This window comes from Mesocricetus auratus, unplaced genomic scaffold, assembly GCF_017639785.1.
Source record: "Mesocricetus auratus isolate SY011 unplaced genomic scaffold, BCM_Maur_2.0 Super-Scaffold_100028, whole genome shotgun sequence".
Classification (NCBI taxonomy): domain Eukaryota; kingdom Metazoa; phylum Chordata; class Mammalia; order Rodentia; family Cricetidae; genus Mesocricetus; species Mesocricetus auratus.
This window is the reverse complement of record NW_024429209.1, coordinates 14,669,762-14,741,428: the sequence shown is the minus strand read 5'-3', so window position 1 is coordinate 14,741,428 and position 71,667 is coordinate 14,669,762. Positions and strand designations below refer to the sequence as shown.

Genomic DNA, 71,667 nt, shown 5'->3' with positions numbered 1-71,667 from the left:
ACTACACAAATAGACAGCACCACTGACCAGCATGTCCTAGTCCTTAGACCGATAAATAACTCATTTCCTGTGAATCTATCCAATCATATAGGAAACGAATAATAATACCTATGGATCCATCCAATCATATCGGGGACACTGGATATAGGCACTCACTTAGCACAAGGATGGGACCTCCTCACCCAGACTGTAAAGGAAGAAATACCCCAACACTAAGACATGGTGAGCATGCTGACCCATCACCTGGTCACTCATAATTCTCATCCAGGAAAACTGCCACAGTAAAGGACCCCCACCTCTGTCCCCAGGGTGTAGCTTGAGCAATCTCCACTGCCTGTGACCACAGTCTACTTCAAACTTACACTCAACATTGCCTGCCAAGGGCTGGGGAGATGGCATGAGGACCCAAGTTCAAGGCCCAGCACCCACAGAAAGGAAGGGAGGAGGCCAAGTGTGGCAACATCTGTAACCCCAATGCTGAGGAGGCAGAGGCAGGAGGATCCCTGGGGCTCACTACCCAGCAAGCCTGCCCTAAACAGTGAGTTTCAGGTCTTAGGGAGAGGCCCTATCTCAAAAACCACGGTGGATGGCTTCTTCAGAACAGCATCAGAGGTTGATTTCTGCCCCCCCATGCATTCATGCACACACAGACACACATGCATGCATGCACTTAGATAAACATTCTCACACACATTCACACACGCACAAACTCATGAGCACATGTGAACACACACACACACACACACACACACACACACACAGAGTAACATTTTACGGCTCTGAACCCTGAGAAACTCTGTACCTGAGGTTTCTCTGAGGCCCGTGCTGAGACTTTTCCTTGGTCCTGGCATTTCCGTGTCAAGGACAGCCCTACTGAGCCCTGCTGACACCTCCTTTACCCTTCCAAGTCATTCTGTAACATGTGACCTGAGACTTAGTGATTAAGGCTGGGCTAAAAACCCATGTCCACCAAGTGGAATCAGGAGAAATTCTGCCCCACGTGTCTGTCATTTCTGAAGGCATCATGGCATCCATGGTGACACCATCTACAGCACCTGAAAGGGAGTCACAGTAGGGGACTGTCTAGCTCAGGTTGACCCGTGGGAATGCCTGTGAGGGGTTGTTCTTAGCTGGATTATTTGAGGTGAGAAGACCCACCCAGAAAGTGGACCACATCATTTCACGGGCTGAGGCCCAGACGTCGTGAAAAGGAGAGCAGGCCGGGCAGGGCGTGCAGGCCTCATTTCTCCTTGCTCTTGACCGAGATTGCTATGAGGAGCTCTCCACACTCCTGCTGTCTCAAGTTCCCCCAGTGATGGATTTTGACCTGACACTTTGAATCTGTCCCCCTAAAGGGGGGGGACAGAAGTCTTTTGCCCTCCTGTCCTTTTGTGAGTTTGTTGCTTGGGTTGTTGTTTCACTTTTGTTTCCAGACAGGGTCTCATGTAGCCCAGGCTGGCCCCCTGAACTCTCTATGTAGCCAAGGATGACTCTGAACTTCTGACCCTCCTGCCATCGCTCCCCAAGTCCTGAGATCACAGGTGTGCACCACCACACCTGGTTTCTGCAGTGCTTGCTAGGCAGGTGCCCTCCCCAAAAGGAGATTTTAAAACAACATAAGACGTTTAGAAAATCATTTTATAATGCCAAGAGCCTTGGGCAGAAATATGCAAACACATCGTCAACCAGAGGTGTACTCAGGGAAACGGGCACCATGTGACGCCCATCCCAACTGTCTTGAGGCATCCCTGTGGCAGAGCTAAGCGTCAACAGCAGAGCCACCATGCACTTGCATCTGTGTGACCTTGAGCAACCCACGACCTGCTCTGGCCCTCTCTTCTTCTTTGGCTATGTGAAAACAGTAGTACATACTGCTGAGGGACAGTTAGCGCATGTCACAAGATTAAAACACAGCCCAGTACAAAATGAGCACACAGTGTTTTCTTGTGGTTGCCTTGACAAGTGCCTGGTAACATCAATATCTTATTATGAGGTTGCAATGTGATGTTGAATCATATTTGATTGTCTTGTCAGCTCACCATAAGCTGGGGTTTTCTTTTTTTGGTCCCCACCAGGCTGGATGAAGAGTCCTCTTACTCCAGTTTCATAATTAATAATGGCCGTGGATGCTGCTATATCTGTTACCATCTTGGCATCAGAATAGTTACAATGACACTCGGAAGTCGCTCACAAGGTCTGGTTTGTTACCCTGCTTTGTAGAAGGGGAGGGGGAGGAAGAGATCCCAGCCACGCATTCCTGAGTCCCACACCAGCATCACAGCATCCTGCCTACTCACGGTTTCTGGGGGTCCTAGAAGTGGAAGATTGACTGGATGGGGGGCAGGCGATGACCCCATCTGTGAAGTTTTGGGAAGGTCTTCACCCATGCTGACATTAGACTTTTCAGTGGTACAGCTGTTGGGGAATTCTGTAGTCACCGCCCCTGCCCCAAACCCACTGGACCTGAGTGGAACCATCTCTGGATCTGTGACAGGTGCCCCATCTGGGAGAAGTGGATACCCATGTCTCCTCAGAAACAGTCACGCAATAGCTGTGTTCCCAGCAATGGCAGCCAGCCTTTGCTGACACAGCTGAGCTCCATGAACATCTCCTTCTCACCCCAAGATGGATGCCTGCTCTCTCCCTCTCCCCTGGAAGTTTTACTCCTGCCCTCTTAAGGCTGCATGGTGGCAGATTTACACTGATTGAAGTCATTTGGAATGTCACAGTTTGTTACACAGCAATATGTAACCACTACAGCAGGTTGTAACCAAATGTCTGACCCTTGGGTAAATGAGGCAAGAGAATAAAAAAGAAAATATATGTGGCAGTGGGTGCGTGGGAAATGTTTAAAAACTGGCTTCTGGGGAAGTTCCTCTGCCTTCCCCACACCCTCAGCTCCTCCACAGGTACCCCAATGCCCAGGCCTCCAGGCTTCCTGGTCACACCTCCCTGAGTGCCTTCCAAGATTTACAGGGTTATTTTTTGATATTGTTTTGATTTTTAGCACATGACCGTAGCTGGGTGTATCCAGAACGCCACTAATCTGCCACATGGGGACCCAGAAGAACATCTAAGTCAGACCCGTTATAGTCTGGCCATATATTCTCAGAATGTACCAGCCGCCGTAGGGAACACAATGCCTGCTGTGCCTCAGTTCAGGAGATGGTGTGAGTCCTGTACTTCCTTATCTCTGTGGGGGTTTGAATGAGGTGTCCCCCACAGTCTCGGGTGTTGGAACACTCAGTCCCCAGTTGGTGGCGCTGTTTGGGCAAGTTTAGGAGGAAGTACGTCACTGGGGGCGGGCTTTGGAGTTTCAAAGCCACAGTCATTCCCAGTTTTCTCCCTCTGCCTCCTGCTTGCAGTTCAAGATGTGAGCTCTCAGCTGTCTCCTGCTGCCTGTGTCCTGCTGCCTGTGTCCTGCTGCCTGTTTCCTGCTGCCTGATTCCTGCTCCCTGTTTCCTGCTGTCTCCTGCTGCCTGTTTCCTGCTCCCTGTTTCCTGCTGTCTCCTGCTGCCTGTTTCCTGCTCCCTGTTTCCTGCTGTCTCCTGCTGCCTGTTTCCTGCTCCCTGTTTCCTGCTCCCTGTTTCCTGTTCCCTGCTTCCTGCTGCCTGTCTCCTGCTTCCTGTCTCCTGCTCCCTGTTCCCTGCTGCCTGTTTCCTGCTCCCTGTCTCCTGCTCCCTGTTTCCTGCTGCCTGTCTCCTGCTGCCTGTCTCCTGCTGCCTGTCTCCTGCTGCCTGTGTTCCTGCTTCCTGTTTCCTGCTCCCTGTTTCCTGCTGTCTCCTGCTGCCTGTCTCCTGCTGCCTGTCTCCTGCTGCCTGTCTCCTGCTGCCTCACACCTCCCCGTTATGGTGGGCTGCAGTTTCTCTGGAACCACCGCCAGATCATCCCTTCCTTCCGTGAGTCACTTTAGTCACAGAGTCCTGTCACAGCAACAGAGAAGTGATTAATCCTCCCTCCCTCCAGTCATTGTACCCGAGCCCTACTGTGGCTCTTCCTCAGGTTTTAGGGGGTGTTTTATAAACTGTGACATTTCTTGAGAACCTACTGTGTGTCCAGATCTGCTCTGGGTGTGTCATCTCTCTTCAAGTATTGACTCTTACGCAGCAGCCCCATGGGGAGTGATTTGATTTTGAGACTGAGTCTCAAGTAGCACAGGCTAACCCTTGCATGGGCTGAATGAAAAAGGCCTTGACTTCTGGGTCTCCTGCCTCCACCTCCTAAGCGCTGGGATTAAAGTCACGTCCCACTTTATCCAGTTCTATGTGGTGCTGGGGCTCGAACCCAGGGCTTTGTGCATGCCAGGCAAATGCTTTACCAAAGGAACTACACCCCAACCTAGTAAAGCTGTCTTTGTTTAAAGGTGAGACGCTCACCCTGACTGAACGTGATAGAGTGAAGCCACGCCCTTCGTGCTCCGAGTGAAAAATGCTTGTTTGTGGAATAGCCAGCATTCACTTCGTTCTGCTAGGATGGCACTTCTCCTGGTTGGTGGAAGCTTCTCAGTTTCCCTCCCTGTCTTCCGAGCATTAGCACATTCTCTCATTAGCACCGTTTAATAAGCATGCTATCAGTTCCTTCACGCTGCCAGCAAGGGTATGAAATGGGAGCATCCCCAACAGCCACTACTGTCCGGCTGAGATTCTGAGTCTCCTGACCATCTCTGCACTATTTATTGACCGCTGGCTATGCCCGCGTCAGGAGGCATCAGGAGTTGCCTCTGGTTACGAGAACCTCACTGTCTGATTGAGCAGTGCATGCTACGTAGGGCCACTCTTGCCCTCAGGGTCAATGCAGATGACAAGGGAAATCTACTCTGGGAAACGCGATCTACCCAGCGGACGTCTAAGTATCCAGTCAGTCCACGGTGCTGCCCCTGGCTGATGGGACGTGAGACAACCGTGTTTCACGAGCGTTTGGAAAGCGGGAAAAGTCACCAAACGCCGCCAAGACTCCCGTGTCATCTGCAGTTTGTCTTCCAGCATCCCCTACGATATCACACGTCCATCAAATGGTTAAACTCCTGGGGCAAACATAATAGCGGAAGGAGATAATCAAGTTACATTAAGCGAGTAAAATTACCTTCTCAAGCATGACCTATTCGACAACTCAGTTACTCGAAAGCTGTGTGGGAGGTAGGCTTGGTAAGGCACTCGGGTGACCTACTCAGGGTGTCACCTATATAGAAATTCAGTAAGGTGGGCACTAAGATGCCATTTCCTGGACAGTTTCCCCAAAGCAAGTGGACGTGTGGCACACACTCCATCCACAGTTATTCTCAGGAGAGACAGGAATGTCTCCGTAGGACCCCCTCTTTGGCCCCTGTCCCTCCCTGCTTTCCTCCCTCTTTTCTGTCCCTCCCTCTTCCCTCCTGTAATCTGAGATAAAGTGAAGAGATCATTTGAAGTGAAATATCTTGCCTCTTTTCTGCATTTGTAATTCTGTGAATTCCACTCTGAAAATTGTGACAGTTTTTCTCCAGTCCTGTTTAGCTTTGCCTTGAGAAGGGTTTACATTTAATATTAAAGGTAATAAAGGTTTTACCAATTAGGGAGAAGGGGTTTCTTGCATTTGCGATTTTTCTTCCAACTTGATTCTGTCAGGTCTCACAGGCGGTCCAAATATCCAGAAATGAGCTCAGCCTGGACTATAGGAGGATTTTTGACAGTTGGGTAAAAACCAGCATGCCTCAGGAACTTGTGAAACTGGTTCCTGTTGTGGAATAATGGTTACATTTGCTTATGCTGTGGAACATTTGTTATATGATGCAAAGATGTGCTGCATTCTTTTATGCTGCATTTGTTTAACTCTGTAAAGCTGTGATTCTTTGCCGGCCTGAAACACCTGATTGGTCTAATAAGGAGCTGAATGGCCAAGAGCTAGGCAGGAGAGAGGATAGGCGGGGTTGGCAGGAGAGAGGATAGGCGGGGTTGGCAGGAGAGAGGGTAACTAGAAAGAGAAGAGGGGGAGTCAAGGAAAGGAGGAGACGACACCAGGGGCCATCCACACAGCCAGCCACGGAGTAAGAAGGAAAGAAAGATACATAGACTAAAGAAAGGTAAAAAGCCCAGAGGCAAAACATAGTTAAAGAGAAACTGGATAGTTTAAGTTAGAAAAGCTGTCTAGAAAAAAAAAGCCAAGCTAAGGTCAGGCATTCACAAGTAAGAGCAAGTCTCCATGTACTTATTTGGGAGCTGGTGATGGGCTCCCAAAGAGGTTTAAAAAAAAAAACTACAGGCTCCCACTCGCCAAAGGCATCATTTCCCTCACCTCTGGCAAGAAGGGCCATGTGGCTCCACTGATGTATATCTGGGTGTCTATTGGCATATCAAAGCCTATGCTGGCCTCAGACTCCCTCAGTAACACAGGTACCTGCTATACATTTCAAAGTCCATGCTAGCGCCCTACCCTCTCACCTCCTCTCTACGTATCTATCTGTCTGTCTGTCTATCCATCCATCCATCCATCATCTATCCTCTCTCTATCACCTATCATCCATCTATCTACCTGCCTATCCCTCTCTTACTCTGACCCTCTCTTACTCTTATTCTCTCTTGCCGTCTCGCCATCTCCACCATTCTCTCCTCTCCCGCTTCCCTGGCTGTGCCCACTCTGCTGGTCTGCAGGCCATGTTCTGTGTCCTTCTTTCTCTCTCTGCTCTCAGTTCCTCCAGACACCTCTGGCTGTTCTCTCTCACATCTACAGCAAAGGCCTTAACCATATCATGGAGTGGGCATGTCGGCAGTTTCTTTACCATGCCCCCTCACAGAAGCTGCAGTCACCTTCCCAAACCTGTGGTCACCCCAAATTCCAGGCAGAGCAAGAGCTTGAGACAGATGCCCCAAGCTAGAGCAATCACCTGCTGGGAACCACTTTGTCCCCTCAAACAATAAGAAATTCTTTGCACTACCTTACTGAACAAATACTAAGATAATGGTTAACCTAGACCACATTGACCTGGACAATTCAGATGGCGCCCTCGGTCAGAGTGGGCAAAGGGGAAAAGTTTGAGTTCTTGCATCTCTCAGAGATCAGCTAACCACCAGTCAGCTTTGTCACCACACCTCACCCAAGTCCTCTGGGCAAGTCTTCCGGTAACTGCCTTCTCCATCCGGCCCAGCTCCTTGCACATCCCCAGAGCTCCCGGCCTCGGCAAGGACAGCATCCCGTGTGAGACTCCCCGGGCTGACTGCTTTCAGAGCTCCTCCTCTCTGAGCCTTCTGCTCCCACACACTGCTGTGGAAGCCACTGCATGTGTCCTCTGGGGACATGGGGATCTTCCTGCACATGTGCCTGAGAGATCCTGTAAACTGTGTGATGGCCTTGGCCAGATTCCTCGAGGTTCCCAGAGGACCCCGTGGATCATGTGTCCTCAGCCCTTCTGCGACTTTACTGGCATTGACTCCAGCTGGAGAGCAAATAAGCAGCTACTTGTGACTTAGCGGAAAAGGCTTTTAAAGTGCCCCCAATCTCTTCACCCACAGACCCACTCCCTTCCAGATGCCCAGTGACTGTAAAATGCATTTTTAATGGACAAATGTTTACATCTCTTTCAAAAATCAGCTCTATAACCAATTAGTATAATGACACATAATATTGTAAAGGACTTTTAACTATAGTAGATAAAACTCGAAATCAGTGACAGAGCTTTCTGAAAGAGTAAAGAAAGCTAGATGACCTTGTCATCTAGAGGAGATGACATCACAGTCATCTGTGGAGGGCCAGGACTACATGCAGGTGCTCCTCCCCTGCTCCAGGACTGTGAATGACCCCGCACTCAGAAGAGATGACTCTGCTTTTACCATGAAAACGATGGGGGTGAAGCTGGGTGGTGGTGGTGCACGTCTTTAATCCCAGCACTCAGGAGGCAGAGAAAGAGTCAGGCAGAGCTCTGTGAGTTTGAGGCCAGCCTGGTCTGCAGAGAGAGTTCTAGGACAGCCAGGGCTACACAGAGAAACCCTGTCCCCCCCCAGAAAAAAACAAAATAAGGATGATATTGTAAGAACAAAGCAATTGTAAAGAGAGAGACTCATGTTAACCACCAGAGGCTCAAACAATGCTCCTCAAGAAACTGGAATTTCCCTGGGGTCCCGTGGGAGCATGGTGTCACCACAGGGAGCGCTTGTCTCCAGGAAGAGACTTCACACTGCTCAGGATGCTCAGGCCACGTTGGACACTGGAACCTGCTGATCACCTGGCAGGTGGCTTCCCACAAGTCTCCATTTCTAATTCTGTGCAGTAACTACTTCAGACGTGGGGATGCCACATGTCACAATCTACTGGCAGCTAGACCTGGAGGGTGAGTGAGGTCTGACTCACCCAAGTCAGCACTGACCAGGGCTGCAGCTCTCACCCACGCTTCTCCCAAGCCAAAGACCACTCGCTTAATTTACTGAATTTAAACCTAGCCTTACCCTGAGTAACGATGTCCACAAAACTCCCAGGTTGTTTGTTGATTTGTGTGGCGAGGTGGGAGGGGGGAGTTGTGGGGTACACACGGCACAGCACGTGTGTGGAGGTCAGAGGCCAACTTCCAGGAGTCTTCTCTCTGCTGTTACCTTGTCAGTTTTGGAGACGAAACTCAGGTTATCAGGTCCGGGGCAAACACCTTCACCCAGTGCACCTCACCAGCCCAAGTTTACTTTCTTAGTGATACGTAAAACAAGCCAATCATGTTTTTAGAGTCATAAGGGATGGAGACATGGCTCAGCAAGTATGCACTTGCTGTGCAAGGCTGGGGCCAGCAGCCGGCATCCCTGGCAGTGCCAGGTAAATGTGGCAGCTGGCCTGGTGTCCCAACCCTTGGGAAGGACACACTCAGCATCAGGCTCCAACACACACACACACACACATGCACGCACACACATACATGCACATATGCACGCACACACACATACACACGTACACATGAACACACATGCATGCATGCACATACCCACATGAATGCATGCACATGCACACACGCATACACATACCTGTACACACTCACACGTGCACTCTGCACACACACAGGAATGCACCCACATGCACATACATATGCACACACATGCATTCACACACATGAGTGCACACACAGGTACATGTGCTTACACACACACACATGCCTGCATGCACAGGCCCACACATACAAACACATACATATATCTCTCCCACACATACATATGCGAAAGCGAAAATTAATAATAATATTTTAAGTCTGCCATTTAAAATCATCTTGTGAACCTGCTCTACCCACATTATTGTCTAGAATTTCTGTGTCCCTTCCAATCATCGAGACACCACAGGCTACCATGAGGAGTCCTAGAGACCTCACAGAGATTCCGCTGTCCAGCAGCCCCGAGAAGCCATAAAGCCCAGACAGCTAAGCCCAGGCGAGTGAGGCCTGGGGTCGGCCCTGCTGTTTTCTTGTGGAGGATTCTGTGGCCTCAGCACACATGTCGCCAAGGCCTAAGATGGCTTTCTGCAGGGTGCTGGGTGTGCACACATGTCGCCAGGGCCTAAGATGGCTTTCTGCAGGGTGCTGGGTGTGCACACATGTCGAGAGGCTTACATGTCCACCAGTACACCAAATCATGGGTCTCCACACCGTCAGAGGCCGCCCCCGCCTCACGTCAAAGGTGAGAAATGGAGTCCGGGAAGATGCTGGAATGCAAGCATAACTGATGCCACTCCTGCACGCGTTCCCAACCAGCCTGCCAGCCCTCGGCTGTGTGCTCTTCTTAGTCATAGATTCTAAACCGCAGAGCCTGGCTGTTAGAAATAAAAGCTGCATGTACCAGCTTCCCTTGAAGCTGGAGTGGCCATATGGCTAAGCTCTGACCAACTGCAATGTCAACAGAATTGTGGGCAACTTGTCCTGTGGGAACTTCAAGTGTGAGAGGGATCCTCCAAGAAAGTGCACATATCTAACTCTGCCCTCTCATCTTCCTGCTGCCTGGGATGCAGCCTTGATGGCAGGAGCTGCGACAGTCCTTTTGGGCAAAAAAGGTGACAGTCCTGGTTGTCAACTTGATATAAACTAGAGTCACTTGGGGAGAAGAAACCTCAGTTGAGGAATTGCCTCCTCAGATTGGGCCATGGAAAGCCCATGGGGGCATTTTCTTGATTAACGGTGGATGTGGGGGGCCCAGCTCTCTATGGGTGGGGTCACCCTGGGCATGTGGTCCTGGAGAATACAAGAAAGCAGGCTGAGCAAGCCTTGAGCGAGCCAGTAAGCAGCTCTCCATGGCCTCTGCATCAGTTCAGTGGGAGCTCCTGCCCTGCCCTCCCTCGGTGCCGGGGTGTGACATGGAAATGTAAGATGAAATTAACCCTCTCCTCCCCATGTTGCCTTTGGTATGGTCTTCATCACAGCACTAGAAACCCCAAGTACGATTTTAAAAAGGAAGCCATGTAGGATGAAATGATAGATTAGGCGTGTCCCGGGTCTCTGGGGACATCACGAAGCAGTATCACATGACCAGCCCTGCATTGCCTCTCTTTGGACTACTACAGGAGAAATGGCCTCTGCCTGACCAAAGCTGCTTCCTTGGGTCTATTAGTCACAGCCTGGGGTTTTTTTTTTTTTATTTTATGATTACTACAAAGTCACAACCCCATCTTACAAGACAAGCCCTGTTTTCTTGGAAGCAGGACACCTGGCTCTTGGTGGCTCTCTGGGAGTTGAGAGACAGCTGGGTTGGAGTTTACAGGTGGCACTTTGTAAACACCTAGTCTCCAGGTGAGCCTGTCCCTGCATCTGCAGTACCCGCTACCCACGAGCCATCTGGCTCCTCTGACAGCATCAATTAACAGTGTGCTTCCTGCAAGCCAGATCCTCCCCAAGAATTACAAAACAAAATAGAAACAGCCCTCTCAAGTGCAGGGCACTGGTGGGTGCCAGATCAAAGCCAGCCAGGCTGGCAGACGGTGGGCTGCTTGCTCCCCGAGTGTGCCTAAGAATTTGGGAACCAATAGCGATGGTAAAGCATGGGAGTTGAAAACAAGCCCAAGCCAGGCAGTGCCCACCCGGGGAAGGGAGAGGGAGAGGGGACAGCTACTGGAAGGGACACACTGGGCAAGCAGGGACAGCAGCAGCTGAGAACTGACATTTCTGGAGCCATCTCCATCCAACATTGACAGGCATCGCGACACCGGCCCAGTGACAGAATCTCGCTGCAGCATCTCCTCGTTCTCACTCTGCAAAAACTGAAGTCCTTCTGGAAGCGCCACTCTCAGCTCTGACCCCACCTGACCTCTTCCTGGGTGTCTCTTTAAAGATCATCTTTAATCTTATTTACGTGAGTGGCTGTCACACCTGCATATGCACTGCGTGTGTGCAGTGCCCTGGTAGGCCAGAAGAGGGCATCAGGTTCTCTAAGAACTGGAGTCACATATGGTTGTGAATCACCAGGTAGGTGTTGAGAAGGGAACCGGGGGCCTCTCTGCAAGAGCAGCCAGTGCTCTTAGCCACCGAGACACCTCTCCAACCCCATTCCCAGGCAGCTTCTGAGGGCTCTGCCAATGCACAACACTGACCATTGATCCTAACTGCCCTCTCTGTTAGCACCAATAGGGAGCAAGGCACAGTTGGCTCAGAAAAGGGAACAGCAATGGATTGCGAGTCAGTATCCAGACCTCCATTTATTGCTTCTGATTTTGTTTCTGATTTGGCAGGTAATACACTTGTCTGCGATTGGGTGGCTGCCATTTATGGAGTTTTGTCTGAGTATGCCAGGTCCTCACTTAAGCCTTTCAAAACCTCTTAACTCTGTGTCACCAAGAAGGAAATGAAGGTGTCCCTGTGAGGAATATATATATATATATATATTCAGAAGTAGCCCCCCTGGCCGAGGAGAAGCCAGGAGTAGCAGCCCTGGCAGAAGAGGGGATAGTCTAAAGAAAGAGAGGTGAGCCTGCCTCCTGGAAAGAGGCTGTTGCCCCCTGCCTCCCAGAGAGAGGCTGTTGCCCCATGCCTCCCGGAAAGAGGCTGTTGCCCCCTGACCTCATGAACAAGCACAGACTCACCCTGGGTTTTGTCTCGTCCGCAAAACTTCAGGGCCCCGGGAATCTCTCTGAGCAGGTCCACTCTCCGTTATCAGTTTATCTCCTAATTTCTTTTGAGACACAGTGGTTTATGAAGCTAAGTGCCCCTAGTGACAGCCATACAGAAAGAAGGGACAGACTGGAAGGCCACAGTGTTGTCACCTGCCTGGGCTGGAGTCGGGGTTGGGAGGGACCTGAGAAACAGGATTTGATTAAGAGAGAGAGGTCTGTGGGGCGGGGGCGAAGATTTACAGGATGATACAAAGGAGGCGGCCGGTCTGTGATGAGAGAGGATAAAGGTGACTGTAGGGGTGGGGGTGGGGTTGATGCTCCTTCAAGTTGTGGGCAAGGTGTGGCCACATTCAAACAAGTGTGATGTGGAAGGCAGTCTTTAGCCAAATATCATAGCGCTGGGATCCTAACACTGGTCTGTAAGTCTTTATCTTCTACCTTAAGGTGGGATCTGTTGTTGTTTCACGTGGCGATGCCAAGCTACCTGGCCTGTGAGCTCCCAGGAATTCCCCAGTCTCTGCCTCCCATCTCATTTTATGAGCACTGGGATCGCAGGTCTATACTGCTATGTCCAGCTTTACACAGTTCTGGGGATTTGAAATCGAGTCTTCACAAGTGTACAGCAAGTGCTCTACCCACTAAGCCATCACCCCAGCCCTGCACAGTGTGTGTTAAATAACACCACCTTGAAGGTTCTGGAAGCAAGTAGAAATGGGCATACACGGGGGAGACACTATCGTTGGCAGAATAGGAATCCAATGCGCAGAGTTTGCATGATGGGGACTTTTGCTCTGAAACTGTTCACCAAGCCAGAAGCAGTTTGGAGTGACAGAGGAGAGGGTTGTCATCTGGAAAATCAACCAGAAAACAAGGACAGACACACAGACACACAGAAACAGAGAACAGGAGAGAGAGAGAGAGAGATGGAGATAGAGGCTGACGTGAGCCCTTATATCCCCCAAAGTCTTGGTTAACCGTGGAGCCTCATAATCTCAGAGGCCAGAGGAGGGTGCCAGATCCCCTGAAACTGGAGTTAAGGACAGCGGTGGGCTGCCATGGGTTTGCTGGGAACAGGACTGGGGTCCTCTGCAAGAGCAGCCAGTGATCTTCATCACGAAGCCTTTGCCCAGCCCATGCCACCCAGCCAACATGGCTTCCTTATAGAAAGACTGCCATGCTCAATAGAAATGATGTCACACAGTCACAACACAAACGTTAGGATGCAGATCACCAAAAGTGGCATTTATCTTCCTTGTTGGCACTGGAATGGCAACAGAGAGGCCTAGGGAGAGGCTTGGGTGGGAAGTCTCAGTTCTCAGGCTGCAGAGGTTTAGCCTCCTCTCCCTGCCCATGGTGTGGAGGCAGAGCTCCTGTAAGGTCGGGGAGGACTCTGTGGAGGGAGATGTCTCACTCTGTAACCAGTCACCACACAGCCCAGCAAGTCTTTTGTTAACAGAAGTTTCTGTCCCGTCTAGTCCCGCGGCTGTTTATTCCCAAATGAACACACAGAAGCTAATATTAATTAAGAACGGTTTGGCTAATGGCTCAGGCTTCTTGTTGGCTAGCTCTCTCTTAATTATTAACCCATTTCTATTAATCTATGTATCTCCACTTGTTCTTGGCTTACCCGTGATGCCCGGGCCAGTTTCTTCCTCAGCAGCTACATGGCATCTCTCTCACAACTCACTCTCTGAGTCCCTCTTCCCAGCCTCCTTCTAGTCTAGTAACCCTGCCTACACTGCCTGCCTGGCTACATCCTGCCTGACCATTGGCTAAAACAGCTTTATTCATCAACCAATAAGAGAAACATTCACAGCACACAGAAGGACACCCCCCATCAAGGTATGACCTAAAAGGATTGAAAGTGGGGCTCAGCCCCACCCCTATAACAGGTGTTCACAGTGCATGGCATCCAAAAGGCAGATGCCGCCCAGGTGTCTGTCAACAGACAAATAGATAAACAAATGCAGTTTAAGCACAAGAGGGAATATCACGGGGTCTCAGAACCTCAGGAAATGCTCATGCATGCTGGGTCACGGAAGAACTTCGAGAACATGATGCCAAGAACGACTCAGATGTGAAAGGAAGAAACATTGTGGTTCTATGTGTTTTATTATTGTTTGTTTGGGGTTTTGATACATAGCCCTGTTGTCCTGGAACTCATTATGTAGACCAGGCTGGCCTGGAACTCATTATGTAGACCAGGCTGGCCTGGAACTCACAGAGATCCTCCTGCTTGTCTACCTCCTGGGATTAAAGGCATGTGCTACTACACACACAGTTTACGACCCTACTTGTCTGAGGTCAAGTTCATGAAGACAGAAAACAGACCGGCAGGGGGAGAGGGGCATTGCAGGAGGTGGGGAGAGATGGGCAGCTAGTGTTTTATGGTGATAGAAGAGAAATCTGAAGATGGATGGTGGAGGAAGTCACCCAGAAGGTGGGAGGGGTTAGCAATCACACACGCTCACTGCTAAACTATATACAACACAAAAAGGCAGTCATTACATATATTAATGTCATCTCTATTGTAATGTTATAAATACAGTGACAATTTAAGAAGGAATAATTTCAAGTGAACTCTTGGGAGCCCCCAGGGCACAATGGGTATTTTCAGACTGAAATGGCTCCAGGGAAGGGACCCCAGCATCCAGGATCTCAAGAGCAGTTAGATGTCACTCCCCAGCCTGAGGCCACAGGAAGAGCAGCTGTGCCCAGCGCCTGTGGGGAACAGGCAAAGCAGCTAAGCATGATCCCTTGGTCCGCAGGCTGCCCAGGGCGTCTCAAAGCCTGCATTAACTGTCACCAACATGCCCCCTCCAAGCCCACACTGGACATGGACCATATTAACATAGTCATTAGTAGGTAAAATCACCTCATTTCTGCAGCCCCAACATGTAGATACTGCCGCTGCTTTCTGTTGACAAATGGGGAAACGGAGGCACAGAAAAGCCTACCCCACTTACCTAGGTCTCCAGAGCTGCTCTTCATCCCAGCTCCTGTGGCCTCCCTGAGGCAAGCAGAACTTCATCAGAGGACTTCCCAAAGGAACGGGGGATTCGCTGGATCCCTTCGTGTTTGGGAGAGGTTGGGCCTCACCAAGGCTACTGTGACTCCCTCGCAGTGAGCACAGTCCCCGGAGCCCTCATGTGCCACAGGCTGGAAAATGTCTGCTGTTTCCCAGAGGAAGGTTGGGGCTCCCTGGCCTGATCTAAGCAGAGAAGGGAAGTCAGGTCTGGCTGGTCGAAACAACTTCGCCCCCAAACCTAGAGATGCTCATCCAGGGCCAGCTGGTACCTGGAAATATCTAGAAGTGGTTTTGACAGTTCTGGCTTGAAGGGGCGATAATCAGGTGGACATAGTGGCCTGGGATGCTCGGAAGCGTCCTTCAGTGCATGGGACAGCCCCATGACAGAACCATTGGTCTCAGAAGCCCACTTTTGTGGGGTAGGAAACCCTGAAGAAACCCCGGATGGTGGCTAAGGGCCAGCAGGGCACCGCTGTGTTAGGTTTTATCATTTCCCCCGAAGTCTGAAAATACACACGTCAGCCTTGGCAGGCCCCAGGCGGTGAGAACACTGATGGGTTTTATTTTCTTCTCCTTGGCAAGATTGCATGTTCTAAATTGTCACGGATGAATATGCATCTGCCTCACAACCTAATGAGTTTCTGTTCCTTAGATGGTCCCTGAGCTCTGGGTGTGAGAACCCCGTGGGGTCACCAATTCAAGAGTTGATGTGATGGGTCTCACCCCAAGGGGAGACCTGAGACCGAGGGTCAAAGGTCTGGCTCCGCCTGCAGCCATACCTCTGTGAGACTCTTTCTCTGTGAGCTTGGTTCCTTGTCTGCCCGTCTGTCCACAGCGATGGCGATCCTCACGCCAGTCCAGATGCCACCACGGAGCTGAGTTTTTATACGTGTTAATTCACTTCAGCTCCCAGAGAGCCCATGAGATTGGCTTCTGATCTCGGAACAAAGGAGAGCCTGCTGGAGGTCGGTGCAGGCTGGCACACGGAAGGCTACAGAAGACCCCAGCTCAGCCTCAGCTTCCCCAGAGGATTGATTGCCAAAAGCCTGATCTCACACTGGCCGGAGTCGGACCGTGGAGTGGGCGAACTGACTTGGTAAACACAGAGGCCAGCACCACCCACCTTCTACAAGTCTCAGCTGGGAGCTGGCTAATTAACTCACCCTCAGCACTCAGAACACGCTGGTTTGCAAGTTCACTTTTCTGCCCTGACCGTGATCTATCCCCAAACTAGGTCATAGAGAAATCCCCTGTAAACCCTCTCTCATACCTGCCCCACAGGCACCACTCGGGCTGCTCCAGTTTGGGCCACCTGGGCTGAAATTCATGCTGCCCAAGTGAATATGATTTCCTCCATTTCTCCTTTAACAACAGTTAAATAAAAGCTTGGTGCGCAGGTGGTCTTGACTCCCATAGGCCCATGCATAACTTAGCAGCTTCACTGCACGTTGGTTCTGGGAGGTCAGCGCTGAAGGAGCGCGCCATCGTGGCTCCTGCCCAGGGCACAGGGGGAATCTGACAGAGGGTTGAAATCCCAGCCCAGCCTCTTACCAGCTGGGGGAAACTCCACACTGAGCCTCCAGCCCTTATCACAGGGTGACAGTTGCCAGTCTCACATCGGAGGGAGGTGGCCCTGTGAGGTCACTGACAGCCTGGGCATGCTTGCTTTATGTGTGATCACCATTCCTGGTCGCATAGGGCACTCTGCTCTTAACCCGTCTGCGCCTGGCGTACTTTTGACCTGGAAGCTTGCAGGGTGCAGGGATGGCCACAGTTTGCACGTTAGAGGCCTGAGAAGGGATTTCAGGTACGGGATGGTCCATGGTGTAGCTTCCAAAGCCCTCAGCAGGTCAGAGTTCACCTGATCCTCACAGTGCCCAGAGAGGCACCACCCAGCTGTTGATTCCCATATGCCAGTGGTTCTTAACCTTCCTGGTGCTGCGACCCTTTAATAGTTCCTCGTGCTGTGGTGACCCCCAACCATAAAATCATTTTCACTGCTACTTCATAACTGACTTTGCTACTGTTATGGATCACGATGTAAATATCTGATATACAGGATATCTGATATGTGACTCCTGTAAGAAGGGTCAGTGGATCCCTCAAAGGGGTCAGAACCCACAAGTTGAGAGCCTTGCTTTATGTGGATGAGGAGCTGATGGCACACACGACTAGAAGAGAAACTCCACGACGCTGCTCCTTCTGTTTACACAACTAGAAGAGAAACTCCACGACGCTGCTCCTTCTGTTTATACTGTCAGACAAGAGCCCAAGAATCGGCTGGTGAATGGTAAAACGCTTGCCTCCCTGGTACAAGAGATGGGGTTCAGTCCCCGGAATCCACACAAAAAATGCCAGGCACTGTGGTGCACACTTGTAACCTCAGCCCTAGAGAAGCAGAGACTGAGGACCCCTGGGGCTCACCCACCAGCCTGCCTGAGCTAGTGAGCTCCAGACCAGCGAGAGATCGCATCTCAAAGAGTTCCTGAGGCTGGCACTTGAGGTTGTCCTCTGTCTCTCAAGCACACCCCACATTCATGCACCTGCACAAATTTGTGCCCCCATGTGCATATGTACATACACCCACACATTAAAACAAACAAGAACCTCTTCCAACTGGCTCAGCACCTGTGGAGGTTTGAATAAGAATGGCCTCCAAGGGGAGGGAGAGGGAGCTGGGATTGACATGTGAAGCAAACTTGTTTCTAATTTAAATAAAAAAAATAATAAAAAATAAAACCATATTCAAAACAAAACAACAACAAAAAGAATGGCCTCCATAGACTTATACATGATGCTCAGTCACCAGGGGGTGGAACTGTTTGAAAGGATTAGAAGGATTAGGAGGTGTGGCCTTGTTGGAGGAGGTGTGTCACTGCGGATGGGCTTCGAGGCTTCAAAAGCCCGAGCCAGGCCCAGTCTCTCTCTCTATCTCTCACTCTGTGTCTCTGTCTGTCTCTGTCTCTCTGTCTCTCTGTCTGTCTGTCTCTCTCTCTCTCTCTCTCTGCTACTTCTCCAGCAACACTCCTGGCATGCATGCTGCCATGCTCCTCACCATGATGCTAATGGACTGACCTCTGAAACTGTAAGCCAGCCCTAATTAAATGCTTTCTTTTATAATAATTGCCTTGGTCACGGTGTCTCTAAACAGCAATAGAACAGTGACTAAGACAGTGCTCCTCCCTGGAGACGAACAGTGACTAAGACTGTGCTCCTCCCTAGAGACGAACAGTGACTAAGACAGTGCTCCTCCCTGGAGACGAACAGTGACTAAGACAGTGCTCCTCCCTAGAGACGAACAGTGACTGAGGCAGTGCTCCTCCCTGGAGACGAGCAGTGACTGAGACAGTGCTCCTCCCTGGAGACGAGCAGTGACTAAGACAATGCTCCTCCCTGGAGACGAACAGTGACTGAGGCAGTGCTCCTCCCTGGAGACGAGCAGTGACTGAGGCAGTGCTCCTCCCTGGAGACGAGCAGTGACTGAGACAGTGCTCCTCCCTGGAGACGAGCAGTGACTAAGACAGTGCTCCTCCCTGGAGACGAAGCCCTGCCAGGCCCCAGGAGGAGCTGTACTTTGAAACGGGGAATAGACACCGTGGAACAGATGCCTAGCACCTTCCCACTGTGACCAGTGATGAGGACCCTCTGCATCCCTCTGCAGGGAGCACTGCATGCACCCCTCGGGCTGCCACGTGCGCAGCACTCCAAGCAAAAGATACTCCTGTGGGTGTCAGCTGCTGTTGCCTTTTTATCTTGCTCAAGCATGCCTGCCTCCTGTCACTTGTCACCAGGTTACAGGCACTGTCAAAAGCATCTGTTCTCACCATGTTCCTCTCCCTTTCTGCTGTTGGGAGCATCAGGTGCAGGATGAGGAAACTCAGCTCCCATGCTCTCAGGGACCCCTCCATCCCAGTGGAAGGGGGAGAGTGGACACCTGGGAGGAGCACCACCCTCCTCTAGATCACCACACTCCTGTAGATCACCCTCACCAAATCCAACTGCTTAGTGAGCCAGACAGCAGCACCAGCGCTGGCCTTCACTGGCGTCCGTCAAGGTCCGCCAAGGGTTGGCCTGAGAGCCTGAAGCACCAGAGCAAACACTGCCTTACATCCTTACCTTTCCCAGATCTGTGTTCCAGAGCCTTCCATCCAGGAGGGAATCTCAGTCCCCATTAACAGAAGCCAGGGGGCAAATGAAAATATGAACACAACCTGGAAAGGCTGTGGTGGGGAAAGTTGTGGGATGGCTCAGCAGGTAAAGGCGTCTGCCCCTAAGCCCAACGACCTGAGTTCAATCCCCAGGGACCCACGCGGCAGAAGAAGGGAACCGACTCCCACATGTTGCTCCTAGACCTCCATGCACGAGCTGGCATGCAGACACCCATACGCCACACACCCACAAACAATTAAATAAGTGTCTTAGAAAAAGAACGGGGGTATAGCAACTTCCCTCAGTTGTCTAAGGGATTCAGACACCCCCAGATTCTATCCACCAGTCAAGCAAATGTTCCAGCCATACAGGGGAACATCATTCGGAATGGAATATTGGCGCAAGCTACGGTACCATATGAATGACCAGTAAGGGACGAAAGGACACGGCATGTCACACACTGCATGATTCTGTTTACATGAAATGTCCAGAATATGTCAGAGGAGAGGCCATGGAGACATGGGGTTCTGTGGCTGCCAGGGACCAAGGAGAGGCGGGAGCTGGGAGGAGCTGGGTGGCGGGAAGAAGCTCACTTGGGGAATGACTGTGGCTTAGAAGCAGACAGAAGTAGCACGTGGGAATGGCTTACGTGCAGGCGTACAATGGCAGTGGTCTAGTGGCCAAACACCAGCAGGAGCACCTGAGGGAGAAGAGTTTACAACCTTTGAGGCCATGGATCAGGAGACACTGTCCATCATGGTGGCAGACACGGCGGAGCCAGAAAGGAAACCTACTGCTGGGTTGGAAAAAAAAAAGAGGCCTAGACCCCTGCAAAGCCTGCCCCTACATTCCCATAGCAACCAGCTACAGTCCATATCCAGAGATTGCACAACCTCCCAAAACAGTGCCACCAGCTGGGGACAGGATACCCAAATATGAGAGCCTGTGGGGACCGTCGCATTCAAGTCATGGTAACTGGTATTACACTCTGTAAAGTTTATCTCAAACTTTTAGAGAGATTCAACTGTTAAGAGTTTAAACTTTTTTCTTATGTATTTATCTAATTGTGTGTGTACATACATGCATGTGTGTGTATGTGTGTAATTCTCATGTTCCTTTATATGTGCATGTATATATGCCTGCATGCGTACATGCCACATTACACATATGGAAGTCAGAGGTTGGTTCTGTCCTACCATGTGTGTCTTAGGAACTGAGCTCGGGTCTTGGCAGCAGGCGATCGTCTCCTTGGCCCTTTGTTAATGACATTTTAAGCACAGTGGGTCATCTCTAAGCTGAAAGGAGCAAGAAGGGCCCAGAGAGGGCAGGACAGGGAGGGCCCATGGGTCTGGTTGGCTCCACAGGCCAGCTCCAGCCAAGCTTGGCGCAAGGCAGCCTTGGTCCCAGCTCAGGTTGGTGTCCAGGAAGCCTTATGCCAGGGGGAAGAGATGATATTCTGTTGCGGAGGAAGGGAGATGGCAGCTTAGAGGACAAAACTCCTACATGTGGGAAGTGAGGTTGACCTACAAGCCGGCAGGTAGAGGGGTCACTGGTCTCCCACCCTGGCCTTTGTGTCACACTGAAGCTATGAGATGCTCAGCCCATCCCATCAGACAAACAGATGCTACGCAGAACACATAATCGGACCCAAGTGCCCCGCTTGCCCAGCCAGAGCTTGGCCTGGATGGGCCTGTGGTCCTAAGGAGACCAATGTGACCTAGGGGCTTCCTGAAATCTTTGTGTGGAGTCATTGAGCTAGGTCTGGAGAGGAGTGGTCATGGTTCTGGGGCGCCAGCTGACCCAGGTGGAGGTGGGGAGTTGCCACAGAAGGCTCCCTAGCAGTACAGGGAGTGGTGTCACACGTCCGTAATTCTGCACATGGAGGCTAAGCCAGAAGCTGTTTCCAGAAGATGTAAAGCAACCAGGAAGGAAACAACAGAAGGCTGCCATCCTCTCTCTCTCTCTCTCTCTCTCTCTCTCTCTCTCTCTCTCTCTCTCTCTCTCTCTCTCTCTCTCTCTCACACACACACACGCACACACAGACACGCACACACGCACGCACAAGCACATACTTGTACCCACAAGCATAAGCAAATATGCACCCCACACAAACACGGATGTGCCCTGTGAAGGGGCCTCTCACCGCCTGGCTCATGGTTTCCCTGCACACTGCTTGGCACAGGAGAACCGGCTGACACAAACTTGTTTTTCCAAACTTTTATCCTTTCCAGGTAACACTCACATCCTTTACTGAAGCAACACACACACACACACACACACACACACACACACACACACACACACGGAAATGTGAACGTCACAGACCTACACTGGCTGGTCACAGGGTGAGTTTGTCTGGCTAGACCCAGGTCAAAAGCAGTAAACCAAGCCTGTGACCCTGGCCCTTGGGAATTGAGACATGAGGATCAGGAACTCCAGGCTGTTCTCAGCCACTAACAAGTTTAAGGGCAGTCTGTCTCCTAAGTAAACAAGTAAGAAAAACTGAAAATGGGGCAGCTGTAGTGCACACTTTTAATCCCAGCACTGGGGAGGCAGAGGCAGGTGGATCTCTGTGAGTTCGAGGCCAGCCTGGTCTACACAGAGTTCCAGGACAGCCAGGGCTATGCAGAGAAACCCTGTCTCACAAAAAGAAAGAGGAAGGAAGGAAGGAAGGAAGGAAGGAAGGAAGGAAGGAAGGAAGGAAGGAAGGAAGGAAGGACCAGCTAGGCCTGGGTCTTCCTCCCTCCTCCCTCCTCTGTCCTCCCTATCCTCCCTCCTTTCTGAGGACAACCGTGTTATTGATGTCCATGACAACCATGATCTTGCCAGTTTTAAACTTCACTTTAATAGCTTTATGTTTATATTGCATCTATATTAACTGGTTATATATTGATAAGGGCGGGACTCTTCTATGTCGCTCTGCTCACCGATTTTTGAAGTCTGTCTCGTTGTTGTTGTAACTGGCCCCATGCCGTTTAGACTGGGAACCCGCCAGGGGCTTTTGAGCTCCCTGAGAAACTTCTCTGGAGGGGGGTTGCCGTCCCCACTCCTTTCAGACCCAAACATGCTGTCTCACAGTGTCCTGCAGCAGAGCCCCTTGTCTAGGGACGGGCTGCACCCAACTCTGTGACCGTGGGAGACAGTAAAACGGTCCAAGAGACGCCTGCATCCCGGAGAGAAGCTGGCAGGTCAGCCGCTCCCCACAGGGGTCACCAGTGGTGCTGTGAGAGACCCTGCAGCCCGAAGGAGAAGCTGCAGACTTCGCCACGGAGAGAAGGCTCAGTCGGGGACTCCAGCTGATGCCTCAGCTTGCCCGGTCCGTTTCGCTGGATATCACAGCGTTTTCTCTGTTGCTGTTCGCTCCTTTACTTCAGAGCCCCACCTGTGGGGACTCTGCTCCCCTCTCTTTATTGGGCGCTCCAGCCTTAAAGGGGCATCCTTTCTGATGAATGATTTGAACACACAGTTTGGTGAGGTTCCTTTTCCTCTCCGCTCCATCTTTCTCTGTCTCTCTCTCCATGAACTCATTCAAACCTGACTGTTGTAGATCTTGGGCAAAGTTTGAGCCTGTTTGTGCCTTTGGTGCACAGATATGGGTAATTTTGTTGAAGATGTGTGAGGAGGGAAAACACTGTGTATGTATGTAACAATCTTTAACAGATAAGGCAACTTTCTATGTGTATGTGTACATACATGTGAGCATGTATATGTGTGTACCTATATGTATACACATATGGGTGTACCTGTGTGTGCATGTGTGCATGATTGTGTACATGTGTATACATATGTATGTATACCTTTATGTGATCTGTTTGTACCTGTGTATACATGTCTGTGTGTGTACATGTGCACACACAATGATGTAGTCCCACTTATAGGTGTTTTATTCATGGCTAGTGTTCTCTGTGCCCTGCTGAGAACTCCCTCACTGCAAAGCCCTAAGATGTTCTCACTCACTCAGTGCTTCCCAACCTGTGGGCCGTGACCCCTTTGAGACCACATATCAGATAGCCTGCATATCAGGTATTTCCTTTACGATTCGTAACAGTAGCAACATTATAGAAGTAGCAATGAAACAATGGTTTGGTTGGGATCACCACAGCCTGAGGAGCTGTATTAAAGGGAACCACTGCTCTGGAGTATGGCCTTAGCAGACAGCCCGTGAGAAGAGCCGCGTGCGGAGGTAAGATGGCCCATGTGTGTCCTGCAGAGGGGTGGCCTGCTTCTAGCTCTCCTCATTCCCAGGAAGCAAGTCTCCAGGGTTCCAGCTCCAGTCCTGCTGTGGTCATCAGAGTGTCTCTCTGAGGGGGGTTTGTCCCCCTCACGGATGAGGAGAGGCTCGGGTGTGAGGAGGAGCCTCCCCTCTGCACCTGTAGCACCCCCGTCCCGTTTAGCAAGGGGTGGGTCTGGGCTACAGCATGGACTGCTGTCTAATAATAATGCGGCCAACGCTCTCTTATTTGACTAGTGAAGTTTATTTATAGAACATCATGTCAGCTCTGTTTACAGCAGTGACATACGATTTTCCTTGTAATTAAATGAATATGACTTACGTTAGCAAAAATATTAATTTAATAATAGCCTGGATGGTATATAAATGCAGCAAAACGGTGAATTATATGTGAGCATGCTAAAGTGACATTTGGGAGAGAATGAAGCTGGTTCCTTCGCACCGAACAGACAGTTGCCTGGGAACTGGGAAGGCAGACATGACCCTGGGAACCCAAGAACCAGACACCCAGCACCCAGGGGCCTGACCTCGGTGCGCCTACCACCTGACCAGGAAGATCCAAGGGTGAGGGAAGGCCAGGTGGACGTTGGCATGTGACCCGAAGGTGACTGAAGAAGACACAGCATGTCAGCCTCTGGCCCCCACGCGCTCACACACACACCACACACGCACAAGATGGAGGTGAGAAGTTAGACCCTCACAGGCCACTGCGATGACTTATGAAGCAATGCTTGCCTGTCCTCCAAGGTGCCCAGCACAGAGTGCTGCATGAAGAATGACTGTGTCGTCTTTGTCAAAGGGCTCCCACTAGGGCTCCCCCTTGTAAGTAAGGAACCCCAAATTCTGAAATGATAAACGAGTTTTCCCCAAGTCACCCACTTGACAAAAATAAGTAGATGGCCACATTTGAATTTCATTTTCCATCTGTCTGGTTCCAAAATCCATCCTAGAAAACGGATGTCACCGCAAAGCGCTATGGTGCTTGGGTCTTAGACAGTCACGAGCCGAAGTCTTGGTTGCCAGCCGGTGGCGCTCGTGGCATGGCACTTTAGGGGAAGGGGGGAGTTGGAGGAGGTGGGTCCTGTGGAATGTCCCTGAAGGAGATATCGGGAGGCCCCATCCCAGCTCTCTGTTGCTTCCCAGCTGTATGAGGTGAGCAACTTTGTCCAACTCCATGATTCCTGCCACGATTCTTTGCCACTCCACCGCCCCAAAGCAGTGAGGCCCAGGGGCCCCTGGCTGGACCTTTCCTCCTTTATGTGTTCTTATCACAGCCACAGAGATCTAACGAGCAGATGCTGAAGACTAGGGAGGGTCAAGAGCCTCTTCATATTTGGGCTTCTCTTTACTTCTTTATCTGTTGTGTATTGCTATATATAGATGGTAGGGAGCACTCACGAACCACGGTGTGTGTGTATGCATCGGTTATTTCCTTCTGCCATGTGGGTCTGGGTATTGAACCCAGGTCGTCAGGCTCCACAGCAGATACCTTTGCCCACCAAGCCATCTCACGAGTCCTGGGGTCTAATGATAAAAGCAAAGAGCCAGGCATGGTAGTGTATACATGTAACTGGAGATGGAGCAGGAGGATCAGAGTTCAAGACCTGCCTCAGCTACATGGCAAGTTCAGGCTCAGGAGAGAAAAAAAAATCTGTCAGAGGCTATCCTGGTGAAGGGTTATGTGTCTGCTGAGAACTTTGGTTAAAGGAAATTACTTAGTGATAAGCAAGGCATAGCAGGAAGGTCATCAGCAAAGACTCATGGGATTAATGCACACAAGCCCCTGACAGATGATCTCTGAAGCCACAGAACCGCAGACTTGATGGCAGTGGCCACAGCAGGCCCCAGGTCCCTGACAGCAGGACAACACGATGCAGTTTTCAACGATTCTCTGATGACTTCTCTTAACTGTGGCCAAGCAGGGGAGTTAGTCGGATAAGCATAGATCTCCTGTGTCTTAATGCCATTTCCTCCTCCACAGGGTCTGCACACCACGGAAGCTGCTGCCTCTCCTCTGTTATTTCAAGAAGTCAGGTATGGGCTTGCCACTCCCTAGGAGCATGGAGCTGTGTGTGTGTGTGTGTGTGTGTTGTGCCGTGTCTGTCTGTGTATCTTTGTGTGTCTATGTGTCTGTCTGTGTGTCGGTATCTGTGTATGTTTCTATGTGTGACTGTCTTTCTGTGTGTGTGTGTGTGTCTCTTTCTCTCTGCACGCACACATGTCACCATACCCAGCTTTTGACACTGGATTCTCGGGATTAAACTCAGGTCCTCTTGTTCCTACATCAAGCACTTTATAGCCACTGAGCCACTTCCCCAGGCCCAGCTCTTTTGTTGGTGACAATTATTTGCAAGCATGCCTCATGACATCCTGCTAACGTATCCAGCTAACCTAGCAGTATCCCATCCAGCCTAGGCTGGCTAGTGAACTCTGACCTCTCAGTCATACTCAGATGCAGCCCATGCTCTTTTTCTTAAGTGTGTTTTTTTTTGGTTTTATGAGACAGGGTTTCTCTGTATTGTTTTGGAGGCTGTCGGTCCAGCCTGCCTCGAACTCACAGAGATCTGCCTGCCTCTGCTCCCCGAGTGCTGGGATTAAAGGCGTGCGCCACCACTGCCCAGCTTTAAGTGTGGTTTTTATAATAAGCCATGCCTGTTTGTTTGCAACCTGTGGTGCATGGCAGGGTAGAGGAGCTGCAGACACTGTGTTCAGCACAGCCCTTTAAGAAACCACTTGCTGACCCTGCAGGAGTCTAAGAGGAAACCATTCTGCAAGGAATAGTCCAATAGTACAAGACTCTGCATGATGGCAACAGAGAGACACTGAAAGCTTGGAGGGAGAGAGAAGCCTGACCAGTGCTGCAGACACATCAGAGAACAGCCCCATGCCCTTGTCACCCACTCTGTGTGGATGGGCTAACTTCCTGCACAACCTGCCAGTCAGCCAGAAGGCCCTGACTCACTGTGGATTCTCAGCAAGGTGCCAAGGTACCCAGAAGTCTAGAAGGTTCATCTGGTCCTGTGTTCAAATTCTGCCTTCTTAGGTTACCTTCTGGATGGCTTTATGCAGGTTGCTAAAGTGGGCAAGCCAACTCCCCAGAGAGACATGTCAGGAGAACCAGGGGACACAGTTGCTGAGGACGGCCTGTTCTTGTTTGAAAGACAGTGAGGTGAAGCCTATGAATGGGAGCTTGCTCTCCTCATAGGTCTGGGCAAGTTTCACCCCACCTGCTTAAGGATCTGGCCGACAGAGGCCATTTTTATTACAGTCTCATCTGAGCAAATGTTCGCTCTCTTCAGGAAGGTCCACAACCCAAACACCCTGTAAGGCATCACGGAGATGCTAGGGACAAACCCATTTGCCTCAAATGACAGCAATACATTTGAACTTGAGAGAATTTAATTCCCTCTTCCAGTTCAATCTTCTGAGTAAAGATTTGGAACAGCAAAATTGGATTTACAAGGATGGGAACAAGGCTTAGCGTGTGTCACAGCAGATCCAACTGCCCACCAAAGGCTTGTTGCCTCATCACAGTTTAAATGGCTCCCACGGGACAAACCCTTCACAAGAAGAGTGAACAAAGCTTTAGGGAGGGCCAGAAGAACTTTATCCCAGGGCCTCTATTCTTGGGAATACAGACATCAAAGCCAGCACAGCCTCCACAGACTGTCTAGGGAACTAGGGCTTCCCAAAACGTGAGCCAGAGGTGTTTTGAAGAACAGTGGAGCCCAGCGATAAATAACACAACTGCCGGGCCCAGTAGCACATGAGTTATTTGTTCCATCACTATGACAAAATGACTGATAAAAGCAATTTGTGCAGGAGGAAGGATCATTTTGGGTCACAGCATGAGGATGCAGGTCCATCACGGCAGGGGAATCTAGATGCAGGAACTTAGGCGGCTGGTCCTGTTGTACCAGGTTTGATTATTGACAATTCATATAATACTTCTAGCAGAGGTTAGCTAGTCATCCAAGCTCAAGAGTGAGAGAGGGGCCACCCAGTGTCACCTGCAACTGGTGAGGGGCAGCCAGACGTCCTGACTCTACCATCCTCTCACCCCCACACTGGGGGCTTCAATCTGAGGACCAGAGAAGCCCTGATGGCTGGGCCCACCCACATCTGAGTCACACATCATCGCTGACACTGCTCACCCACAGCCTTCTGGGAGGCCTCCAGCTGGTACTCACATTCCCACCCTTGGACAGCCAGGGAGTGAAATCGGGTGGCCTGTGATTTATTTATTTATTTATTTATTTATTTATTTATTTATTTATTTATTTAGTCCACGAGATCCACCTGTTTCTAAAGCAGGTTCCTCATGCATGTGTGTGCTTGTAACTGACACACTCCATCTTCATGACTTACTCATGTATATTTGAATATTTTCTCTGGGCCACGCAGTTTACAGACGTTGTCCTCTTGATGCTCATAGCACTGTCATGGAATAGACAGCATCATTGTCACCAACACCTGACCAGAAGTAACTCCAGGAGGAAGGGTTTGTATCGGCTCACGGCTTCAGGGTGCAGTCTATCATGGCGGGGGATGGCTACTTGCTGACATCTGGACAGAGAGGATGCAAAGAAAGGCCGGAAGTGGGGCGGGGCAAACAAGCCCCAAGCTCACCCCAATGACCTACTTCCTCCAGACGGTTCTACAGCCTCCTAAAACAGTGCCCCTAGCTGGGGACCAGGCATTGACATGTATGAGCCTATAGGGGACAGTTCGCGTCTGCACCAAGGTCAGACAGGCTGTACCTCTCTGTGAGGAGTCGCCCTCGCTATTGTTATTGTCGTTAGAAGATGGCGCTGACATTTATTGTTAGTTGGAGTTAACTGTCGCTGTCAGTTGGAGTTAACTGTCGCTGTCAGTTGGAGTTAACTGTCGCTGTCAGTTAGAGTTAACTGTCGCTGTCAGTTAGAGTTAACCGTTTAAACTGTGCCTCTCCCGTGACGTCATCTGGGGTGATATACAAACCACCAATCCCGGCTCTACACATCTCACTCGGAGCTCCTAGGCTTATATAAGGGGCTGGGTTTCTTAGCTTGGGGTCTCCCTCTAAGAAGCTGATCATCTATCTCTCAAGATACATTAAAGCTTTACTACAGAAGGATCCGAGTGTTCTGCGTCGTTCTTGCTGGCGAGACGGTAGCGCGGGACATCTCTCCAAGCAGGAGTCACACACCCAGGACCAAGCTGACCCCAGCACCCACGCCCAGGACTACCATGCCACCTTCTCTTGCAGAACCAACCTATTGGACCCCTTACCATCCAATCATTGCTTTCCCTTCACACACAGAGAGAATTTAAAAAGCACAGAGCTCACCCATAACTCCAACAGCCAAAGATGAGTATTTTACTATTTCCCCTCATTTTCACATGCAGATATAGGCACAGATATAGATGCTCCTGCTTGCTTCTTTGCAAAAATGAGCTGAGACCATGTGCACTATTTTGTAACATATGTTCCACCCAGGGATATATCTGGACCATCTTGCCATAGCAACATAGAACAGCAGTGCTTCACCATGGCACGCCTGCCCAAGACGGCAACCTGGACAGCAGCCAAGAGCCAGTGACTCACCCCCAGTCCTGGACACTGAGCTCAACCCAAACACAGACCTCATCCTTGAATGTGCATCTTGGTGCTCATCTCACTTGAAAACAAAAAAACAACTCTGTATGTGTGAGTGGACACACATGTGGACACACACGAATGTATCTACTATATGGGGTGTGTGCCCAGTGTGTGTGTGTTCATGTGTGTGAGCGTATGTGTTCAGTGTGGGTGTGGATATGGGTGAGTGTGTTCTGTGTATGTGTGCATGCACACACGTATGCATACACGTATGTGTGAGAATGTGTGTACAGTGTGTGCGAGGGTTGTGTAAATGCAGGCACATCAGAAGGCAAGCAAGCTTTCCACTACTGGCCTGTGAGCTCCCAGGGACCCTCCTAGGGTTGCAGACAAGCACTGCCATGCCTGGCTTTTATATAGATTTGGAACTCCAAACTTACACTGCTCTGGAAAGCACTTTGCCCACCAAACCCAACTCCCCAACCCTATCTCATTGTTTCTCAGGATGTTACCATCTAAGTTCATGTACCCCAGGGCCAGAGAGGTGACTCATTGTTTAAGAACACTTGTCGCTCTTGTGGAGGACCTGAGTTCCATTTCCAGCACCCATGTGGCAGCTCACAACCATTTGCAGTTGCAGGGGATCTAATGATCTCCTCCAGCCTCCTGGGCATGGCATGCGGCCCACAGGTATACGAAAACAAAACACCATACATATAAAGTGGACAAAAACTGTAAGTAAATCTTAAAAAGAATGAAATCACTCCCTCCTCTGACAACAGCTGCATGATCCCAGACAGACGCCTGCCTACAGGCTTGTCTCCCTACCTCAGCCTACGCAGGGAACTGTCTTTCCTAACAGTGGACAATCTTACAGGCCATACAAAAAGTAATTTCAAAAGAAGCATCTTGCTTTTTCTTCAAGACTCATTTGTATGCATAAATCTCTCTCTCTCTCTCACTCTGTGTGTGTGTGTGTGTGCTCTGTGTATTGTGTGTGTGTGTGTGTGTGTGTGTGTGTGTTTACTGAGGTCAAAAGAGGAAATCAGATTCCCTGGAACTGGAGTTACATGCCATTGTGGGTCTCCCTGCACCAACACGCTGGGCTGAGGACTGAACTCATGTCCCCTGCAAGAGCAGCAAGCACCCCTAACCACTGAACAACCTCCCCAACCCCAAGTATCTTGTTTTAACATGCTGAACTTTTATCAGCAAGGAGGTTGATGTCTTCTAATCTCAGGCAACTTGAATCTATCTCCAGCCTCTTTGTATTACTGCTAGGGTAGCCCAAAGGGCCCCAAATTCTCCAGGCAAGGTCCCCACCAGCATTTGATTTCAGAGGTATCTACCAGGTGGGGCTTAGCCAAATGGTTATCAATAATCCCTGGAAAGTGGGGCCCAGTCAGGTGTATACATATTATCTGGTAAATATGTGTGACCCCATCACTCTGGGGTGGCCTTTTACGCCTCTCTGGTTTCTGCCAACACCGCCTTGCCAACTGATCAGGCTGTCATCTCAGCTCTAAACACAAAGTTGTGTGGGTGCCAGGTGCCCAGCCCTACGGCTGGAGTCTGGGGAAGAGGTGCGTGTATGGCTCTCTCATCTCCTAGGTACCAGGAGTCAGATAAGTCCCACTCAGCTAAAGACCCACCCACAGGCTGCTCGTCCTATTGCACTTTGCATACCAGAGAAATTCGCTCACTTCTAAGTCTGTGTGGAAGGCGTGGCACACCTGATGATGCTATGGCCTGGAGGGACATCATGTCATGTGTCCCTGCCCAGCAGCCTGCCCCCTTCTCCCAGAGACACCACCTGATTTTCTTAGCCAGATCTCTCCAGTCTCCACCTCTACTAAGGGAATAAGCAGAATTCAGAGCCGTGGGTCAAGTCCCGCTCTGTCAGGTGCTGGCTTTACTTCCACACATCTGGGATTCTCAGTTTATTCAGCAGCAAATCAGAGACAACAGTAATGCCAAGTTCACAATGCTGTCGACAGACTGAGAGCACCTTGTGTGGCATGCTCTCAGAAGCCCATAGGTCTGACTTTACAGCTACTGACAACTGCTCCCATTCCTCTATAATCCCCCACAAATGGAGGCTGAGAGCAGCTATGCTAACTGCATTTGCAGCACTATGGCCAAACACCATGGAAACAACTTAGGAAGAATTGTTTATTTTGTCTCATGGTTTCAGAGGTGTCAGCCCATTGTGGCAGGGAGGGCAGCGAAGGGCAGAGCAATTGACCTCATGGTGGCCAGAAAACACACAGAGAGAACCAGGAAGGCTCCGGGACAAGGTACACCAAGGACCAACCCCCTGTGATTACCTCCTGAAGCTTCCACAACTTCCCAAAACAGCCACATCAACTGGGGATCCACAGACACCCAAAACATACGAGCCTTCCTCAGGGACAGTTCGTACCCAAGCCCCAACAAAACAAAAAGGTAGTCAGTGCCTGAGAACATCTAAGGTTGACCTCTGACATCCACAAGCACATATATGCACCACAAAATCTTTGTATAAAAGATATGTTGTGATTTTATATAAGTCTCACAACTGAATCAATTTGCTGTCTCAAATCTTCTCTGAGAATCATATACAGGAAGGTTCTGGGGCAGGAACAGATGAGTTACAGAATCTGGTGTACCAGCCTCCGCCTGTAGAAACTCATTAGGACATTTTTATATGCTCTGCCCTTGGAACGGAGTTCTTTTATAAACTTAAGCAATGTTCCCCAACTTAAAATGTCAAGCATAAAACACCCATCCATAAACCAGAGCTTGAGTACCCAATGGGCCTCGTCCTGCCTTTGTGACTTGGCTTGCATTAGTTTTCCTGGGAAGTCATGCTCACCAGTAAGGCCAGCCTTGGGCTATATTCCCACTTCATCAAAGACAGATAGCTATGGGGCTCCCAAACGCCATGCAATGGCCCCTGAAGCAAAGCCTTGTGGTGTGAGGTTCTTTCCAGGCCTCAGAGCACCATCGGGAGGACCGGTGATCACCATCGGGAGGACCGGTGATGATATAAGCCTTGTGAACAGTCACAGAAGCAACAAGAGGCATCTTGACAGTGAGAGCTGAGCCCACAGATCGACTGCTGGGTTCCTGAACTTGGAAGATTCCCCCTCCCAATTCCATAAAATGGGCGTGACAAGGGGAACAAATGGAAGTGTCACCCAGGCAGCAGGAAACACAAAAGACCTCGCCCGCCCGTCTAAACGCCAGAAAAACAGGGTCCCTGTCAATCAAATGGATCAAAGGATAATGGGCTTCATCTTTGAGCAGGGACCAAGTTGACAGCCCTGGGCAGCCCTGGTCCCTGTCCCCAGCTGAAACCCATTCATTCTGACCTCACACCACTGTCCTGGAAACAGCATCAGCCAACAAATCACAGACACACCCCAAAGGAAGTCCTCTGGGAACAGTGCAGACGTCCAGCAAGTTCTACACAGTCCTTAATAAAAGATGAAGAGGCCACAGCTGTGCTTCTTAGCTGCACTGAGCCCTGGGTGAGCCACGGAGGCTGGCTAGGGATGAGCGCAGACGTGCACGGAGAGAAGAGGATTTTCTAAAGATCAAACAAGTGTGGGGCGCACTTAAGACACAACACTGGGAGAGGAAAAGCAGAAGCTGTAGCGCACGGTGGACTTTAATGCGCATGTTATAGCATTAAAAAAAAAAGCAGAATAGCCATAAAACATCAAAGTGTGTATCTCTTCCCCACCTCCTTCCTCCCCGGCTTTTTTTTTTTTTTTTTTTTTTTTTTTGCAGGACTGGGGATGGCACCCAGAACCTCTTGGTCCAGGAGACCTGACTGGAGCGGTGAAAGAATAAAGGACAGACACACAGACACGCGTACAGAAAAGCTGGGACCTGGTAGGTCATGCACACTCTCCTGGCACAGCATTGTGTAGCAGTTCAGAACCTCGGAGTATTTATTATGTACAGTAAGTGTGCAGGGGCGGGGCTGGTCTTGGTGGGAGGTGTCGTCTGTAGGTGAGCAGACTCAGGCTGTGAAAATACCAGCAGAGGAAGCCGCAGTAGCTAGTCTTTGCACACATGGTCAATTGTTCATAAACACTCAATCTGGCACACACTGTCAACACACAAAGGAAGGCAATACTAGTCCTCTGAACCTCATGGGGTGACGGGGGGGAGGGGGACTTTGTCACCCCCATGGGCCTGGAGCGTTGGATCCTTGACATGGCTGTGCCCATGTCAACAACACGCATTCACTCAGGACCTTATCCTCTCGTTATGCATTCACTCCGGCTTCCTTGCCTCCCTATACCTTCCCCCTCCTCCTCCCCCTCCTCTCCCTCTTCCCCCTCCTCCTCCGCCTCCTCCCCCTCCTCCTCCCATCCTCCTCTTGCTCTTTGTAGTGCTGGGGATAGAACCCAGGGCCTCGAACATCAGAGCACGAAACTACACCCCCATCCCTCTTTATTTTATATGTTGAGACAGGGTCTTACTAAGTTGCCCAGGCTGACTTTGAACTCATTTTGAAGCGTAGACAGACTCTGAACTTGTAATCCCCCCTGCCTCATTCTCCTGAGCAGCTGGGATAACAGGCTTGTGTTACCAGGTCATGCTTCTGCCAGGATTTTCTAAGTTTTCATAATGTACATGTAATCTTATAATTAGAAGAAAGGAGGGTTTATAATGCTTATAGTTATAAATAAAAAGATGCTTCTGGTATTTTTCTTCAATGCTGTATGTATAATAAAATAAGCTATTGTTTATTGAGAGCATAATATGTGCTTTAGATTATTTTATTTTCTGGTGATGACAGCCGAAGACACATGCATTATTGTTATGTGTTCACTAAGAGGGAAACTGGAGCTTCTAATAGTTAATGTCCTGCCTACAGCTCATTTCACATTAAGGGACAGAGCTGGCTTCTAACGAAGATCTAGCTGCTGCCAGTGTCTATGCTATTGTCACTGAAGTTGCCCTGCAGAGTGGCAGGGAGCTCTGGTGGGCTTACAGATCTGGAGACACAGCAAACAGTGTGTGTCCCCTGCAGTAGAATTCACCAAGACTCTGAGATTCTGATTTAACCAAGCACCCTGCCTGTCTTACAGAAATGGCTTCCATTTTGCAAGTTGCTGTGGGTGAGAACCAGACGTAGCATGCAACCCAGAGACTCTGAGGGCAGTCTCCAGGTTTGGACCCCAGAGCTTTCCAGACAGATCCAAAAACAGCTGGCCTCTGGCCAGGCCTGGGGGTTGCCCCACCACGTCCCAGGCTGTCTTTGGTCGCTCCCAGTTACGAAGGAGAGAGACGCTTGCTCACACAGGCTGCCTGCTGGAGCAGATGGCCCCATGGAATGAAGGATGTCTGTGATTCACAGTTGGCAGCGGGAAGCCACGCAGGGGGCCCGCCCACACTGGGTCCAACAGGTTTCTGATTTCCCTACAGGAATGGTATTACAGGTCTGACTTTGCTGTTTGGGTGAGAAGTGACTCACAGCTACCTGGTTCCCATAACACCAGTCCCAGGGTCTACTGCAACACTCATAGACTGTGGACAGACAGACAGACAGACAGACAGACAGACACACACACACACACACACACACACACACACACACACACACACACACACAGCAGCTCCTCTGGAGAGTTCAGAGTACACAGACAGCTGGACCCTGGATCTGGTTTGCTGGTTCATTCGGGTTCTGGTGGGAGAAATCCAGGAAAGGGGTAAACATCACTATAGTGGGGGAGCCACTTTTGCAATACTAGTAACATCGGGGACATCAATGCATCTGTCCCTTGAGGCACCGTGGTGAGCCTTGCTGGATGGCCCAGGTGGGTGTGGCTCACGAAACATTCTGTCGGGTACTTCCGGCCAAACACACTGTGGGCATTCACCCAGTCTTCCTCTGCAGGTCTCAGGAGTCCCCAGGACACAGGGCAGACAACACTACCATTATCCCTGTGTGAAATATGAGGCATAGAGCATTTTCAGGACCTAAGGTCACTGTCAGGTTCACCAGAAACTCCAATTCTCCAAACTCCAACAGACAGTCCAAATACCCAGAGATGAGCTCAAGTTGGACTACAAGAGCATCTCTGGTGGCTAGATAAAAGGCAGCCCTCCTCAGGAACTTGTGAACTGGTTCCCATCAGCCAAAAGGAGTCGTTTCCCTTCTCTCTGGCAGAAGGGACATGTGACTCCATTGATGTATACCTGTGGCTGCATGCCAAAGCCCACGCCAGCCTCCAGGCCCCCTCAGTCCCACAAGTGCGCTTTGAAGAACACACATCACAGTCCATACTAGCATCCTAGCCCTTCTCACTCCTACAGGCTCCCCTCCTCCCAGATACCTTTATTCTCTTTACAGGGACAAGGTTCTCCCTGTCCACGCTCTCCTGGCTGCATTCTCTCTGTTCTCTACCCCCTGCTGTTCTCCTCTCTCCTGCAGATAGCCCGGGCCATGGCCAGTCTGTGGCCATGCTCAGTCCGCTTCCTTCTCTCTCTACTCTTCTAGATGCTCCTGACTATTCATTCCCTCTCCCTGTCCCTCTCCCTGTCCCTCTCCCTCTCCCTGTCCCTCTCCCTGTCCCTCTCCCTGTCCCTGTCCCTGTTCCTCTTCCTCTCCCTCTCTTCCTCTTTCCCTCTGTCTCTCAATAAAAACCTTCCCCTTAACTACGCCATGGAGTGGTCCTATGGGCAGTCTCTCCACTGCAGCCCACTTTGCATACATCTGGTGCTGAAACCCTATCAGTCAACAGCCCGGAATGGGGGAGTTGAGAGTCCAGCCAGGAGCTCTGATTCCAGAGACCTGTGCTAGAAAGCATCCCTGAACAACATGTCTGCCCTGTGTTCCTCGGACAGAGGATGCCCCCACAGCCTGTCCATGGCTTGATTTGTTGCTCCTTTCCTTGGAATGTTGGCCCTTTCTCTGCCTCAGAAAATCAAAACCCAAGGAAATGGCTCAATAGGTAAAGTGCCTGTCACACAAGCATGGAGAGTCAAGTTCCATCCCCCAAACCAACGTTAAAAAGCCATGATGGCACATGCCGGGGAGGTGGCAGCAGACAGGCTCTAGGAGCTCACTGGCCAGTCATTATAGCCAGTCAGTGAGATTCAGATTCAGTAAGAGACTCTCTCTCAAAATAAATGAAAAAGGTGGAGAGTAACCAGGCTGACCTCTGGCCTCCATACACAAATGCACAGACACCTATATACATATGTGCTATCACAGGCAATGTATACGAATTCACATGCATGTGAAAGCAGGCAGGCACAGATGCACAATACACACATGCACACACATATATGCACACATACATAGACACACATACACACATGCACACACACATACACACATATGCACCCATACGTAGGCACACATGCATGCATGCACACATACATACACACATGAACACATGCATGTACACACACACATACACATGCACATGCACGCACACACTATTCTAGTTTCATTTACATTGCTGTGACAAGCACCATTACAAAAAGCAACTCAAGGAAGGAAAGAGTTTATTTCAGCTCACAGGTCAAGGCAGGAGCTCAAGCAGAAACATGAAGCAGAGGATGCCATCTGCAGGTTCAATCGCAGACTCATACTCAGTCACCTCTCTTACACAGCCCAGAATCGCCCTCCCTGGGAATGCTGCCGCCCACTGTGGACTAGTCTTCCTACAATATTTAAGAACTAAGGCAACCCTCAACAGACATGCCCGCAAACCAATCTGATCTGTGGAATTCCTCCACTGAGGGCTTCTTGTCAATAACTCTAGGCTGTGTCAAGGTGACACAAGAAGAGAAGGGGGTGGGGGGTGAGGGGATCTGAATTCACTCCGGGGAACCAGGCTATCTCTAGACTCAGAGATCTCAAGCTAAATACTCATCATCCACGCATTCAGGGTTTTTTGTTTGTTTTGTTTTGCTTTGCTTTACTAAGTAAGCATCTATTAAGCACCTACTGTTTCTCTTACTAAGTAAGCATCTATTGAGCACCCACTGGACAGGGTTTACAATTTGAGACATGGACCCAGGATAAAGAAGCAAATGACTAACTTCAAATTAAGACTAACCGCCCCTTCTGCCACGCCCAGATCAGTTTCTGGGGTGAGAGGAGAACCAGCCAGGGGAGAGGAGAGAGCAGAAGCTTCTCTGGTGGGAGCCTTTCTTAGGAAGTTTTCTTGAACCTTTTTGGAGCCTGCTTAAAGTTTTCTTTACATCGTTGAACGAGTCTCTGTGTTGTCAATCCCCGACACCCTCCGCACGTTCTCAGACACAGGCCGCGCAGCAGACGCGACAATTGGAGGTCCCACCGAGATCGTGAAAGCGAGGTAAACAAAACAAACAAAGGCATAAGCTCTGTTACTCTTTTGGACTGACTCCCTCTTGTATAGCCCAAGGTAGTCTGGGACCCACAAAGATCCATCTGCCCCTATCTCCTGAGTCCTGATATTAAAGGTGCATACTACCATTGCCTGGCCTCTATGGCTTGTGGCTGGCTTTGCATTAAATCATAAATAATATATCACCACAGGAAAGGGTTTATTTGGCTTACACTTCCACATCACAGTCCATCGTCAAAGGAAGTCAGGACAGGAACTCAAACAGGGCAGAAATCTGGAGGCAGGGACTAATGCTGAGACCATGGAGGGGTGCTGCTTACTGGCTTGTTCCCCATGGCTTGCTCAGTCTGTTATAGAACCCAGGACCACCAGCCCAGGGATGGCCCCACCCACAGTGGGCTGGGCCCTCCCCCATCAATCACCAATTAACAAAATGCCTTACAGGCTTGCCTACAAACCAATCTTATGGGGGCTTTTTCTCAGCTGAGGCTCCCTCCTCTCTAACGACTGTAGCTTGTGTCGGTTAACATAAAAGTAGCCAATACAAGGAACCACAGAGACTTTGGACAAAGGCTTTCAAGTCCAGCCTGGTTTGGTGGCCTGGTAGCTGTGAGGCCCTGGACATCACCGTGCCTCTGTTTCCTCATCTGTGAAATGGAACAGCCACATCCCTCACTGCAAAGGGCCAGGTAGAATCAAGTTGCTCAGCCAGTCTCCTCAAACCTTCAGTAAGCCTGGCTCAGCTTCCCATTAGCCTCAGAGGCAGAGGGGAGGGTCAAGTGTCTTCAAAGGCCTTCATGCCTCGAGCAGCAGGCCACCACACAGCTGTCCAGAGGTGCCCTGGGCCTCATGATGAACAGGACTCTTGCTCTACAACAGCAACTCTAGAGGCTAGAAAATAGTTGCTTGATTTTCAGAGCCACAGACGCCACAGAAAAGGCACACATGTCTGGAGTGCAGATTTGGTTCAAGACAGTGGTCTCTAACAGCACTGATTTGAGAAATCCCTGCCCTCTCCCCCACAGGCTGGTACTCCAGAGAGTTACAATTTTTCCTGACCATCTAGCATAGGCCTCTTCCCAAACTCCCCATCCTATGGTTCAGGTACAAAGCCTTCACTAATGACTATCCCTGGGCTTGAGATTGCCTCCTTTTCTGATCATGGGCTCACTCACGCGGCAGACTGCCTGCAACTCTTCCTCCCTGAGAGCTCTGGGACAGGCAGCCACCGGCTCGAGAGGAGGATCGGGGTTGCTGAGGGCCGCCTGCTTATCTGCCCCTCGGATGAGCTCCAAGCACACCTCATGCTGAACCGCATACTGAAAACAGAACAACGACTCATCTCTTGTACCTGACTTTGCCCGGTTAAAATGCCTCCTAGATCTGCAGCCTTGTTCAAACCCTGGCTCTGCCACCTATGGCCTGTGACTTGGGTAATTTCTCTGTGCCTCAGTTTCCCTGCCTCTGCGATGAAGACATTATGTCCTACACAGCAGATGTATTGTGAGATTGGAAAAGCCGTTGTAAATGGCCTGCATGCAATGTTAAAATGATGGAGAAGCTTCCTGCTGGCTGGCTACCTGTTTTCTCATTCCCCACGTGGTGTGCCCAAAGAGCAGCCCTCTGCCATGTGGACCAGTCACTCACCTGCCCATCCCAGGACCCCTGTCCCCATACACTGGCTGTTCATCTCCTGCCATGGTGCTACCCAGAACTCGGAGGTCCTAACTTCAGCTCTAAAGTTCTCCTGTGGCAGACAGACCTCCCGCAGTGTGTAAACACACTTCACTTTTTTATGGCTCTGCAGGGCTCTCAGCATAAACCATCATCTCGGGTCCACAAGAAGTGGGGGCTGGGACAGAGGCAGACCTAACCTACCACGGCAAAGCCACGGCAGATGGAGGGCTAGCCGAGTGGGCAGCCACACTGCTGGTGGCTCCCAAGCTAGGTCACAGGTCACTGAAGGCTTCCTGCTGTCCCCTCCAGCTGTCCCCATTGCATACAGAACACCAGGCAGGGTACATCTGCCTCTCCTCACCCACCTCCTTGCGTCCCCTGAGTTCCTGCGACATTGTGAGGGTCTCTCGTGGGGTTCCCACCTCCACTCCACCTGGCTTCACTCTGTGCTCTGCGCAGGCCCCTGGGGTGGTCTTTCACAGCCCAGTCTCAGCTTGTCGGAAAGCCGCTCCCCCGCCCTGTGAACTCAGAGCCGCTCTAAGGGTAAGCCCCACAGGCCAGGCCCGCAGGGCCCTCCTCTGACTTTGGCTTCTGGTCTCAGAGAGCCTGGCTCTGCCACCTTGGTGAGCTTTCCTTTCTGTTGACCGTTGAAGTCATGGCTCTGAAGTCCCCCAGCTTGGCCAGGCCCAGACTCATTCAACGACAAATACAGAAAAGCTCTCCTGTGTACCAGGCTTTGCTCCCAGCTTTCGGGAATCCTGAGCACAGTGGCAGAAAAAGTTCCAAAGTCCCTATGCAGGACCATCGAAAAGATGGAGCAGGGGGCTGGGCAGGGCAGGGCAGGGATGGGCAGGGGGCTGGGCAGGGCAGGGATGGGCAGGGGGCTGGGCAGGGCAGGGCAGGGATGGGCAGGGGGCGGGCTGGGCAGGGCAGGGATGGCAGACAACCCAAGCTGGGTTCGCTGTTCTGTCCTGACTGATGGCAGAACCCCAGGCAGAGCTCTCCCTAAGAGGTAACAAGAAGGACCCAGGCCAGCCAGTGAGATGCTTTGGGGGCTAAAATCTCGTGCTCCCAAGCCTGGCAACCTGGGTCCATCCCCAGGACCCATGTTATGAAGGCAGAGAGCCAGCGCTGCAAGCTGTCCTGTGAGCTCTGCCTTTGCATTATGGGTCTCTTCTGTATCCCAGGCTGCCATTCAACTCACCATACGACTAACAAGGTTGGCTCTGAACTCCTGATCCTGCTGGGTCAGCCTACAAATACAGGATTACAGGCACGCACCAACACACTAGCACACAGCTTTGCATATGTGGATGGATCATCGCTGGTGCCCCGTCAGGGTGTTAGAATCACAAGGCCTAAGGCAGGCCAGTTGGGAGCGCTAGGCTGGCCTGAGATATATAGCGATAGCCTATCTTAAAGCAAGCAGACACAAAAGGGGCACTTGGGCTGTAGCTCAGTTGATGAGCATTTGCCTAACATCAAGCCCTGGGTTTGGTTCCCACCCCCAATTAAACTAGGCGTGGTGGCTCACACCCGTGATCCCAGCACTCAGAAGGTAGAGACAGGAAGATCACAAGTTCAAGGTCATCCTCGCCTACATAGGGAGTTGGAGGTCGGCCTGGGCTTCATGAGGTCCTGTTAACAAGCAGAACTGTCCCGTGCCTGCTTGCTGACGGTCGAATGGCAGCAGGAGCCTGGTCTGTCTCCATCGCTGTGCACACCTAGTGGCCAGGAGCTGAGTGAGGGCTGCGTACGCACGGGAAGGGTAAAAGATATTCGCGCTATTTTATACAGAACATAGGGAAATGCAAACCCTGCCTGACAAGAAAATACAGAACATAGGGAAATATACAGAACATAGGGAAATGCAAACCCTGCCTGACAAGAAAATACAGAACATAGGGAAATATACAGAACATAGGGAAATGCAAACCCTGCCTGACAAGAAAATACAGAACATAGGGAAATATACAGAACATAGGGAAATGCAAACCCTGCCTGACAAGAAAATACAGAACATAGGGAAATATACAGAACATAGGGAAATGCAAACCCTGCCTGACAAGAAAACGTTAAAAAGTCTTCAGCAGCAAAGGGTCTCTTGATTCTGTCTATACATTTTCTCTCTTTCTCATTTGGAGCAGGGGTCCTGCCCAGGTGTCCCCTTTCCTTGTGGACTTCTAGGCCCCCATGATGATGCTGAGAGGCAAGGACTGACCCCCTCTGTGTACACAGAGAGACGGGTGTGGGGAAGCTGTCACCACTTGACCCCTGTGTACACAGAGAGACGGGCGTGGGGAAGCTGTCACCACTTGACCGCTGTGTACACAGAGAGACGGGTGTGGGGAAGTTGTCACCACTTGACCCTTGTGTACACAGAGAGACAGGCGTGGGGAAGCTGTCACCACTGGCCTTGAGGTTGCAGAGCTTGTGGGTGGAGCCCCCCAACCTCCCAAATCTCACAGCAGCAGCTGCACCCCAGAAAATGCCCCCATCCAAGAGCTCTGAGCTGTGGCCTGTGGGGGAGGGAGTGTCACTGAAGTCTCTGTGTTGTCTTTTTACTATAAAAAGGGGACAGTGACATCCTGGCCATCCTATAGGACTCAGAGCGATGACACACATAGAGATGGGTTTAGAAACTGTGAAGAATTATACGCACGCAAACTACCATCGCATCCTGCATGGAACATGCTGGCAAGGGCTCACAGGAGCGATACCATCTGCCTGCAAATGATGGGCGGAGGAAGAACTAATCTTTATCCAATTATCTTCCCGGAAAGACCCACCGCCTCCTCCAGCTTCTAGTTTCCTCCTAATTAGTGGTAAGAACAGGCCTTGCTTCCACAGGCCCTAGGCTGTTATTCACCAAGTGTTGCTTCCTGTTGTAGTATGCTAATACACTGGTGATTAGAAGCTTCAGCGCTGTTTAATAACTGTGTTGGGTTCAGGGAGGATAATTGCCTGTCGCTCCTCCCACAGCTCTGGAGTCTAGGCATCTAGGGAGGTAAATGACATAGCAATGCCAGCCGCCTCCCTCCTGGGTGCTGGCCTCTCCCGGCCACCTCCCTCAGAGGGCTGCCAGTCTTTGCTTCCCCCGCCTCTTTTTGTTCCATTGTTTGTCTGAGACAAGTCTCCGGTAGCCCAGGCTGGCATTAAGCTTGCTGTGTAGCTGAGGATGACCTTGAACTCGTGCCTTCCTGCTTTCCACCCATGTGATTACAGGTGTGCGCCACCGTGCTTGGTGTAGACAATGCTGGAAATCAAACCCAGGGCTCCAGGGATCCAGACACGCTAAATATATACTAGCTGAGTCCCTCCCATCCTTGTTTTACTTATTTTTATTTTATTTATGGGACCCAGGTGTGGTGCATGCTGGGTAAGCACTCTACCCTGAGCCATGCCCCCCCACACCCTTTAGAAAGGGCTGTATCCCCCAGTTTTGTGAGTGAGACTTTAGTGCCTGTGGCACTGCAGGCTGGACACTCCTTCACAGAAGCATCCCAGCTACTGCCGCTGGTCAGCTTATTTCCACAGCCACCCCCCACTGGGGATCACTGAGATGAACCCTGAAAGGTCTTAGAGAATTTGCTAGCCGCGTCTCCCACGCATCCCTGCAGCAACGGTACCCACGGGTGCAAAGTCCTAAGGCAGCCATGCGCAGAGACAGAACAACTCTCAAGCAAAACAGCCAATGTGAAAAATGTTTCCAACAATGAATAAGAGAGCTGAGCATGGTGGCACACTCCTGTAATCCCAGCACTTGGGAGGTAGAGGCAGGAGAATCAGCTCAGGATCAGCCTCGGCTACATTTTGAATTCAAGGACAACCTGGGCTACATGAGACCCTGTCTCAATTTTTACCTCTTTTTGTAAGTGAAAATCTAAGACGGTATAAATAGGAAACTATCGGCGTTCCTCTTTGATTATAGATGTACATACATGTGCGTGCACACACGTGCGTATGACTCACCTGCTAGAGCATCCCCTGCATGAAAGCTGCTGTTACAACCACAGAGGACTGGCAGCTTACAAAGACCAGAATTTGTTTCTTTTTCTTTCTCCCTTTTGTTCATGTTTGCCTTCTTTTTTTCCCCTCCTTTTTAAAAAATTTTAAGTTAGAAACAAGCTTGTTTCACATGTCAATCCCAGCTCCCTCCCCTCCTCCCCATCCCTCCCCGCCCCTCCCCATCAGGCCCCCCCAGTCCCCCACTCAATCCACTCCGATCCCCAGGGAGGGTGAGGCGCTCCATGGTGGATCTCCAGAGTCTGTCACATCATCCAGGGTAAGGCCTAGGCCCTCCTTCAAGAGTCCCGGCTGAGAGAGCATCCCTCATTGTGGCATGGACACTCAAAGTCTATTAGTACGCCAGGGATAAATACTACCAAAGGCCCCATAGATTACCTAGGCCTCCTCACTGACACCCACATTCAGGGGGTCTGGGTCAGTCCCATGCTTTCCACACAGCCATCAATCTGGGGTCCAAGAGCTCCCCCTTGTTCAGGTCAACTGTTTCTGTGGGTTAAGCCAGCCCACTCATAACTCCTTTGCCCATCAGTTCTCTCTTTCTGACACTGGATTCCAGTTCAGTTCAGTGTTTGTCTGTGGATATCTGCCTCTGCTTTCATCAGTCGCTGGTTTCATCTGTTTCCCAGACTCTGGCAATGGGGTTGTATGCTGGTACTCCCCTGATTCATGTCTAAAATCTACAAATGAGTGAGTACATACCATGTTTCTCTTTTTGAGACTGGGTTACCTCAATCAGGATGGTTTCTTCTAGTGCCATCCATTTGCCTGCAAATTTCAAGATTCCATTGTTATTTTTCCCGCTGAGTAGTACTCCATTGTGTAAATGTACCACAATTTCTCTATCCACTCTTCAGTTGAGGGGCATCTAGGTTGCTTCCAGGTCCTGGCTATTACAAACAATGCTGCTATGAACGTAGTGGAACAGATCTCCTTGTTGTATGAATTTGCATCTTTTGGGTATATGCCTAAGAGTGGAGTTGCTGGGTCTTGTGGTAGACTGATTCCCATTTTCCTGAGGTATCTCCATACTGATTTCCAAAGTGGCTGTACAAGTTGGCACTCCCACCAGCAGTGAAGGAGTGTTCCGCTTTCTCCACATCCTCTCGAGCATAAACTGTCGTTGGAGTTTTTGACTTTAGCCAAAAAACAGAAATTTATTCCTCGAGGTTCAAGACACAGGCGCAGACGGGCACGGTGTCTGGAGAGGCTGGTGTTCTAGTTCCTCAATGTCTTTTTCTTCTGCCCTCACAGGGCAGAAGGGGGCACCCCTCTTTTCCAAGCACACCTATTCCTCTCAAACTGAAGGGAGTTCAGCCACAGGGCCTGAGCACCCCAGAGTCCCCTCCCTTGGAGCTTTGCCTTGGTGGCTTATGTCTCCATGTATGAAGTTGGAGGGATAGGGACATCCCCAGAAGGGAGTGACCAGGAGTAGGGCATCAGCGTGAGGGACACTTACCATGCTGACTTCCATGTGTTTTGTTCTGTGGACATGTGTGATTTAAAGAGTCAACATAGAACCAGGCTCTGTGGCACAGGTGTAGTCTCAGCCCCTGGGAGGTGGAGACAGAGGAACCAGAAGTTCAAGGTCATTCTGGGCTACCTAGTGAATTTAAGACGAGCCTGGGCTACATGATTCTCTGTCTCAAGAAAATAAAAAGAGTAAATATAATTTTTCAAATGAGCCTTTGGGCTAGAGAGCTGGTTTAACAGTTAGGAGAGCTTGATACTCTTCAGAGCATCAGAGTTCAGTTCTCAGCACCAAATTTGGGCAACAGACAACCATCTGTGCTTTTAGTTACAGGAAAACCCATACTGATAGTCTCTTCTGGACTCTGAGGGCAACTACATACACTCACATTGATATTTTAAAAATTAAATAAAAGTTAAACTAAATTTAAAAACAAAATGAACATTTAGCTCATGGGCTGGCTGGGATAGTTTCAGTAAAGCCTGCCTCCCTCTGTCTGCGCCCTCCAGGTAGGATGCCCGATACATCCCTCTCTGTCCCTGCCCACCGTCACTATCAGGGCCTCCCACCTTGAGTAGTCTGCAGATCCCTGCCGCCTGACATCCTCTTTCCAAGGCCCCGCTATCTTTGTGTTTCATATACAGAAATTGGGGTTCCTGGCTCAAGAATGCCAGACACCTAGTGGTGAGATGACTCTCAGGCCCTTTGTGACATTTCACAGCCTGGCCAGACTCAAGAGCTGAAATCTGAGCTCCAGATGTGCCCAGATAAGCCGGAGCAGGATCCCACTGGTGGTTTTGAACAGTGAATTCGCTCAGCAATGAGCCCCCTTCAGAGTCCAAACCCAGCTCTCCTAAAAAGAGGTTTGGAGGATGTCGCTCTTCTCCGGCCTCTTCTGACATACACAGCTAAATCCTGCCTCACACACAGGTCAGAGGGTGGATCCCAAACGAGACTCTGAAAAGAGTCACTTCCTCTTTAATAGCGTCCATCTCACTTGTCAAGGACTTACTCAACTGAGTGTAAATCCACTGCCTCCCTAGTGTGCACAGGGTAACCTCTGAGCACTACAACCATCATCAGGGCAGATGTTCTGCTTGCTAGAGACCGTTGAGATGGGTTTTGCTGTCTGATGAAATCCCCCATAGGAGGGTGTGGATAAGGTCACTGGACCCTCACCGGAGATGTAGTGTCTCCCCTTGTACCACCCAGCCAGTTGTATATAACCCTGTCCTGACTGCACATGGCCTTGTGGTCACAGGAAGTCTAGAGTATGTACACTGTGGAAGGTCAGCTGAGCTGGGGACTCCATCTTTGCAGTCATCGGGATGTCATCATCCATGCTGGAGTGACCTTTCAGCGGTGGGGTTGCTCTGGTGTCACCCATGCTCCTGTCAGCAACCCTTCACCTGTCTCTGTAAGACCAATGAACTCGCGGCTCTGCCAAGCTAGACTTTGGGGGAACTGTACTCTGGCTTGTCATTGGGGCCCTATAAAGTTGGGGGGAACGTCTGAGAGCCTTCTCTTGGGCTGCACAGAGAGAGGCGTGGGTTCCACCCGCTATTTGGATTTAGTCAAGGGGGGAAAGCAGCTCCATGCTTCAAGAGGCAGAAAGGAAGGAACAACAGACTCCCTGAAGCTGTGAGGACAGAGCTCTAACTGCCAGCCTTGAGAGCAGAAAACACCTGCCCCTCTCTGCCCCCTCCTGTCATGTTGTGATGCATGTGAATGTCCCCAAGGGTCCCGTGGTCCCCAGGGTGGTGCTTTAGGAGGTGCTGTGCAGTCTATGGGAGAACAACATTGGTAGCACACTTGCTTAACGTGTACACAGCACTGGGGTGGATCCCACCACCAAGTGCCACAAAACGAGTCAGATAAAGCTGACTTTCCCCAGCCAGTGGTTATGTGATGAAACAGAGCTGATCTCTCTGGCTTCCTCAGTGTGGATGCAGGTGACGAGCGTGGCGACATCATGGTTCATCAACGGCTTGCCACCCTCGATCCGCCTGCTTTACACACATCTGCTCCATCTGCAGAAGCTCTGGGATCTGAACGACACTATCAGATCCTTTTTCAGATGGGGCGCTAGGGACCAGAAAGCTGACACACCTTGTCCAAGGACACACGGCTGAAAAGCAACAAAACTGGGCTCTTTAGCCCTCCTGGCCACACCTGTCACAGCTGCAGACTAGAAAGTCCTGGGAAACTCTGAATCACGGGGTTTGAAGAGACCTAAGGGTCATTATTGCCAGTCTACGTGGAAGGTTATGTGACACCTATGACAGAGAGGACACCACCTCAGGGGACAAGGAGATATGAGGTGGAGGCCTTGCTGGGAGTTCCATCTTCCCACTCCACAGAGGCCCAAATTCCCACACACAGTCCCTTGATGGATCCATTGTCACAGGGTCCCCACAGCCCAACCCATGCCAATCACCGTGGGCACCCACAATGGGGACCTTAACTCAAGAACACAAACGCCTCTTCACCCACAGGCAGGAGTAACGCCTTAAATGTTCCCCATTCCAGTGGGTCTCAGGATTGATGCAGTTTCTTTCTCTGTTCTCTCCCTTTTTTCTAATCCTACATAACTACCTTTCTTCAATCATCCTGGCAGAACAGGCATTTTTCCACCTGACACTGAATCTTAAAAACAAACAGACAAGCAAACATGGGGTGGGAAATGAATAAGTTGTATTTGCAATACCCAGAGAGAAATAATGTCTTGTTTGGCCCCAGAAGGAAGATGAGCAGAAGGGAAGAGGCTGGCTGTACTCAGGGTCCCCTGGAAGAGCCTATAATAGTTACAAAGTAAAAGTCAAAGGGTGGGACGGGGCAGGGTCTCCCCAAAGCCTCTGCACCCTCCCCCATCTCCCCAGCTGTCCCTGGGTTATTCCCTGACAAACCCCACTGTTCAGGCACTCTCCACCAGCATGGTCATTGCTATGCAGGTCTTCATTGGCAAATGATGAAAATGTCCAGAATCCACGGGAAGCAGAAGAAGAAGCAAATGAATCTATCCTGGCAGAGCTGGCACTTGGAGCTGAATCTCAATGGGAAGAGATTTGCAAAGCTGGGCAGCCAGGAGAAGCTGGGAGAGAGGGGGTTGTAAGGTACCCAGGAGATGGCACATTCCCGCACGCTCTACGGACCGTGAGCGGGTCAAGTAAGAAAATGCCAGGTTAAGAAAGAAAACTCCTCCTCACACCAGCATCCCTGCGCCATGAGGCTTGAAGCAGGGTCTGGCCATTTTGGTTCCATCCAGCTCACTGCCATAACCACTTCTTGCAAATGTCGCACTGTCTTGGTCATGTTCACAACAACCCCGAGTTGTCTTACCAATAAGGAAACTGAGACACATAGAAATGCATTGCTCACCCAGACCACTAAAAGAAGGGCTGGCCCTGGCTCCGGAATGATCATTACAGCAGCCTGGGGCCCCACTCTCCTGAGTCCCTATAGCTAATGTGTGACTCCTCTACCCCTTATGAAATCACAATCATCCCCTTCATGTGTGTGTATGTGTGTGTGCAGTGTGCGTGCATGTTTCTGCACATGTGTAGGTCATGTGACTGTACTGTGCATGTGACAGCCCCAAGTTGATGTTGGGAGTCATTCTGTCTCTTTATGAGACTGTGTAGCTCAGTCACACCCAGAGCTCCATACAGCTAGTCTTGGCTACCAGCTAGCTCTGGGGACCTCCCATCTCTGCTCTGTGAGGCTGGATTTACAGGCAGGCCACCATGCCCATATGGCATTTATGTGGGTTCTGGGGATCCGAACTCTTGTCCTCATACTTGCCTGTCTAGTACCTTAGCCACCAAACCATCTCCCCAGCCCTGAAACCATAAAGTTTTGAACCCAGATGGTCCCTAGAGACATCCTTGATCTCTCAGGTGGAACCAAACCCTAGGAGCAGGAGGAAGCCCATTTGAGTTCACAGAAGACGCTGTGTCCCTCTGAACACTGGGCCAGCATCTCCTACTCAGTTGTCCACAGAGTGGCTGGTAGGACTCCTACCCTACCCAGTGCATCTGCAGCCGCCCAGGGTCCTGCCCTGGGGAATACTGGCTGAGACAATGGACTTCTAGGCCATCACAGGACCCTTTCAGTATCCAAGGACCCTGCAGTTACAGGGTAAGCCCCCAAAGCTTCTGGGACTGAACCACACGAGCTGGAGGACCGCATCCCTACACGTAGGTCAATTCCAAGCTCCCGCTTTGATTTTCAGTTTGACTCACTGTGAAGCTGCCTCATAGTAACGTGTCAACCGCCAACCCAGTCTATACCCAGCCCAGAGATGGCCTGAAGTCCTTGCAAGGCTCCTCTCCTCATTCAAAAATGAAAGAAAGAAAACAGTTTTTCCCTTTTCCCTGTTCAGATGGGAGAGAGTAATTGTCCCCAACTCTCGGGGTTGCAGTGAGCATGAAGTCAGTAATGTCTCCAAAGATGGCCAGCACGCTAGACCCCTGCAGGAACTGGGTGTTGTTGTAACTGGGCTGTTGCACAGCAGTGTCCTGACCACTGCTGGAGAAGCACAGGCTACAGGTTGGGCTGTATACCCCAGCCCCCAGCTGAGCAGGAGCACGGTTCTTGGGAGGATGCCCTGGCTTTGTGGGCACGACAATCCCAACTGTGCTGCCCCAGGATGTGTGTCCAAGTGCCCGCAAGCCTATCTAATCAGCACGGTGTGCCCACCTACGACAAAGGGTCACTCATTTCCCCACCTCATCTTACAAGTTCAAGGAGGGAATTCATGGCCAAGTTAAGCTCCTCGTCCAAGGCCAACAGCTGAGGAGTTGCTGAGATGGGATTTGAACCCAGCCAGACTGACTTCAGACAGCAGGTGGATAACCATTGTGCAACACTGCCTGCCAAACCTGGAGGAAACCTGTCTTAGAAAACTATGGCATTGCCTCACAAGCCTGCCCCAGCCAGTCCCACCACACCTGTTGCCTGCTTCCCGTAGATCTATTTTTTCCCTCTTTATGTTCATTATTTTCTTTCTTCATTTTTATTCTTTTAGAAAAAGGAATTAGTCCTGAATGAAACCAAGTTACAGACTTGTCCACGGTTGAGAGCTTCTAATTTTGAGAACGTTCATCTCTGGGTGAGTCTCCCCTCCTCAAACCAAAAATACTGTAACATTTGCAAAAGAGAATTTATCTTTACCTAAAACTATAATTAAATGGCTGCTGGCGGTTACCTTGACGACATTATTTTTTTTTAAGTCCTCCACTACAGCTCCCCACTCTGAATAATACAAACTTGGCAGTCAAATAAGTCAACAGGTTGCCCAGGAAACTGTTGCCTTGACAACTACAAAGATGGAGGGGGAATGGCAGGGTTGAGGAAGTGTCAGAGTTAGGATGGCATATCAGAGAAGAAAAAGGCCCTTGGCATAGCCACAGGCTCCCCCAGGTCTCAGTAAGACACCAAAGCAGGGCACAAAATGATTCCTCCTACCTGACAAGGGCCATGCCAGGGACAGCTTTAATGTTCATTTAGGGCCACAACCTGGAAGACTGAATCTTCTGCCTCACTCCAAAAATATAATAGAGCTTACCCAGACAACTTTGTGACAGTTTAAAGTCTGGGGCCTGGCAAGATGGTTCAGTAGGTAAAGGAGCTTTCCACACAAGCCTGGTGACCTGAGTTCAATTCTCAAATTCACATAAAGATGACAGGAGAGAACCAATTACACAAAGTTGTCTTCTGACCTCCACATATATGCCATGAGACACTTGCTTTCACTAATGTCACACACACACACAAATAATAATAATAATAATAATAATAATAATAATAATAATAACGGAGTCTAGGTTACCCTTGTTTGGTCACCTTCCCATCCTCCATTCTGTAAGTCCACTTCCACTTTGCCAGGGGCAGAGGGGTTGATAATGGTAAAAGAGAGAAAGCTGAAACTTTGACCAAAGTCCCAGGAGTTCACAGATGAGAACCAGCCATGTGTCCGGGCACCATGCAAGGGGACGCGGTGTTCCTATAGCGGAGGTGCCAGCGGTTGTCTAGGGGATTGTTGAGTTCATTCCCTGGCACAAAACAGAGAATTGAAGACAGGAAAAGACAGCTCTATCTGTAGGGGAAAATCTCATCGTTAGATTTCAGGATGGGAGCCTGTCACATAGGCACTGGCTTAGAGACTTCATGCCCACCCCCAGCCCTCTGCTTTCCCCGGCTGTCCTATTTAGATACCCAGCCCTGTGTCTCCTGCAGCCTCTCCTCTTGGAGTTTTCTGGAAACATGAAGCCTCCTGCTTTTGCATTCCTGGTCTACCTATTTCCTTCTGACTCTGCCTCACTCCTTTAGACTCTGACTTCCCAACAGATTCTGACCCTGGCCCATGGCTAGGCTGCAGACGCGAATGGCCAAGGCTCTCAACCTAAGCAAGAGTGGTCAGGGACACAGAGCAGACCTGGGTTGGCTGGGATAGTATGAGTGACTGTTGTGTGTTGGTGACCTCAGGGGCTGGGCCAGACCTCCAGAGCTATGCCGATGCCAAACGTTTCTCCACCTGGGCAAGGGCAGTGCAGGGAACCCCCAGAACAAGTGAAGTCGCTTGACCTGGACTTGGAGGGCGAACACAAACCTGTCTCCTGTCTGTGTGGACAGAGCTGCACACAATGCTGTGTCCCCTAGCTCCCAGAACCGCTGCAGCTGGACTGTGGGCAGTAAACAAGGAGACAGGAATGCGAATGGTGCAGGGAGTCTCGTCAAAAGTCCCCAACAGTGTTCTCTTCTACAGTGCTGTCACCTGCGCCTGGGCTGCTCACGCCACCCTTGTCTCAACTCTGCCCACCCGAGCCTTTCATTGGGTGCTTCTCGGATAACGCTGAAGGTGCCACGGTGGCTGTGAACTCAGAACGTCTTTGCACAGGCCTGGGGAACACTGGCTAAATTACAGACGGGTCCAACTCATAGCTCAGCTCCAAGACAAACTCGTGCTCTCCGTGTTGCAAAAGACAGCCAAGTTGCTCTCTGCAGCACACCCTGTGGGGCAGGTGTTCAGTTTGCAGATGGGAAACAGAAGGAAGGGGGTGTTCCAGGGCTCTCTCACCACTACAGAACAGGGTGCAGAGCCCAGCCCAGACCAATGGTAACAGAGAGAGAAGATGCAACCAGTGCCTTAGGAAACAAGTCCAGTGACCCCAAGTTTGTTTGTAAGTACCGATATGAACCCTGGGTCTAAGTGGAGGGGGAACTGAGTCAGAACCATATCTGCTCCACTCTGTAGACCTGGGAAGGTGTGGCCTGGCCATCATCATCATCTCAGGTGGGCCAATAAGTATTCATCGCCATGGGCTCCATACGGTCCCTTTAAGACGACCTGTTTGAGGGTACAGCCTCTCCATCTGAGACAACCGTTCTGCCTTAGGGTGCTCTGTCTGGTGAGGCCCTGCTGTTCCTGGAACCCAAAAGGACAACAACCTACTTCTCTACCAGGGGAGATGAGGTGGGTTAGATAGTCTCCTAGACAATGGCCACACCTCTGTGTGACAAGTATGAGCCTGGGCAAAGTCAAAGGGACAGAACCAAGAGAAGAGAGGCGACCCTGCTTCATCCCATAGAGTCCCCAGTGGGCTCTCCAGATGCAGGGTTCATCCCTTCCTGTGAAGACAGAGACAGTGTCTGCCCCCTCCTCCTCCTAAGGTCTCACCAACAGATCAGAGTAGATGCCACCACAGGTCACCCTGGGGTGGGTGAGAAGCTACTTCCTAGAACATGGGTAACCCCAAAGCAGCATATGGCAAGTCTACACGCAGCATGGCTGATAGCTTCCCCATAGCTACACAGATGAAGCCCCTTCCATCGACCTTCCCAGGCCTATGTGTCTTGAGACATAAGCGTTTAGGGCAGAACTGCACACAAATGGCTGGATTCTCAGGTGAGGGTTCAATAACCCTCCCCACCCTCCCCTTCTATGAGACAATGTCAACAGTCCTCAATCATCCTAGTAATGGATTTTTTCTTTTGAGACAGGGTCTCACTATGTAACTCTAGCTGTCCTGGAACTCAGAGAGCAGCCTGCCTTGGCTTCCTGAGTCCTGGGATTAAAGGCGTGTGACTCCACACCCGTGATGGACCTTTGTAAGCAGGTACAGCGGATCTGCTGAAGATGGTGGCTGTTTGACTCCCCAAACCAAGTTCTACAACAGAGGTGGAGGCAGCTTCTAAGTCCCCTTAACCTGCAGAATCAAAGCTGGCACACATCTGCCAGCCACAGATGGCCTGCCCTGAAGTAGGCAGTTGTCGTTGTCAATGATGCTCCCAACACCCATGCTATGGGAAAGTCCGCGTCATTCACAGTCACACACATTAAAGACCTCAGTTCTGTCCACAGAAAGCATAGCTCTCAGTTCACAGGTATAAGAGACTGTTTATTCTAGAGCCGAATACGAGATGTTTATGAACACAGGTTGCTTCACATCCCAAATCCCACTGCAGAGGTGATTGTATAAGATTTTTATTCGTTATATAACAAAGAAAGTCATAAATCAAGGCATTTACCAAATATATTGTTGGGAGCCACAGGGAGGCAGGTTACCTCTGAAACCCTGTCCCAGGTTTCAGATGCTAACAACATTCTTAGCTTTTGAATTGGTGGAAGCTAGTAGTTTGTTGAGAATAAATCATGTGTGGTGTGTGTGTGTCTGTGTCTGTGTATGTGTGTGTGTGTCTGTGTCTGTGTGCCTGTGTGTGTGTCTGTGTGTGTGTCTGTGTATGTGTGTCTGTGTGTGTGTGTCTGTGTCTGTGTGTCTGTGTATGTGTGTCTGTGTGTGTGTCTGTGTATGTGTGTCTGTGTGTGTATTGTGTCTGTGTGTGTGTGTCTGTGTGTCTGTGTGTGTGTGTCTGTGTGTCTGTCTGTGTGTCTGTGTGTCTGTCTGTGTGTGTGTGTCTGTGTGTGTGTCTGTGTGTGTGTCTGTGTGTCTGTGTGTGTGTCTGCGTGTGTTGTGCAGGTGAATGTGGGGGTGTGCACACATATAGAGGCCACAGGAAGACATCACATGTCCTCTATCACCGTATACCTCACTGCCCTGGGGCAGGGTGTGGGCTTGGCTGTCTGGCCAGTGAGCTCCAAAGACCTGCCGATCTTCACCTGCCAGTGCACATACTTTCATACACAGCTTTTCTACAAGGTTCTGGGGATTCAAACCCAGGTCCTCATGCTCATACAGCAAACATTCTTGCCCTCGGAGCCATCTCCCCAGCCCCTAACAATACACTGTAAAGTTTTGATAGTCACGAGGATGTTAGGTCAGACACTAGGAAGGGCAGTGAATGGCTTTCAAAGGAACTAAAAATAGCCTAAGATAATTTGGCTCTGGGCTGCACCATTTTTACTCCCCATAATCACCAAGTTCAGCCATTTGACCTTGTGGACTCTTTCACACAGGCACAGTCCTTTATGTTCTGGGAACTTCCCTTCACAGCTCCAAAGCTGGACAATTTAATAAGAATCTATTGACTTGCTTCTACTGCAAAGTCTCTGGGGTCTACCAAGGAGTGTAATATCTTCCTTTGTAGACAAGGTCAGAAATTATCCTTTAAGTCTCAATATGTGTCTCTAGGGCCCTGGGGGAATGAGGCTCCCAGGAGGCCCGTTGCCCTGGCTTGTAATGTAACCATGGAATTGACTGGAATGATGCTAAAAATTCTTCCCAAATGCCAGCAGGATTGCTGCAGGAAGGGGAAAAAGGCATGCTGGAAATTCATGGCCACCCACACCCATCCAGATACTGCTCGGGCATAGAAGATCCTAACTTCTGAAGAGATATTGTGGGGGTCCTCTTTCCCTCTTGGCCTGTTGGCCACCAGGTAGAGAGGGGACAGAGGCAGAAGGGGTGACAGAAAGCTTTGTATGTGGCCCATGCACATGAATGAAGATAGATTTCAGTGAATCTGTTCAATGTTATTCCAGAGTATAAGGAATACACAGGATTGGGGAGCCTGGGGACAAGTCCTAGTTTGCATTAAACTGTACACTCCTATCACAGGGTTTTAGTATATGACAGTAGGATCCTATAGCAGAGCTCCTAGCCCAAGTCTTCTTAGCAGGGATCTGTGACAAGGGTCGAGCTAAAGAAGAATCAGGCATCTGATGTAGAGACAGCTTTCAGATAAGGTCAGTCCTCCAGGCCCGGGGACATCCTCCAGATAAGTGCAGGTACAGAGCAGAAGGCCTTGCTGGAGGGAGAGAGCTCCATATTGCCGAGCTTAGAGAAAGCTGCTAGGCTTATGACAGACTGCAACCTCTACCGGCCAGCCAGCAATGTGTTCCAACAAGATGTGATTTTTTTCCCAAGCACCTGCTTTGCCTGCACACACCCAGCACCTCTGAGCACCCCAACAACTTCTGGACGGCAGAGCAGTGGCCTGCGATTTCCGTACTAGACAGGTGAGAAGCAATCGCTGAACCTCCAGACAGGAAGCACTCAGCTCTCCACCGCCACATGTCTAAGCAGAGGGCTGTTTAGACAATGCTCTGATCAGGTGGCTGTCAGTCACGGTCCCCACATGATCAGGTGGCTGTCACTCACTGTCCTCACGGGTGAGCTGAGACCTGGTCTGTAAGTGCCAAACAGCTGCTCCTAGGTTGGTCTTGTTTTGATTGGCAGTCCCAATCTCAGCTCCTTCATCCCAGGCACCTAAGCTCGGGGGACAAGCAACTCTGCCTCGTGGGCTGTTGGAGGAAGGAGGGGAATGAGGTGGAGAACGAACCCACTGCCTCTACCTGGGTTCCATCCTCAGCATCACTTAAAAGAACAGAAGGTGGCTGGGCTTGGCGGTGCACACCTTAGCTCCCAGAGGCAGGTGGATCACTGTGAACTCAAAGCCAACCTGAGCTACAGAGAGAGTTCCAGGCCAACCAAAACCACATAGACTGGGAGCCAGCAGAACCAGGTAAACACTGTGAGGATGTCTGTGTAAACCTGGTATCATCAGGCGGTGGACACACGCTGTGTGCAGAGAAATAGCTGTCATTTATTGAGCACTTGCTGTATGCAAAGTTTTGCCCATGTGCTCTCTCATGAGATCTTTGTTTTGGTCTAGGAGAAGCCTGTGCTGTTATATCACCACTGCCCAGATGAGGAATAGACATGGGAGGGTTGCTGATGACACGGGACCCCAGGGACAGCCAGAGGTAGAGCTGGTGCCAACCCAGGCTGTCTGATGGGCAAGCAGGAGCTGGATCCGAGCGTGAGAAAAGAGCGGCTGTTGCTGAAGCCAAGTTACTGATTTATTGGGGGAAGGGTTAAGACAAAGGCTTACACTTCAGCCACGGTTAGAGTCGAACTTGTGAGGTAGCCCAGGCTGGCCTCAAATTTGTGGCAATTCTCCTGCCTCAGCCCTGGGAGTAGTAAGATTACAGTTGTGAGCCCACACTGACTTTTGGCAGGTTATTATTACATCACGGAGGCAGCCAGGGTCAAAGCTGGCCACAGTGCAGGCATTTACACCCAAGAAGCACATAGTTCTAGTGCGTAGGCTCCTTCTGATTCCCAACAGCACCGCTGACTGCGTTTGGATCCCTCTTCTGCATATGCTGAGAAGAAAGTGACATTTTCTTGACACTTGAGGCTTTACAATGAGCTTTTCCATCCATCAAAGTCAAACAAAAACTGAATCTGTGAAACTGTTACTTATGTCAGGGACAATTGAAACAGCTTCCAAGGAATGCTGAACCCAAAGGCCCAGTGGGCCACACACCTCTCAGCTCTAGACAAGTCCCCTTGACTTGGAAAACAGTAGCCCCAAGAGTGGGTGGCAAGTGGTATATATTTCAAGATAGTCGGCATCTCCATGGCAATGCTAAGTCACTACCCCTGTGGACTTTGGGGAGGACAGCACCCCCCTTGTTCCACGGACTGCAATTCCACGGAGCCAAGAGCCCTGTGGTGTAGGCGAGAGCTTTTTTGCAGTTTCCACGTGGAGATGATCCGGAGGTAGAGAGTGAGTGGGTGTTGATCTCCAAGCAAGGGAAACTTCAAAGTCACATCTGACAGCCCAGTGCTGAGTGTTAGAGAGGAGTTGAGAGCATCTCATGAATGAAGCTGGGAGAGGATGAATGGCTGAATAGTCCTGCCTGCTCTCCGTTGACAAACTCCAACCCTGGTGTGGAATCAGGAGCTGGTGGCCGGACAGGGTGGAGCTTTCTCTGAAGCTGAAAAGACAGGACATGATGACACACACCTGTTATCCCAGCACTTGGGAGGCTGGGGCAGGAGGATTGGAGGTTCAAGCACAATCTGGGCTACACTACGCCTCAACAAAAAAGGAAGAAAGGAATTCCAGGTGACCCAGTATAGCAATGCCATACGGGGGTAGATTGTGTTGCTACCCAGAGTAGGTGAAAAACAGAAGCAAGCTAGGTATCTATGTGTAGACAAGTGGATAGAAAATAAGGTATGTATGGCACTCAGTGGACTATTAGTCGGCCACAAAGAATGGACTCCTGTTGTTTGTGACAATGCAAGTGAACGTGGAGGGTAATTTGCTTAAGGAAATAAGTCAAACGCAGAAAGACAAACGTTACATCTTGTCACCATGCCTGGAATGTAAGCTGACTTAGAAGTAGAAAAAGCAATGGTTACAGACCGTGCAGATGGGGACACAGTGACTGTCATCACAAAAGCAGTTAGGAGCTGAGATGACTCAGTCAGGAATGTCATTGTCCTCCAAGCACAAGGACCTGAGTTAGAGCCCCAGTACCCATTGAAAACTAAGGTAGGCACAGTGGTGGGCACTGGCGATCTTGAGGCTGGGGACCCTGAGACCGGCCAGCCTTGCTGAGTTGGCAAGCTCCTGATTCACTGAGAGACCCTGTCCCAAAAAACAAGACGGAGAACACCCGAGGACACCTGGCATTGGCTTGTGGTCCCCACGTACAAGCGTGGATGTGCGCATGCAGTTAGGAGGGCTAACCCCAGCACAGCAGCTCATCACGTTTAACAAGTCTTTCTATGTTTCAAAATAACTAGAAAAACAAAACAGGACTTTGAGCTCAACATGAAGCATGATCTACACTGGGATGGGCCTTACTCATCCTGATTTGATCCTAACATATTCTTTTTTTAAAATAATTTATTTTTATTTCATGCACACTGCTGTTTGGCCTGCATGTATGTCTGTGTGAGGGTGTCGGGTTTCCTGGAACAGGAGTTACAGACAGTTGTGAGCTGCCGTGTGGGTGCTGGGAATTGAACCCAGGTACTCTGGAAGAGCAGCCAGAGCTCTTAATCCTAACAAATTCTTTATATTACCAAAATAGTACACTTTTATGTATAAATATGTACATTTATTAAGTGAAAATGAAATTGTTTTTATTATTTTATTAAAATACATTAATTATACATGAGCTTCAATGCAGCGTTTTCATGAATATATAATGTACTCTTACTTCATTCACGCCCTATAATCCTTCCCTGTATGCCTCCATTCCCCTCTTCCCACCTAGCCACTGGAAAACAATTTCCGGTGTGTGTGTGTGTGTGTGTGTGTGTGTGTGTGCGTGTGTGTGTGGTATGTGTGTATATGTGTGGTGTGTGTATGTGTGTGATGTGTGTGTGTGCGGTGTGTGATGTGTGTATGTGTGTGGTGTGTGTATATGTGTGGTGTGTGTATGTGTGTGATGTGTGTGTACGGTGTGTGATGTGTGTATGTGTGTGTGTGATGTGTGTATGTGTGTGGTGTATAGTGTGTGTGAGGTGTATGGTGTGTGTATGTGTGATGTGTGTGTATGTGTGTGTGCGGTGTGTGGTGTGTGTGCCTTTGTAAATTATGAGCTGTATGGCCAGTGACTTTTACTGCTGGCCCTGACAGAGAGCCCCATTGTCCCTCTGCCTCCACCCCCTAGCACAAGGCTGCAGCAGCACGGGGTGGGACAGACAGGAGAGCCTGAAGGCACCAGGCTGGCTTTCTTGCTCTCAAAGCTGAGTTTGCCTGAAATCCTGCCTTTGCCTTCTTCCGTTCCCTCCTCCAGCCTGATCCTTACAAAGTCAGGGCACCATCAGAGCTGAGCTGGTGGTTCACACAGACGCCATTTGGGTGGCACCCTTGTCATGGGGCATCCTTTCCAGGACTACCCGAAAGTCTGAAAGGGAAGACCTCTCCCAGAGGGGCAAAATGAAGACGATGCCTATAGACTCCACTGAAATACAGGTGGAGGCCAGCTGGGTGAACTCTTTGGGATTTGGTGGCAAAAGGCAAAAGTCACTGCAGAGCTGGGGATGTGGCTCAGTTAGTAGAACGCTTGCCCAGCTCACCGGAAGCCCTGTCTTCATCGCCAGCACAGTGGTGTACGCCTGGAATTTCAACTCAGGATGTGGAAGCAGGAGGGCCAAAAGTTCAAGGCCATCTTCAGTCACAAATACAGTTGGAAACCAGGTCTCATTTAAAACCTACAGAAAGCCGAGCGGTGGTGGCGCACGCCTTTAATCCCAGCACTCGGGAGGCAGAGGCAGGCGGATCTCTGTGAGTTCGAGGCTGGGCTGGACCGATAGCCTCCAAAACAATACAGAGAAACCCTGTCTCGAAAAACCAAAAATAAATAAATAAATAAATAAATAAATAAATAAATAAATAAAACCTACAGAAGAGTAAAGTCGCAGGCCTTACCCTCCACAGACATGACAACGGCCTTCACATACATGACAACGGCCTTCACAGGCATGACAACAGCCTCCACAGACATGACAACGGCCTCCACAGACATGACAACGGCCTCCACAGGCATGACAACACCCTTCACAGGCATGACAACGCCCTTCACAGGCATGATAGTGGCCAGGTGTTGTGATTATTGTCAAGGCACAGGAGACTCCAACTGCAGCCCTGGCCACTACTGTGGGAGGACACTGAGTCACCTCTGACCCTTAGTCAAATGTCACCTTCATCCCCAGTGCTGTGAAGGACACACACAACCCTCCAACCTTCATGTGTACACATGTGCAAATGCACGTGCTGTGACTAGCCCACCAACACCCCTCACTTGCGGAGGGACAGCCCACCCTTTGCACATCGAAGGGCTCCTGAGAGCACAGGGTTCACCCAAGGAGCCTACAGTCCCTGCTGACATTTTCCAACCATTCTCCTCTGATCCCCAATGGACAGCATCCACCCTGAAGAACAAGAGTGACACAGAAGTGATTTCTGCAAAAACCATCAACTCCGCTTATTAACAAGGAACACAGATTCCTAAAGACAGGCTAAGTCTTCTAAAATGTCTTTGCAAGCTAATGGCAAGGGAAAACGAGGCGGTTTTAAAGCCTGAAAGCCCCCATAGCAGAAACTGAATTCAAACCAAAATGCTGAATTTTAACACTCCTATTTCAAGGTCTTAATGAGCCCTGGAAATCCTGTTCATGTAAATTACTGGCCACACACCAACACCCCTCTTGAAATCAGTCACACCTTCCATCATCTTGGAGAATTTTTCCCAAAAATACATACATTTCATATATATATATATATATACACATATATATAATGCATGTACACACATATTTGAGGCAGCTTATACGCTGCTTCTGCTGAAGCGATTTGCTGGAACTCTGAACTTGGGGCTGAAAGGACAATTGCAAAGGAGACTTCGGCTGTGTCTCTCAGTGATTTTTTTTTGTCCCCGTTCATCATAACCTTTTCATAAGACAAACTGCGAGGCCGAAGGTGACCGTAATTACACAGCTGCACTCTGTGGAGGCGATAAGACACAGTCAGAGTACTTTAGGTGACATGCAAATGAATTCTGCTTTTTCCCCCAGCTCCCTTCAGATGAAGGGAGAAAGTCTTGTTTGAAGGATGTTAGGGAGGCTGTGCTGGTAGGAAGTCGATTAGCAAATGGGGAGGTCGGGAGAGCAAGCCTGGGAGTTGAGACACAGCAGGCAATAGCTCCTCTCCCCCCACCCTCTGTGTGTGTGTGTGCGCGCACACGCGTGTGTGCCTACATGCATCCGCGTGTGCGTGCGAGTAAAACTCAGGTGTGCGTGTGTGTGCGTGCATGCGTGCGCATGTGCGCAGGCGCATGTGCGTAAAACTCAGGTGTCATGCTCAGTCACTGTCTGCCTTGGTTTTTCTTTTTCTTTTCTTTTTTTTTTGAGACAGAGTCTCTCACTGGCCTGGACCTTACCAAAAAGGCTAAGCTAGCTGGCCAGTGAGCACCAGCCAGAATCATGAGCATAAACCACCACTCCTATTTATTTAAATGTGGGTCTGAGACTCGAACTCATACCTGCACAGCAAGCACTTTACTGTCTGAGCATCTCCCCAGGCCCCTGCCCCTCTAGTTTCTGATGGCCCAGTGGGTCCTCTGGAATCAGTTAGTGACCCACAGTATGTGGACCACATCACCCCATGTCTGCTGCCTTCTCTTCAGGCTCTCCTACTTCTCACCTCTGTCTTCTGGGACTGGCGAATGCTGACCTCACCTCGGACCCAAAGAGGAGCCCCTGAGCCTGGCCAATCAGCTCATTTCATTCCTCCCCAGCCCTCGTGGGTAGACATACGACTCAAAGTAGATGCAGTTTGTTGGGCTTGAGCCAAAACATCTCCCACGTGTGCCTGAACACTTGGTTCCTAGCCGGTGGCCTTGTGAGGAGGAGAGGGAACCTGTGTGATGTGGTGGCAGAAACAGGTAGCTGCAAACAGGCCCTGACAAGCTCAGGCTCTCTGCTTCCCTGTCTGCCAAGAACGGAGATGTCTCTGCCACTCACTGCAGGCATCCAGGCCGCCACACCCTTTCGGCCATGAGGGCTGTGATCCCCTAAAGCCATGGCCTGAAATCAACCCTTCCTCCCTTCATTTGCTTCTGCATTTCAATGGAACAACTAGTAGATTTTCTTGGTGGCTTTTCTGTTGCCTGGAGATCTGACAAAAGTGACTTAAAGGAGAGTTTATTGTGTGTGGACGGATGTTTCTGTCCTGCAGGGCTCACAACCGTTTGGGCCCAAATAAACACACAGAGGCTTGTTTTAATTATAAACTGTTTGGCCAATGGCTCAGGCTTCTTATTGGCTCGCTCTCTCTTAATCATTAACCCATTTCTATTCATCCAAGTGTTCTTTGATTACCAGAGAATGCCTGGCATCCTATCTTCCCGGTAGCTACATGGCAAGTCTCTGGCAACTCTCCCCCTGTGTTCCTCTTCCCTCAATTCTCATAGTCTCCTCCCCTGCTTAGACGTCCTGCCTGGCTCCATCTTGCCTGCCCATTGGCCTGCCCATTATTCATCAACCAGTAGAAGAAACATATATTCACAGCATACAGAAGAACATCCCCCATCAATTGTGACTCACAGCTCCTAGCTTACAGTACATCATGGCAGGAAGTGCAGGCAGCAGGAGCCTGAAGCAGCTGGCCACATTGTATTTACCAAGCTGGCCACATTGTATTTACCAAGCTGGCCACGTTGTATTTATTTACCAAGCTGGCCACATTGTATTTACCAAGCTGGCCACGTTGTATTTATTTACCAAGCTGGCCACATTGTATTCACCATGCCCAGCAGAGGGGGATGAATACCAGTGCTCAGCTCATTTTCTCCTTTTCCTTCCGGCATGACCAGCTCATGATAATGGTGTGAGCCACAGTGGTGAGTCTTCCCACATGGATTAAATTAATCGAGATAATTAAGAAATCAAGATAACCCGCTCCCCCAAGCTGGCATGCCTAGGGGACCATCTCCTGGCTATCCGATTCTGTCAAGTTGACAGTTGATACTAACTGTCCGTCACTCAGGATCCCACACCCTTAGAGTCTAAGCTGAAACAGCTAAGAATAAGGCTGCTCAACCCGGAGCCTCTTGGAGAGTCTGCCTGAGAGTGACATCAGCCTAATAGAGAGTGGCATTGAAGGAAAGACTGGGTCATCGTGGCTGCCCAAGACCCAGCCTTCCCTGAGGCCACCCACACCCTAAAACCTCAGCCATAATGTCCTTGTTATTGCGGATTTGGGGTTTACCCAGTTTTGAGTCGTGTTTTTGCTGTTTGTACCAAACTGCCTTCTCTTAAAAACTCCTCAGAGTTCTTAAAGGAAGAACAAGAAAGCAGCAAGATTCTATGTCCAACTCACTCCCAGAAATCAAGAACACTGAGTCTTGCCCCTTGCATCCAAGCATGGGAGTGACCCACACTTTTGTTTTAATGTAAAACTAAGATTCATGGTAAAGATGCCAAGGGACTGTCCCCAGACCGTCTGTCTAGCACCTGTAGAACACCCAGGATGGCTCTTTGGAGCCTGAAGATGTCACATCCACCTGTAGGTAGCTTGAGAAACATTCTCTGCCCAAAAAACCCAAATCCTAACTTTAGATTTCATATACAACCAAGTAAATAGTTTCTCTTATAGAACAAATTGTTTCTATAGAAACGAATGCTTTTCTAGCAACCCAATCCCTATTAGGGTTGCTATGGAAACAGATTGGGGAAATGTAGAAAAAGGTAAATAAGCCACCCCATGTCTTTCCCCACTTGCAAACCCACAGAAGGCAAAGTCTCACTGAGTTTCAGAGGTGCTGAGAACAGGGCGCTCACTCCTCAGCATCCTCCTGCCCCAGCCCCTGGTTGCCTCCAGCTGCTAAAAGCCAGTACAGAACACAGCAGGGGTTTGCTGAGCAGGGCCATGTATGCATGTTTTCAAGTACCAGGGCTGCAGGTGGTGTGGGGCTGCAGGAGAGCAGTGGGTGTCTCAGGGCCGAGCATGAAAAATTATAACAGCAGAGACTGATGACCACACACATGTTGCAAGCACTGTGTTTTGGAACAAACCCTTCATTTAGAGAAGCCTGAGTGAGTGTGCACATGTTCTAGAACTTTCTTTGTGGCAGGGAAACCAGGAGGCAAGATATCTGACTCTTGGGGTGCAAATGAGCAATGATCCATGAGCCTTGTTTTTTTTCTCTACCAATGAACAGAAGGAAGGTGAATGGCCCCTTCTCTAATTCTGTTTCTAGAATCTTCTACTTACAAGTACTCATGGGGGCTAATGAAGGAAGAGAATTCCACATAAGAGAATTCCACATCAGCTCTCACAGACATGCTGTGGTCCTGGCATGTTTTACTGCCCAGTGCTGGTATGTGGACTCCAGATGGTGGTTTGGTTTTATTTTGGATTTTTGGCAGTACTGGGGATTGAACCCAGGGCCTCACATGTGCCAAGCCAGTGTTCTACCACAGAGCCACATCCTCAACCCTCTTTTTGCTTTTTACTTGAGACAGAGTCTAAAGAAGCTGCCCACACTGGCCTTGAACTTGCTATCCTTGTGCCTCAGCTTCCCAAGTACCTGAAAACAAACAACAAACAAACATGTCTGTGCCATCAGACCCTGATTGTGGATCCATTTATTTTTAAAATGTGTTTAAAGGGATGTGAGAGATGGGATCCCAGCTGGTACAGGGCAAGCATGGTAGCCCCACTCCACGGCAGCCTCAGAGTCACCAGAAGCCAAACGACGTGACCCAGGAGTTAAAGTGGCCATGGAGGTGAGGGGCAGGCAACAAAGAGGAAAAGGGAGGGCCTGTGGCCAAAGATAGCGGCTCACTCCTGTCATGGAGGCTCCAAGCTGTCTAAGGAGACTTCTCAGGCAAGATTCCCCAGGGAGCTCACAGTGATGCTCCTGCATGAGCTGTTGTGTGATGGGGAACCTTGTCCACACTGGGAATCACACAGGAGATGTTGCTGATGGAAAAAAAAAATAAAACAAAAGCAAAAACAAAAAAGATATGCTCCCTGGTGGAGGACCGGAAACCCCAAAGAGAGGCTTCAGATAGGAGGAAGAATGTCACAAGACACCAGACACACCACAATCACACCACACCTGCACCCCGATACACTTCTACTCTAACCCAAGCCAAGCCACCAGCACCAGGAGAGGCACACAACTCCTATGTCTGCAAACTCAACCCACAGCCATGCTCTCCACAAAGCCAGAGTGTGGTCCCCGCCTCAGCCCTCTGGGACCTCAAGAACATCTGCCCGACATCTACCCCCAAGGCCCTGCCACACTCAGTTACCCTCTGGCAGCCATGCTGTCTCTTTTGTCTTCAGATACCGTCAGGCCTCAGGGTCCATACTTACCATCTAGATCCTCTGAGCTGTGACTCTGGGCAGCACCTTCTGGAAGCCCTCTTTGAGTGAGGAGCCTTACTGGAAAACGATGGGCGGCCTTGAGGCTTAAAGCTCAACAGTGCTTCCTCTCCAGTCTCTGCTTCCTGCCCTGCCCAGAGGCAGGCAAGCTCCCACACCTCCCCCCTCCACACTGGCCGGCCTCCTCTGAACCTGAGCAAAGAACAAACACTGCCTCTCTTAAGTCCCTTCTTCCTGGTGTCGTACCACAGTGACTCGGAAAACCACTCATGTCTTCTGATTTTAGAAGACACAAAACCTGACGCAATCTGTGGCTCTCAGCAAGTGTAACATGCCTGCACCTTGCACCTCCTGGGCTGACAGCAAGCAGAAGCCCAGAGAAGCGCTATCAGTGAATTCCCCCATCTTCGGTGCCCTGGAGCTTTCAGCTTTCCATCAACAAACTCGAGTCTGCCTCATGGTCCAAAGTGGCTGCCGGAGCATCAGCCACGCTGTCTGCGTTCCAGGCACTGGGCATGTGTGAGTCTCTACACACCCTCTGTCCTCACTCTACCCGTGAGACTCCAACAGGAGGCCATTTATTCTTCCTGTCTCTCAGGGGAGGAACCTGAGCAGATCCTGTGAAGCCACTCACACTGACTCCAGCTCCATCGAGCTGCGGACATGTGAGCTCCCGATGCTGGGAAGGGAGCTATTTTAACCCTCAAAAGATAATCTTTTCTTTTTTAAAAATCGATTGATTGGAACAAGGTCTCATGTAGCCCAGGCTGGCCTCGAACTTGCTGTGCAGCCAAGAACAGCCTTGACCTTCTGATCCTCCTGCCTCTGCATCCAGCATGCTAGGACTATGTGCTTCCACGCCCAGTATCGAGTGCCCCACCTGAGCTGCAGCCCCAGTCCCCAAGGTGATGTCCATGAGCCATGACTGTCATCACTGCCGTGATCCTGACCACTGAGGACCCTGGCTGGTCCAGCTGGATGCAATCTGGGAGCTTCTCTTTATTTTAATCGACAAGATAAGCCCAGCCGTGAGCCATCTCTGCAGGCAAGGTTTTAAATCCTCAGCTTTTTTAGGATTTACTTGTCCGGCGTCACGAAAAAAAAATATCATTCCACTGAGCTTGACAGACCTCACAACGAAAAGTAAATTATTTTCCTGGAAACAAGCCCAAAAATAGCTAAGCCTGGGCCTGCTCGCAGACACCAGCGGCAACAGGACTGAATGTGTTAGTTTTAAGGGAGCAAATGTGTTTGGGAATACAGAAGCTCTTCTGTGGGCCCAGAAGGGGAAAAAAATGAGTTTGCAGATAGCACAATAAATCACTGAGGAGCAACTCGGAGCCCAGGAAGCATGAACCCAGAGAGGCTGACAGAGCCCTGGATACGTCTTGCACACTTCCCCAAGGGCACAAAGGTGCCTTCATCTCCTCCCATGTCCCCCTATGTCCCCCTACCACAGTAAAAGACAACATCTCCTCCCATGCCCCCCTACAAGGGTAAAAGACAAGGACATGTTGACCATAGAAAGGCCAAGTCCTGCTCTGCAGAGGCCCAGGCAGGCAGCGGGAGAAGTTCAAGTAGCCAATTCATCCACAACTCTCTTCCTTCCAAGCCAGGATCTAAGTGGGTGATGTAAGCCTCAAGGCTTTTTGTTTAATTGTTCAACCATCCTGTGTTGAACGCCTTCTGTACGCCCTGTACCCCACCAACACCAAGGGCCACTCAGAAGAACCCGCCTGTGGAGCAGAGCTGACATCCTGATGAGGAACCAGTCGCTCAGCTCTTAGACTACAGGATATGTTAAGGACACGGGGGTCAGGAGACCCTGGGTTCAAATCCTGCCCCCACCACCACCCCTGCAGGAAACATTTAGGGAAACTGAGCCCAGACTAAGTCTCAGTTTCCTCAACCATAATATGGGGGCGTGGAGGGCCTCTTTCGGGGTTGCTGGGCCCTGAAGGAGAACGTGAGTGTAAAATAACACACAGCAAGTGTCCTCTTGCCACTTCTTCTCTCGTTGCTGTGACAGAAGCAACTCGAGGCAGGAAGGACTTGTGGCTCTCGTGCGTGTGAGGCTACTGTCCATCATGGCCTAGAACACAACAGAGGGCGGTGGGAGCATGCAGGCGGGACTCTGCACAGCCAAGCAGAGCCAAGTAGGGAACAGACTAGCCGGAAGCACGAGAGGGGGGGCTGGGGGGGGCGGGACCCTGAAGTCCCATCCCTATGGCCCTACCCCCAACCAGACACCTTGTCTGAAAGCCTCCCAAAACTCTGCCACCTTCTGGGGTCCCAGCGTTTAGACACATGAGGCCTCGGGGACATTTTACACCCCAAGCATTAACAGTGACCAAGAGCCATGCGCACGGCACTCAGAGAGGCACGGGGAGGGCTTTCCTAGTGTCAGTGCTCACAGATGCCGGAACATTCTGTTTCTCAGTCCAGGGGCCGCTCTGAGGACGGAGGTGTGGTGAGGTGGACGCCGCCGCACCTGTGTGGCTTGAGCCCTTTCTCCTGCCCTCAGTAAAAGTTTGCCAGGCACCGACTACCTGGCTTTCAGCTGAGGACGGTTAGAACTGCAGCACCTTGTGCGTTCCCATGTGTGTCTGTTAAAGACCAGTGCGTGCAGAAATGCGGGGGCAGCCTGGAGACTGAGGCAGGAGGATTAGGAGTTCAGGGCCATCTTTGGCTACAAGTCAAGTTTGAGGCCAACATGATCTACATGGCAAAGACCTGAGAAAGACAGAGACAGAGGGGCAGAGACAAACAGACAGAGATAGTGAGACACTGCATAAGATGGACGGGGTCTGGGTAACACTGGGAGGACGGGCAGGGTCTGAGTGGTCAGAAGAGTCTTAATGGATCCATTTAACAGATGGAGAACTTCAGCCACAAGTGCTCAGAAACTGCACACAGAGCACCAGACTCTACCGTGTAATGAGGATAGAACCAAACTTGAACTGCGTGGTAAGAGGGCAGGACCCTCAGCCTGTGCCCAGAGACAGGTGTGGGGACAGAAATGGTCTCTGCAGACACATAACCAGGAGGCTGCCAGGAAGGGGGCAGCAAGCTCACCCAGTGCACTGGCAGGGATTCTAGTCTGAACTGAATCAACATTCCTCATAATATACTTAACAGATGACCCAGGGCAAGCCCCTGCCCCTTTGAGCCTCAGCTGTCCATCTGCAAATTGTGGGCACACAGAGCCTGTAGGGCAGACCGGGAAGCTGTCTTTCCATCCTGAACTGAGCTGAGCCCGCAGGAGACAGTTCCATGAGCCTGGGGAGGCCTACCGGCACCACTCTGCGCCCTTCCTGTGCCAGCCGGGAGCAGCCACAAGCGAAGACACAGCTTTTAAATGCCCAGGCCCTTGGATGAGCTGGCTGTGTGCAGAAGAGGATGAGTCAGGAGCCACAGGCTGCAGGGACAGCCCTGGGAAGCTAACGGACCCAAAAATGGTAACAAAAAGGCAGTCCCTTTGCAATAATTATGCACTGATTGGTTACCTCTTCAAAAATGCTAACAGCTTTCCCAGGGACTGTGGTGAGTGACTGCTGACTGGAGACGGCTCCGGGACACTGCTGGCTCCCTTCACCGGGCAGGGACACACGCACACACACACACACACACACACACTCACACACACTCACATACACACACAGGCACACTAACACACTCACTCACACACACTAACACACTCACTCACACACACTCACACTCTCACACACATTCTCACATGCACATACTCACGTTTTTGCACACGTTCTCATTCACACATACACACACTCTCACTCACATGCACTCTCATTGTCGCACTCTCTCGATCACAAATACACACTCATTCACACATACATTCACAATCCTGCATCCCAGAATCCCTGGACATAGGATCTGGATCTCTCCCATCTCCTTTGTTGCTGTGTTCCCACACCTAGAGCAGATGCGGCACACTGCAGGGCCTCAGTGTCTCCTTTATGAAAGATGAAAACATTAATGGGAATGTTTCTCTAGGGAGAACTTTGAATCCTCTGGAAGGGACCTGTACCCTAAACTGATCAGGAACCACAGATCAGCTGACTCCAGCACTTGGATTCCAAAGGCAAGGAGCATGTCCCCTCCTGTGACCCCAGCGCTGGGGAGTGAGGGAAGAGATAGAAGGATGCTGGGCCTCCTGACTGACAGCCTAGCTCCAGGCTCAGTGAGAGAGTTCTGTCTCAAGGACTAAGAAGGTGAGTGATAGATCAGGACACCCAGCAACCCCTCTGCCTTCCACACACATGCACAGGCATGCACATCTTCACATGCATGACACATATACCACACACACACACACACACACACACACACACACACACACACAGAGGAGCGGAAAGTAGCTTCACCAAACCCATGTGCCTAGCACTGTGTGTATAGCTGGGGTAGAGCCTAGGTTCTAACGAGTGGATCAGTGGATGTGACTTACAGCCATGGAGGCTGGGTGGGATGGGTCTCCATTCCTTCCTCGGGTGAGTCTTTTTAACTAGCTGGCTCAAAGCTTGTGTTAAATAAACACAACATGGGTGTTTTTGAAAAGTGACTTAGCATGACAAATTGGGCTACTACAGAGAGGGCTCGTCCCTGCTTGGGTGGCATCCGAGCCAGACCTTGGTTATCAGCCAGCCTTGCCAAACCAAGTAGATTGATCTCCTGCAAATGAATAAACAGAGTGAGAGCAGCAGGAGTCTGCAGGCAGAGAAACCACAGCAAGCCGGAGCTTGTCCCCCCCTTCCTCGCTACTGAGCCCGCCAACCGTGGAGTTAGTTATTTAACAAGAGACAACTGGAGGTATTGAGTGTCCCTGGGTGGTGGTCCACTGTGGGTTCCTGAGATCACTAACAAAGTCAGCTCAGAAAACATGCGGAAGAGCCACCCCCATCTCCCATGATGCTTTGGGGGATGCTTTCAGTGCAAGCATTTACCCGGAGGTTCCAATGGTTCCTTGTGGTGGCTCCAGACGCCTGGGGGATGGACAGATGAAGGCTCCCAGTGGACTCCCCCACTGTTTTAACTTTCCCTTGCAGGTGAGAGGCTTGAAGGAGAAAAGGCATTAAAACAGAAAGGAATCTGGTCCCTGGTTCTGCCTCGGAGTTGGTACTGCTGTTCTGATGGCTTTGCCTCCCCTGGTCCAGGAAGAGCAGTGTTTCTCAACCTGTGGGTCACCTCCCCGTTAGGGTGGGCCAGCCTTTTCACAAGGGTCACCTAACACCACGGGAAAACACAGATATTTGCATTGTGATTCTTAATAAGTGGCAAAAGCACAGTTACGAAGTAGCAACAGAATAATGTTATGGTTGGGGGCCGCCACCACATGAGGAACTGTATTAAAGGGTCGCAGCCTCAGGAGGGTTGAGAGCCACTGGGGTAGAGAGAAAGGACTATCAAAAACCTTTGACGGCCCCCAAGGAGCCATGTGTCATCAGACATGGCTCTCTTCCAGCCGAATTGACCCCTAATCCACCTTCCTGTGTCAGAGTAGAAAAGACCTCTTCCTGGGGGGGGGGGGGGGGCAAAGAAAGACTCATGGGTGTCCACGCAGAAGCAGCCACTTGCACGTACATTCTCACTGCCCATCAGAGTGGCCCTGACATGGCAGCAAGGGACACACGCCCAACACTATCACCAGCAGTCTGGCTTGCTGATCTTTTAACAAAGCAAGCGGCGGCAGCCTCCTTATGGCATCCGCTCAGGTGACGCCAGATCCTTGACTATGTCGCAGGGTTTTTACCAGAATGAAGCAAAGCTACGGTGTCTATCAAGGGGTGGGAGAGATGGATGTTTCAGATTTAAGCATGGCCATTCACAGGGAGAGAGACTTACAAAAAGGGAAAATTACTCACCCAAAACATGGCGGGGGCCTCGCAGGACAAAGTCCCCCTAAGTGTCCTTTGTATGTTTTGTTTTCAAGACAGGGTTTCTCTGTGTAGCCCTGGCTGTCCCGGAACTCACTCTGTAGAGCAGACTAGTCTCAAACTCAGAGACCCACCTGCCCCTGCCTCCTAAGTGAGTGATTAAAGGTGTGTGCCGCCCTCAGGAAAGCTAGCTCTGCCCCTTGCCTGGGCAGCTGACCAACTCAGCTACCACCGAGGCCCAGATCCAGGACTTTGAGTGGGCGCACGGCAACATCTACCCTGTCTCTGAGCTGCTGGAGCGCACGAAGGGGCCGGTCCTGCTGAGCCATGGCCACAGACCTCCGTGACTAAGGACAGCAGCTGGGTATCAGAGGGGAGTCTGGATGAGGGTCCAGTATTGATGGTGTAGCAGAAGCCAGGGGCCTCAAAGCAGACCAATGACTCACTGCAATGAACGTTTGCAAGTCAAGCTATTTGAACAAGAGGATCCCACCTCAGTTTCCAGTACCACGATGACGAAGGGATATGCGATGGAGACAGGGAGGAGCAGAGTGGCCCATGCACAGCAGAACTGGAGAAGCGACAGTCGTGACGAAAGTCAGAAAAGGCTGTGGTTGATAGAAGAGCAGGCGTGGGTTTGGTTTTATTTTCTTTGGGAGGGGGTTACAAGAGCAGAGAGCAGCTAAGGATGGACTGGGAAATTAATGGCACTGGGGTGTATGACATGAAATTCTCAAAGAATCAACTTATAAAATTGTTTAAAAACTTAAAAAGGTGTGTGCCACCATGCCTGGCACCCTAAGTGTCTTGACAGTGGCTATATATAGGGTTGTGTGCGAAGTTACATGGCTCAAAGGACATAATTTAGGACAAGGTTTAAAGATTAAGCAAAGTTTTTTTAATTAAGTACAAAGATACAAGCTAGTTTCCTTTTCTTAATTCTTATTTTATGTGTGTGGGTGTTTTGTCTGCATGTACGTCTGTGCACTGTGTGTGTGCAGAGCCTACAGAGGCCAGAAGAGGGCCACAGATCCCCTGAAGCCCAAGTTACAGGTATTTGTTAGCTGTCATGTGTGTGCATGCGTGTTGGGAACTGAAGCAGGATGCTCTGGAAGAGCAACCAGGGCGCTTAGTCTCTGAG

The 71,667-nt window shown here is 50.4% G+C and overlaps 3 long non-coding RNA genes across 4 annotated transcripts; 1 reads left to right on the top strand and 2 right to left on the bottom strand.

The window, feature by feature from the left end:
- Positions 1 to 2,053: 2,053 nt before the first annotated feature.
- LOC121134517 lies at positions 2,054 to 2,830 on the top strand. The gene is made up of 2 exons (XR_005871606.1): positions 2,054 to 2,194; positions 2,495 to 2,830. It is a non-coding gene; the product is annotated as an uncharacterized LOC121134517 (long non-coding RNA).
- Positions 2,831 to 5,377: 2,547 nt separating this feature from the next.
- Positions 5,378 to 17,668, bottom strand: LOC110341704. Of its 2 annotated transcripts, none has more exons than XR_005871687.1 (3): positions 15,003 to 17,668; positions 8,415 to 8,558; positions 5,378 to 5,712 (listed from the first exon to the last, which is right to left on the bottom strand). It is a non-coding gene; the product is annotated as an uncharacterized LOC110341704 (long non-coding RNA). The 2 variants fall into 2 exon arrangements; XR_002383685.2 differs by lacking the exons at positions 5,378 to 5,712; positions 8,415 to 8,558 and adding an exon at positions 14,196 to 14,757 and having other exon boundaries at positions 15,003 to 15,247; positions 15,844 to 17,657.
- A 10,012-nt stretch (positions 17,669 to 27,680) lies between these two features.
- LOC110341717 lies at positions 27,681 to 64,842 on the bottom strand. Its single transcript, XR_002383698.2, has 5 exons — positions 64,630 to 64,842; positions 44,527 to 44,620; positions 43,770 to 43,835; positions 43,014 to 43,139; positions 27,681 to 28,010 (listed from the first exon to the last, which is right to left on the bottom strand). It is a non-coding gene; the product is annotated as an uncharacterized LOC110341717 (long non-coding RNA).
- Positions 64,843 to 71,667: the final 6,825 nt, after the last annotated feature.